The 72,089-nt window shown below is 43.3% G+C and overlaps 2 protein-coding genes and 1 pseudogene across 5 annotated transcripts; 2 read left to right on the top strand and 1 right to left on the bottom strand.

The window, feature by feature from the left end:
• Positions 1–942: 942 nt before the first annotated feature.
• On the top strand, positions 943–10,491 carry LOC111977796 (ATP-dependent RNA helicase DHX8). The gene is made up of 22 exons (XM_024007468.3): positions 943–1,122; positions 1,496–1,581; positions 2,998–3,070; positions 3,742–3,833; positions 3,957–4,060; positions 4,166–4,528; positions 4,661–4,805; positions 5,024–5,227; positions 5,323–5,410; positions 5,509–5,606; positions 5,720–5,867; positions 6,508–6,689; positions 6,805–6,999; positions 7,122–7,307; positions 7,401–7,611; positions 7,777–8,099; positions 8,252–8,407; positions 8,523–8,660; positions 8,765–8,893; positions 9,100–9,296; positions 9,403–9,582; positions 9,699–10,491. The coding sequence occupies exons 1-22, from the start codon at positions 972–974 to the stop codon at positions 9,916–9,918; spliced, it is 3,669 nt and encodes a 1,222-aa protein (XP_023863236.1). The 5' UTR covers positions 943–971; the 3' UTR covers positions 9,919–10,491.
• Positions 10,492–11,874: 1,383 nt separating this feature from the next.
• Positions 11,875–19,718, top strand: LOC111977592 (ATP-dependent RNA helicase DHX8-like; annotated as a pseudogene).
• A 3,540-nt stretch (positions 19,719–23,258) lies between these two features.
• On the bottom strand, positions 23,259–58,405 carry LOC111978447 (ETS translocation variant 4). Of its 4 annotated transcripts, none has more exons than XM_024008518.2 (13): positions 58,189–58,405; positions 57,497–57,604; positions 56,744–56,834; positions 56,352–56,399; positions 51,063–51,116; positions 31,957–32,077; positions 31,439–31,639; positions 30,928–31,313; positions 28,174–28,242; positions 26,879–26,926; positions 25,518–25,690; positions 23,928–24,029; positions 23,259–23,726 (listed from the first exon to the last, which is right to left on the bottom strand). In XM_024008518.2, the coding sequence occupies exons 2-13, from the start codon at positions 57,551–57,553 to the stop codon at positions 23,499–23,501; spliced, it is 1,578 nt and encodes a 525-aa protein (XP_023864286.1). In that variant the 5' UTR covers positions 57,554–57,604; positions 58,189–58,405; the 3' UTR covers positions 23,259–23,498. The 4 variants fall into 4 exon arrangements, with proteins under 4 accessions (XP_023864286.1, XP_023864287.1, XP_023864285.1 ...); XM_024008519.2 differs by lacking the exon at positions 58,189–58,405 and adding an exon at positions 57,127–57,257 and having other exon boundaries at positions 57,497–57,668; XM_024008517.2 differs by lacking the exon at positions 58,189–58,405 and having other exon boundaries at positions 57,497–57,668.
• Between the last annotated feature and the right edge of the window lie 13,684 nt (positions 58,406–72,089).

Raw genomic sequence — 72,089 nt, 5'->3', positions numbered from 1 at the left:
CAGAATCGGAAATGGTGTCATACTCCATCATCAAAAAAGTAATAGCGGCATGGCAGCAGCACCAGCTATCCACACTAAGACTTCTGGTTATCGGATTTTGCATTCAAAATAAAKGTCCACGGTAAATCGCTATGCATATGATACAATATCAATATTTTTTTGCAGCTTTGCACAGAGCATAATGTTAAAATTATGTTTTTAAAAAGTATAACTACATGGGGGGTGTAAACTAAAGAGAATTGTATTTTGGTTGTATTGCACAAACAACTTGCACTGTACAGGAAAAACAATATATTTTTTGTCCATAAAACCAGGGTCCAGTCTACTCACTAAAGTCCCTAGAATACAAGAGTTTGAACAAAGAGTTAGGTCATAGGAAGTGTTGCAGGACGTTTACTGTGCTCTAACAACTTACAGTGGAGTGCCTGGACAATATGGTACAATGCAAATCACTGTATATGCATTACACATGGGCATTACACATGGGCTGATAATAAAAAAACGATTATTTTTGCCTCAGTAAAACTATTGTAGGGAATACTCAGTAGGGTCAGTAGAATCCATATATGGTGTCATTTCATGGGGCACTGAATGGAGTGTTGCTGGCTTTTTACTCCACCAAATCATGGAATACATTTAGCCTAATAGAGCAAAAATTATTCTAGGTGGRTATGTAAAAGTATTGTAGGGAATACAATATATTATTATATTTCATGCACAGTTATTTGCATTGGAGGCATTTATTTGACCTTGGGACATGTTTTAAAACCCACATTTAAATAAAATYTCACTTAAATATGAGCAAATATGAATAATTGTTKATGTTCAGATAAMTATTTTTCATATACAAATACAGGTTATTGACACTGTTATACTATTAGGRGGGGACCTTTATTTGGCACATTTCCAAACTTCAGTGACCCGGAAGTACTTRTTTAGTGTTGCTGACGAGACACTTATCAAAAAAATGAATGCTGCTGTTTTCTTCTGAACACAAAACWGTCTCTTGGATAATGTCACACATCGGCGATAACGAGCTAGAACAACTGGAATACCTCTCGTTGGTATCCAAAGTGTGCACAGAACTCGACAACCATTTGGGGATAAGTGATAAAGATCTAGGTATGTAAAACTGAAAGTGAACTTTCAATATAATATTTGTTAGTTGGCAATACAATGGCTAACAGCTAGCGACGCGTTAGCTAGCAGCAACTCCAGATCATCTGTCCAGTCAGGTTGTTATCTGCCCGGGTAAACCAGCTAGTTAAACTAGCTAATGATTTCACCAGCGTAGCTAAGTTGGGTAACTAACTAGTAAACCGTGGAGTTGAGTTTAGTCAGCTAAGGTTACTAACAACGATGCGAACTTTCACGCTGCCCCTAGCTGACATGCTATAGTAGCCATRTTAGCGAGCAAATCAAAGCTACACTCGAAATGTTTAGGACAAGTTAACGTTACTTGGCTAATGTGGTTATTTTCTTTGCTGTTTTACAGCTGAGTTTGTCATCAGCCTTGCTGAAAAACAACCAACATTTGAWGGCTTCAAATCACTTCTGCTGAAAAATGGAGCAGAATTCACAGTAAGTACAGACTTCCTATCTACTGCGATACAACAGTACTGTCGCTATCTAGAGCAGGGGTCTCCAACCTTTTCTAGAATGAGAGGTACTCATTTTCTTCCCTCCAGCTTTCAAATCGACACATTCTTCTCTCCACTGGTCCTTAGTGCACTACTTTACCTTGTATACTATGTTTTCTGTCAATATACCTGACAAATTAATGGTTAATAAACAACTCTAAGGGGGCTCTATAAAATCTGTGATTTTTTATTTTTTTTTATCTCAAAAGTACAATTTGAGAATCAAGAATATTGAATGTTCTGAGTCCATGTCAATGCTTAAATAATGTTTTAGGTCTGATTTTTATMTGTAATTCCCCTTTAATTGAGCATCTGGCCCTTTAAATGTGCATCTAGCAAGTAAGGAATGTGCCATCTGTGCCGGTCTAGTGATGGTTCTGTAGAGCTGCTGCTCATTTCATGGCAAAGTTTGCAAATAACAAGAAATACATACAAACAATATGCTTACTCATGATATACTTCTGCCATACAAATTATATGCACTACCGTTCAAAAGTTTGGGGTCTCTTAGAAATGTCCTTGTTTTTGAAAGAAAAGCAAAAAAATGGTGTCCATTAAAATAATATCAAATTGATCAGAAATTCAGTGTAGACATTGTTAATGTTATAAATGACTATTGTAGCTGGAAACAGKTGATTTTTAATGGAATATCTACATAGGCGTACAGCGGCCCATTATCAGCAACCATCACTCCTGTGTTCCAATGGCACGTTGTTAGCTAGATATTCCATTAAAAATCAGCTGTTTCCAGCTACGATAGTCATTTACAACATTAACAATGTCTACACTGTCTTTCTGAACAATCTGATGTTATTTTAATGGACAGAAAATGTGCTTTTCTTTCAAAAACGAGGACATTTCTAAGTGACCCCAAACTTTTGAACGGTAGTATACATCTGCCAGGTAAGCCGACTTTGCAGTTAAGAGTTAATTGACAAGACTTTGGGGAAAGTATTTCTGTCAACCCACATCAACTGGCTACACACAGAGTGATAGACAAGCGCATGCACCACACAGACAGACAGGGGCAAAATTGCTGGATATTAATTGGTAGATATTGTGTTAGATTTGGCTTTTTAAGCCAGTAGTGGCTAACCAGGGTTGGGATAATGTCAATGTTGCGTTGATTAGGTAGTAGCTGGGAGCTTACGGTGTCTGATACTTGTGAGATTTGTTTATGACAGTTGTGCGGTGGAACAGGTGAAAATTGCTTCTACTTTCAGAATTGTTTGGCGAGCTACTCATAGTTGGGCTGTGAGCTACTGGTAGCTCGCGATCGAACTGTTGGAGACCCCTGATCTAGATGGCTGTTTATGGAACTGATATGTAGACGTAACATTTATTTTCCATCTTTCAGGATTCACTCGTCGGCAATTTGCTCAGACTTATTCAAACGATGCGGCCTCCACCAAAGGCATCTACAAGCAAAGGTATGTGAGCTGTATTCCGCCTGTATCCTCTGATGTGATGTGTGCTTTTCACTTAGCGCAAATTTTTGAAGGTATGGGCTATGTGCACTCGGTGTAKAAKACATTAAGAGCACCTTCCTAYTATTGAGTTACACCTCACCCTCAGAACAGCCTCAATTCGTCAYGGTGTGGAGTCTTCAAGGTGTCAAGCATTCCACAGGGATGCTGGCCCATGTTGACTCCAATGCTTCCCACAGTTGTCAAGTTGGCTGGATGAACTTTGGGTGATGGACCATTCTTAATACACACYGGAAACTGTTGTTCGTGAAAAACCCAGCAGTGTTGCAGTTGACACAAACCGGTACACCTCACACCTACTACCATACCCCGTTCAAATACACTTGAATATGTTGTCTTGCCCATTCACCCTCTGAACTGCACACATACACAATCCATGTCTCAATTGTCTCAAGGCTTAAAAATCCTTCTTTAACCTGTCTTCTCCCCTTCATCTACACTGATTGAAGTAGATTTAACAAGTGACATCAATAAGGGATCATTTCACCTGATCAGTCTGTCATGGAAAGGGCAGGTGTCCTTAATGTGTTGTACACTCAGTGCATGTGCTATTGTTACAATGTTGTGGACTCGATGATCTGCTGAGTTGCTGACCCTTTACTCTGTGATTTTAGCCTTTGAACCTGTGGTCAAGCAGAAGAATGACAAGGACAAACTGAAGGAATTGTTTCCTGCATTATGCAGGCCAGACGATCCTGCTCCCAAGGTACGTTTTGTTGTTGTTATAACCTAGTTAATTTGCAGGTGAAATGTATAGTATAGGCTATACTTTGTGGTTGACTTTGACCTGCTGACATTTGGCCTACCGTTTCGGACCCCCTCCCCCAAGGCCATATTGGATGAAGACGATGTGAAGATCGCCGACGCTGCCATGAAGGAGTTGGAGATGTTCATGCCCAGTGTGAGCAGATCAGACTCAAAGAGCAAGAGCAGGTAACGGGCTTTCACCAGTAAAATACTTATTSGTTTCAAGTGCAATGTTTTTCTCAGTTGTTACATGGGCTGTAGTTCTTATGTGACCTGTTTTGTATTTCTCAGGTCGGACAAAAAGAGGAGGCACAGCAGAAGTCGYAGCCGAGACCGGGACAGGAGGCGGCGTCACCGTTCTCGGTCCCGCTCACGCTCTAGATCTCGCTCTAGGGACCGCGACCGTCAGAGAGAGAGAGACCGRGAGAGGGACCGCGACCGTGGTAAGAAACGTGCGTCTCGCTGGAGTGAGCGCAGTCGTACCCCCAGCCCCCACAGAGACCGGGACAGGGACACAAAGGAAGGCTCTGACCGGTGGAAGGACAAACACGTGGATCGCCCTCCACCAGAGGAGCCTACTGTGGGGGACATCTTCAATGGCAAAATCACCAGCATCATGCAGTTTGGCTGCTTCGTGCAACTGGAGGGGCTGAGGTCAGTAAAAGAGTTGGGTTAATGCTATGTCGAAGGTCATTCGTTCAATAGTAATGAACCTAGTTTGTGTTTGAACTTGGTTTGCTTTTGAGTGGCCAGTGTTGAAAGACTTTTATTTGTTTCGCATTGTAGGAAACGCTGGGAGGGCTTGGTCCACATCTCCGAGCTGCGCAGAGAGGGACGCGTTGCCAATGTGGCTGATGTGGTCCAGAAAGGTCAAAGGGTCAAGATCAAGGTGCTGTCCTTCACTGGCTCCAAGACCAGTCTCAGTATGAAGGTGAGGCGGGAATGAAGTCAAGGCCTACGGTCCTTTCGGTGTGTTTTACTATATGGAGCCACTGTGATTGAATTGGGAGCGATGTGGTTTCATCTCATCTCTCAACAAGCTCTGCTAATCATGTCGGCCAAAAAAAAAAAGGCATTTGAAACTTTTGGAAAGGACTATGAAAGACCTTTCTGAATTATTGAAACACTTGTTCCCTTCTTGGTTTCCAGGATGTAGACCAGGAAACAGGGGAGGACCTGAACCCCAACCGGAGGAGGAACCAGGGCCCTGATGGTGAGGAGGAGAAAATCATGAGGAACCCCGACCGCCCAACCAACCTCAACTTGGGCCACGCCCCTGAGTTGGAGGACGACACACTGGAGCGCAAGAGGCTGACCAAGATATCTGACCCCGAGAAGTGGGAGATCAAACAGGTATGTGTACACGRGTAGCTTATCAAGACATCGTGGCTGTTGTTTTAATGTCATTTTGATCTAATCGTGCTCTTATTTTAATGATCTGCCCTCAGATGATTGCTGCTAATGTTCTTTCTAAAGAGGAGTTCCCTGACTTTGATGAGGAGACCGGTATCCTCCCCAAAGTAGATGACGAAGAAGGTAAAACATGTCTTTTGTTATTGTGCATAGAAAACCGGTGTCGGCTGAGATTCACATCAGTGCGTTGGGTTGTGATTAGCTRCGTGTCTTTCTTTCAGATGAGGACCTGGAGATTGAGCTGGTGGAGGAGGAGCCTCCGTTCCTGAGAGGACACACTAAACAGAGTATGGACATGAGCCCTGTCAAGATTGTCAAGGTATGTTCCCGTGTGGCCTTGACCATCCTACTTTCAAGGCAATTTTGTTTGACTGTTTTCATCCTTTTTTAGTAGTGTGAACCAATGCAGCCCTCTCTGTTTCCCTCTGTCAGAATCCAGATGGCTCGCTGTCCCAGGCAGCCATGATGCAGAGTGCTTTGGCTAAGGAGAGGAGGGAAGTGAAGCAGTGTCAGCGAGAGGCCGAGATGGACTCCATCCCCATGGGCCTGAACAAACACTGGGTAGACCCCCTGCCTGACGGTAAGTCAGTGTGGATGCATACAGTAATCCAAAACCCAGTCCGGTCTGAGCCACCACTGCCTACGTCAGGCTTCCTCCAGTGTAGCAGCAGTAGCCCCCAGGGTTAGCAGGGCTGGAGATGGTTATCTGCTTTCCTTTAGCATCCTAACAGGCCGGATAGAGTGGCCTGCTGTAGTGTGCTGTGTCCTACATGACCCAGGGTGGTACCTGCCAGGGCCCTAGACTGGTCATCTGAAGGGATGGATGTTAAAGTGAATGTCCAGTGAATTACTTACAATATGAGTGAAATAGTTTTCCTTCCCAGTTTTTATAAAGCAGCTTTTCTGTGTTGGAATTCTGTGGGTATATACCGGTCATTAGAAATATTCAATCGAGTAGACCGCTGATTGGCTAGCTCATCCTCCTCTAGACCACTGATTGGCCAGCTCATCCTCCTAAGGAGTATGACATACTCTAAGGAAATGGCAAGCAATTTTGAAACGGTCTGTTTGAGGTGGGATTTTTGTGTAGGAGGAGTTAACAACATTTATACGGGTATGAGTTAACAGAAGATTAACTTTTAAAAGTACAATTTTCACTGGACAGGTACTTTAAATATCATGCCAGTTCATCTCTATTAAACACACAACCTCTTACACAGTTGATGGGAGACAGATTGCAGCCAACATGAGAGGCATCGGCATGATGCCAACTGACATCCCGGAGTGGAAGAAACATGCCTTTGGGGGCAACAAGGCCTCTTATGGCAAAAAGACAGCGATGTCCATCCTGGAGCAGAGAGAGAGCCTGCCCATCTACAAGCTGAAAGAACAGCTCATACAGGTTTGTGCAACAGTTAGCATCTGTTACCTTGCTAGTTATTTTTACGTCAACATCAACCGTTTTTAATKATTTCCTGCCATCTGATTATGCTCACAGCTGTACTCCACTATTACAGGCTGTCCACGATAACCAGATCCTGATTGTTATTGGAGAGACTGGCTCTGGGAAAACCACCCAGATCACCCAGTACCTGGCCGAGGCAGGCTACACCACTCGGGGGAAGATCGGCTGCACTCAGCCCCGTCGTGTGGCAGCCATGTCCGTGGCCAAGAGAGTCTCTGAAGAGTACGGTTGCTGTCTGGGCCAGGAGGTGAGTGATCGCTCCACACTGCATATATCTTAACACACGTGACCATGAGGCGATGTCTTAACACATCTGATCGCAGAACAATGCTGATTTTAGTGATTTCTGTCTTCGTTCATCCGCTCCAGGTTGGATACACCATTCGTTTTGAGGACTGCACCAGCCCTGAGACGGTGATTAAGTACATGACAGACGGTATGTTGCTGAGAGAGTGTCTGATAGATCCGGACCTTGGCCAGTACGCCATCATCATGTTGGATGAGGCCCATGAGAGGACCATCCATACCGACGTACTCTTCGGTCTGCTCAAGAAGGTATACCAGGGCCTTGTTTCGCCTTGACTTGAGGCTCTAACATCTCTATAATGTCAAGGAGACACAAACCCTCTTCTCCTCTCCCTCTTTCAGACGGTGCAGAAACGCACGGACATGAAACTCATTGTGACTTCGGCCACACTTGATGCCGTCAAGTTCTCMCAGTACTTCTACGAAGCGCCCATCTTCACCATCCCAGGGCGTACCTACCCAGTGGAGGTGCTCTACACCAAAGAACCCGAGACAGACTACCTGGATGCCAGTCTCATCACCGTCATGCAGATCCACCTGACTGAGCCTCCAGGTACAGTTTTAACAACGTTTTTATATCCAGTCTATAGTCAAACTGTAATACAAAGTCGTTGACCTAAATGAAAATCCATTGCTCTAAATTGTCAGGTTGAGATTCAACCTTGACTGTCAACAGATATCAACCTTCTCTTTGTCCTATCCCGCTCCTTCTTTGCAGGTGACGTCCTGGTGTTTCTGACGGGCCAGGAGGAGATCGACACCGCTTGTGAGATCTTGTATGAACGGATGAAGTCACTGGGACCTGAAGTGCCTGAACTCATCATCCTACCGGTCTACTCCGCCCTGCCCAGCGAGATGCAGACCCGTATCTTTGACCCTGCTCCCCCCGGCAGCAGAAAGGTCGTCATTGCCACTAACATTGCTGAGACGTCTCTGACCATCGACGGTATCTACTATGTGGTGGACCCAGGCTTTGTGAAGCAAAAGGTGTACAACTCCAAGACTGGTATTGACCAYCTGGTGGTGACCCCCATCTCACAGGTAGGCTGGTTAATCACTCAATTCATATTCTAAATGTTTCCCACATTGTAACCCCTCGGCCTGTCTAAATTCCTTTGCGTACCTTGCAATTAGGATTTAGTATACTAAGGGCTTCAATGTAACCTCTCTGTTCAATGTATCTTCTCTGTTAGGCCCAAGCCAAGCAGCGGGCTGGAAGAGCTGGAAGAACTGGTCCAGGGAAGACCTACAGGCTGTACACAGAGAGAGCCTACAGAGACGAGATGCTCACCACCAACGTGCCTGAGATCCAGAGAACTAACTTGGCCAGCACTGTGCTGTCTCTCAAGGTATGCACACAGTAACAAAAGTGGCAATCTTCACTGTGATATATATATACTTGTCTGCGCAGACCTACTCATCCGGTGTCACCCTCTCACCTCCCTCTCTCCTTACTTCCTTCAGGCTATGGGCATCAATGACCTGCTGTCGTTTGACTTCATGGACGCGCCACCCATGGAGACGCTGATCACGGCCATGGAGCAGCTCTACACTCTGGGGTCTCTGGACGATGAAGGGTTGCTCACTCGCCTTGGACGCAGGGTAAGATGGGAGTTTAGAGCAAAAAAAAGGAGACGATTGTTAAGAAACGTGAAAGTGAGGAATCATGACCAACTAATGAATCCTTTTCCATCTCTCTCTGTCAGATGGCCGAGTTCCCTCTGGAGCCCATGCTGTGTAAGATGCTGATCATGTCCGTCCACCTGGGCTGCAGTGAGGAGATGCTCACCATCGTCTCCATGCTGTCTGTGCAGAACGTCTTCTACAGGCCCAAGGTACAGCAAATCACGGGACTCATAAACACTGAAATAGGGTTCTATCACTCCTCTGGGAATCTTGATTCGATGTTGTTTTCTTTGCAGCACAGGTTACTGTTGTGTTGAGGTTTACCATTATGGGTGGAGAACTCACTGAGGCAGTTGTACGGTGTGTTGTTGTTTACCATTTGGTGACTAACAGTCCTTTTTATTCTGTGTCTCAGGACAAGCAGGCCCTGGCTGACCAGAAGAAGGCCAAGTTCCACCAGGCCGAAGGAGACCACCTTACCCTGCTGGCTGTGTATAACTCCTGGAAGAACAACAAGTTCTCCAACCCTTGGTGCTATGAGAACTTCATCCAGGCCCGCTCCTTGCGCAGAGCCCAGGACATCCGCAAACAGATGTTGGGCATCATGGACAGGTAGGACCCACTATCCATTCGACAATGGAGTTAATTGTACATCTGACAAAGACACCTCACATGACATCTCTCACACAAATCCAAACACTTTTTGACCTGTTTTCAGACATAAACTGGACGTGGTGACTTGTGGAAAGGCCACAGTGCGTGTYCAGAAGGCCATCTGCAGTGGTTTCTTCCGGAACGCAGCCAAAAAAGATCCTCAGGAAGGCTACCGTACCCTCATTGACCAGCAGGTGGTGTACATCCACCCCTCCAGTGCCCTGTTCAACCGCCAGCCTGAGTGGTGAGTCAACACTCTTTTCTGATAACCATGAGGACTAAAGGATTAGTCACTAGTTTTACATTGAATGTCAACTGTRACTGAGACATCTTGGACATCCTTATCCTCTTGCCCCATAGGGTGGTGTACCACGAGCTGGTGCTGACCACGAAAGAGTACATGAGGGAAGTGACCACCATTGACCCACGCTGGCTGGTAGAGTTCTCGCCGGCCTTCTTCAAAGTGTCCGACCCCACACGCCTCAGCAAACAGAAGAAGCAGCAGCGCCTCGAGCCCCTCTATAACCGCTACGAGGAGCCCAACGCATGGAGAATCTCCCGCGCCTTCCGTCGGCGCTAGAAGGTCTATCCTGTATCTCCACACAAAGGAAGAGATGCACACAGTCCCGTATCAGTTGGTAGAGAAATACCGTGGAGAGACATTGTGCCTGTGCCAACAGGCCTCGCTAACTCTTACTTATTGGTCAAGCTGGGGCATTGTCTACTTGTTTTAGACATGTGTAAATTATGTGTTTTATGTCTGCTCAGCTGATTTTATTCAATCACTATCATTTTGATCTGAGGTATTGGTAGGCCTAATTCTCTCTCTTGATCTGTATAGAAGACGACTAGCAAAGTGAGACGGTTAAGGGGCCAGGTCATTGCTTTCCCTGTCCTTACAGGCTTATTTGGGTAATATGAATCAATGTCTCATCCCCTGAGGAGAATCAATCTTCTCTCTGAGCATCAAGGACAACGAAACCGTTTTATTTGTTCGTTTTACTTGAATGTCACATCTGCCCTGTGGTGAAAACTTCCGAAAATGACAAATTGAATAGGAAGGGGACTGGGTAGTAATTTGAAAAGTGGGTGAATGTCTTTGTCTCAGAGCACTGTTCTCCTAAAACAGAATTTATATTTTATAGTAGGCTATCTTTTTATAAAACAAAGTGAAATGGATGGAACTATGTACTCAGGCATTGTCTTAGCTTTGAGTGATTGTTTCACTGTGCTAATGTACMCCTTACACTTTCTGCCCTCATTAAATATTGTATTGCTCTCTGTATTGTCAATGTTTCATTTAGAAAATGTAATTGGCAGCCACACTGGTGTAGGTTAAAATGGTCATATTGACAATGATTTTAGCCCCACCTGGTGACACAATTTAAGTATTACACACACAGAACCCAGAAGTGTGATCTAAGTTCATTATGTAATGTGCTTGTTGTCAATGGGCGCGTTTCTCTGCCCAGGTGTTGCTGACACATGCCCGATCTTAGAACGCATGGATAGGTATTTTACATATCAGCTAACCACATGTTTTACAGCAATCTGGTGCCTGCCGGCATAGTCGATGTGGCACTTCATTAGTTGATGCATGCAAAATCAGAGAAGGGGAACGTGACCAAAAACTGCATTTTTTCTGTAAACAAAACAAATGCTGTTGAGCAGTGGTGTCAAACTCATTCCATTGAGAGCCTAGTCTAGGACAGCGAGCCTAGACAGCCATGATGCAGAGTGCTTAGGCTAAGGAGAACCACGCTCATCAAATGGCTGAGATGGATGCATTCCTGTTGACCTCGAAAAGCAAGGGCCTGGACCACACACAAACATTGCATTAGAGATGTAGACATACAGTATGCTTTCCCACCATGTGATTTATGTCTGGGCTTCTACCTCATGCGTCTTTTCTGCACTTTAAAAGGTAACTACCACGTAGTAAAACAAAGTCAAGTCTGATGGTTTCCACTAGTTACCACAGCCACAAKGTTTTCTTACTTTTTCTTAATTTAAGGTTAGGTTAATACARAAGGTTAGCAGTGTGGTTAAGGTTAGAGTTAGGATTAAAAACACACTTTAAACCTAACCTTATTTTTTAAGGTTAGGTTTAGGCATAAGGTTAGCAGTGTGGTTAAGGTTAGAGTTAGGTGTAAAATCAAATTTTATGAAGCTCAATTGTAGAAATAYGCAGGGTTTATGACTTTGTGGCTGTGGTAACTAGTGACGACCCAGTCTGAGGCACGACCGACTACGTCAGGCTTCCTCCAGTGTAGCAGCAGTAGCCCTCAGGGTTAGCAGGGCTGGAGATGGTTATCTGCTTTCCTTTAGCATCCTAACAGGCCGGATAGAGTGGCCTGCTYTAGTGTGCTGTATACTATATGGCCCAGGGTGGTAGGAGAGGTTGTGTGGGTGGAAGGTTCCTGCKAGGGCCCTAGACCAGTCATCTGAAGGGGTGGAGGTTAAATATCATGCCAGTTCATCTCAATTAAACACACTTCCCTCTTACACAGTTGATGGAAGGCAGATTGCAGCCAACATGAGAGGCATTGGCATGATGCCAGATGGCTTCCCGGAGTGGAAGAAACATGCCTTTGGCGGCAACCAGGCCTCTTATGGCAAGAAGACAGAGCTTACCATCCTGGAGCAGAGAGAGAGAGAGCCTGCCCATCTACAAGCTAAAGGAGAAGCTCACACAAGTCAACAATAGTCATTGCCCTATAGAGAGAAATAAAGTTGTTTGTCAGACATTGCTTTATTTGTAAGGTTACCTGACTTCAATATTACTTCAARGGTTTAAATGATACATGGTATCCAGCTTTGGTCACCTTCTTTTTCATTATGACAGGCTGTCCACGTTATACAGATCCTGATTGTGGTTGGAAAGAGTGGCTCTGGGAAAACCACCCAGATCACCCAGTACCTGGCTGAGAGAGGCTACACCACTCGGGGAAGATCGGCTGCACTCAGCCCCGTTGTATGGCAGCCATGTCTGTGGCCAAGAGAGTCTCTGAAGAGTATGTTGCTGCCTGGGCCAGGTTGAGTGAGCAGTTTTACCTTGTATACCTTTTGGATTTGCTTTTAGTCCGTGACTTTGTTTATGAGGGTGACTTCTCACCTCTCCAATTATTTTCCACACCAGGTGGACTACACCATCTGTTCTGCACCAGCCCTGAGACGGTGATCAAGTAAGTACATGACACATGGTATGCTGCCGAGGGAATGTCCAATAGACCCAGACATGTGTCAGTACACCCTCATCATGCTTGACGAGGCCCACGAGAGGACTCCATACTGACGTGCTCTTTGATCTACTCAAGAAGGTACACAGGGTCTTGTTCATAATKGCAAAACAGTCTGAATATTTCCTTGACTCCTTCCATTTTGAGAATAGTATAATGAGTGGTGTGTTAATTCCTTTAAATTCTCTGTCAAGAAACACCCAGACATGATGCTGATTGTGTCCTCGTCAACACTAGATGCTGTCAAGTTAAAAAATATAAAAARATWTTTTTTWAATTCTATYCYTTGTTGGGAAGGGCCCATAAGTAAGCATTTCACTGTTAGTCTACACCTGTTGCTTCTGAAGCATGTGACAAATAACTTGTGATTTGACTTGAGTTTTCCCAGTACTACTTTGAGGCGCCCATCTTCACCATCCCAGGACGCACTTTCCTAGTGGAGGTGCTCTACTGCAAAGAACCCGAGACAGACTACCTGGATGCCAGTCTCATCACCGTCATGCAGATCCTCATGAGTGAGCCCTCAGGTACAGTTAAAAATGGTTACAGTACATACATCCACAATGTCTACACTTCAGCACCTGCGATAAGATGCAAATCCTCGATTGACATCTAAAGCTTAGGATTTGGCCATCAGTGACTCTTTGTCCTCTCTCGCTCCTTCTTTGCAGGTGATGTCCCGTTGTTTCTGGCGGGTCAGGAGGAGATTGACACAGCCTGTATGAARYGARGAAGTCACTGGGACCTGAAGTGCCTGAAATCATTATCCTACTGGTCTACTCCGCCCTGCCCAGCGAGATGCAGACCCATTTGACCCTGCTCCCCCCTGCAGCAGAAAGGTACCCTAACACAAACCAGAACGGTCCCAAAAACACACACACACTCTTCTGCTGCCACACATGCTCGATATCGGAGGTAGGCCTAAGCCTAATAATTTTGTGTTATTTGATTATGCAGGTAATAATTGCCACCAACATTGCTGAGACGTCTCTGACCATTGATGAGATTTACTATGTGGTGMACCCAGGCTTTGTGAAGAAGAATGTCTACAATTCCAAGACTGGCATCGACCAACTAGTGGTGACCCCCATATCCCAGTTAAGCTGAATAGATATATGCAGATATCCTTATCATGCATGGAGAAGGAACACTGAATGTTTTTTTTAATGATGGATAATACTTTGTGTTGTCCAAAGCATTAAACTGAAATCCAATCAAAATGAATCGCTATCTTTATCTTTCTCAGGCCCAAGCTAAGCAGCAGTCTGGTAGAGCGGGAAGAACTAACGCTACCGTCTGTTTACAGAGAGAACATACAGAGATGAGGTGCTCACCAGCAATGTGCCTGAGATCCAGATAACTAACCTGTCCAGCACCATGCTGTCTCTCAAGGTACATAACACATGCAGACACTAATTGGCATGTCCTAACACATACAGACACGAACTGGCATGTCCTAACACATACAGACACTAACTGGCATGTCCTAACACATACAGACACTAACTGGCATGTCCTAACACATACAGACACTAAAGTTACTGATTATAGGCTCATATTAGCACTGCAAAACCCCAGAGTACCCTGCGTTAGTACAGGTTTATTTGCTCAGACCTGTTCTTCCAATGCCATCCACTCACTTCCCTCTCTCCTTACTTCCTTAAGGCCACGGGCATCAATGACCTGCTATCGTTTGACTTCATTTGACTTCCTCCTGTGGATACAACTATTACAGTACATGCAGATATCCTTATAATGCATGGAGAAGGAACACTGACATTTTTGATCAGAGATGCTCTACATTTTAGGGGCTCCGGAGTAATGGTGCCGGAGAGGATGGCTGCTGTTTTATTGGCTCTTATCCAACCATGCTATTTTTTTTGTATTTTTTTTGGCATTGGTTGTAACTTATTTTGTACATAATGTTGCTGCTTCCGCCTCTTATGACCGAAAAGAGCTTCTGGACATCAGAACAGCGATGACTCACATTGAATTGGACGAAGAATTTTTCTTTAATGAGTCGGACGAGAAGGATTTACTCCAGACACCTGAACAGGCCCTCATCCCCGTCATTCGCAGGAGAAAGAGACTGAGATTTCGCGGAAGGAGGATCAGGTGACGAGTGGCTAATCTGCCTTTGCCACCCGTATTATTAGAAAACGTACAATCACTGGAAAATAAATGGGACGATTTAAAAGCACGTATATCTTACAAACGGGACATAAAAAATGTAACATCTTATGTTTGGCCGAGTCGTGGCTGAACAACTACATGAACAACATACAGCTGGCGGGTTGTACACTCTATCGGCAGCATAGAACAGCAGCCTCTGGTAAGACCAGGGGTGGCGGTCTGTGTATATTTGTAAACAACAGCTGGTCCACAATATCTAAGGAAGTCTCAAGGTTTTTCCCGCTTGAGGCAGAGTATCTCATGATAAGCTGTGGACCACACGTCTACCAATAGCGTTTTCATCTGTATTTTTCATGGCTGTCTACATACCACCACAGACCGATGCTGGCACTAAGACCACACTCAATGAGCTGTAAACCGCCATAAGCAAACAGGAAAACGCTCATCCAGAGGCGGCACTCCTAGTGGCCGTGGACTTTATTGCAGGGAAACTTAAATCCGTTATACAACATTTCTATCAGCATGTTAAATGTGCAACCAGAGGGGAAAAACTCTAGACCACCTTTACTCCACACATAGAGACACGTACAAAGCTCTCCCTCGCCCTCCATTTGGCAAATCTGACCATAACTCTATCCTCCTGATTCCTGCTTACAAGCAAAAATTAAATCAGGAAGCATCAGTGACTCAGTCAATAAAAAAGTGGTTAGATGAAGCAGATGCTAAACTACAGGACTCAGCTGTTCCGGACGACTGTGTGATCACGCTCTCCACAGCCGATGTGATCAAGACCTTTAAACAGGTCAACATTCACAAGACTGCAGTGCCAGATGGATTACCAGGACGTGCACCCCATTCTCATCTAAGGGGCTGTAGTGGAGCAGGTTGAGAGCTTCAAATCCTTGGTGTCCACATCACCAACAAACTAACATGGTCCAAGCACACCAGACAGTCGTGAAGAGGGCACGACAAAACCTATTCCACTCAGGAGACTGAAAAGATTTGGCATGCGTCCTCAGATCCTCAAAAGGTTCTACAGCTGCACCATCGAGAGCATCTTGACGGGTTGCATCACTGCCTGCTATTGCAACTGTTCAGCCTCCGACCGCAAGGACCTACAGAGGGTAGTATGTACGGCCCAGTACATCACCGGGGCCAAGCTTCCTGCCATCCAGGACCTCTATACCAGGAGGTGTCAGAGGAAGGCCCTGAAAATTGTCAAGGACTCCAGCCACCCTAGTCATAGACTGTTCTCTCTGCTACCGCACGGCAAGTGGTACCGGAGCGCCAAGTCTAGGTCCAAGAGGCTTCTAAATAGCTTCTACCCCAAAGCCATAAGACTCCTGAACATCTAATCAAATGACTACACAGACTGCCCCCCTACGCTGCTTCTACTCTCTGTTATTATCTATGCATAGTCACTCTAATAAATCTACCRACATGTACATATTACCTCAATTACCTCGATTAACCGGTGCCCCCGCACATTGACTCTGTACCGGTACCCTCTGTATATAGCCTCGCTARTGTTATCTTACTGCTGCGRMGTAATTATTTCTTACTTTAATTTCTTACTTTTATTAGGTYTTTTCTTAAAACTGCATTGTTGGTTAAGGCCGTGTAAGTAAGCATTTCACTGTAAGGTCTACACCTGTTGAATWCAGCGCGTGTGACAAATACAATTTCATTTGATTGACAAAGGTTTACTCGCTCACCTTGGACGCTGGATAAAATGGAGCATGGAACAACAAGCTAACTTAAAATTGGTCAGTTTATGGTCAGTGACTAGTCTGAGTTAAAATTGCCTTGACCCCAACCATAATATTATAGTAATGAATGTGATTAAATGTTATACACTCTTCCCCACTCCTCTCCCTCTGTCTGCCTCTTTGTTTGTGTCAGAGGGCCGAATTCCCTCTGGAGCCCATGCTGTGTAAGAAGCCGATCATATCCGTCCATCTGGGCTGCAGTAAGGAGATGCTCACCGTTGTGTCCATGCTGCCTGTGCAGAACGCTCTTCTCCAGGCCCAAGAAACCTCAMATCATAGGTCCATAAATACTGTGTAACCATGGCTATTATTAATGTCCTCCAGGCCAGTGAGTGGTGTTAAGTAAAAATCACAGAAAAAAACATGCACGGTTAAAATAAATAAACTTCTGTAGCTTTACAATTTTGAAAGCTATTCAAATTAAAATACATTTATCTGTMGTGTCTGCTAATACTGTTTTGTCATAAAACATTGGCGTCAAGATCATGTTCAATGTTGTTAGCTTTCGAGTTAGCTAGCTATCAAAATTACCTGAATGTCAGCCKCACATTCTGCTAGTTTTGGCTGATAATAAATGTACTGATACATTACTTAAATTGCCTGATGTCTCTCGAATTGGTTTCAAATGTGCACATCTCAACTTTGTTATACAGCACACATATTAGCTAATATCTACAGATGTTAGGGAGCTAGCTAGCAGAAGACAAGCTAGCATCAAAGGAAAATGTAACTCACTGCAGTTGGACAAAACTGTTCTTTCTTGTCTCGTTGGCTAACAAAATATAATATTACTACTTGTAGACGTACAGTTGAAGTCAAAAGTTTAKATACACCTTAGCCAAATATATTTAACTCCGTTTTTCACAATTACTGACATTRAATCCTAGTAAAAATTCCCTGTCTTAGGTCAGTTAGGATCACCACTTTATTTTAAGAATGTGAAATGTCAGAATAATAGTAGAGAGYATGATTTATTTCAGCTTTTATTTCTTTCATCACATTTACATACACTCAATTAGTATTTGGTAGCATTGCCTTTAAATTGTTTAACTTGGGTCAAACATTTCGGGTAGCCTTCCACAAGCTTCCCACAATAAATTGGGAGAATTTTGGCCCATTCCTCCTGACAGAGCTGGTGTAACTGAGTCAGGTTTGTAGGCCTCCTTGCTCGCACACAATTTTTCAGTTCTGCCCACACATTTTCTATAGGATTGAGGTCAGGGCTTTGTGATGGCCACTACAATACCTTGACTTTGTTGTKCTTAAGCCATTTTGCCACAACTTTGGAAGTATGCTTGGGGTCATTGTCCATTTGGAAGACCCATTTGCGACCAAGCTTTAACTTCTTGACTGATGTCTTGAGATGTTGCTTCAATATATCCACATAATTTTCCTGCCTCATGATGCCATCTATTTTGTGAATTGCACCAGTCCCTCCTGCAGTAAAGCACCCCCACAACATGATGCTGCCTCCCCCGTGCCTCACGGTTGGGATGGTGTTCCTTGGCTTGCAAGCCTCCCCCTTTTTCCTCCAAAACATAACGATGGTAATTATGGCCAAACAGTTCTATTTTTGTTTCATCAGACCAGAGGACATTTCTCCAAAAAGTACGATCTTTGTCCCCATGCGCAGTTGCAATCTGTAGTCTGGCTTTTTTATGGCGGTTTTGGAGCAGTGTCTTCTTTCTTGCTGAGTGGCCTTTCAGGTTATGTCGATATAGGACTCGTTTTACTGTGGATATAGATACTTTTGTACCTGTTTCCTCCAGCATCTACACAAGGTCCTTTGCTGTTGTTCTGGGATTGATTTGCAATTTTCGCACCTAAGTATGTTCATCTCTAGGAGACAGACCGRGTCTCCGTCCTGAGTGGTATGARGGCTGCGTGGTCCCATGGTGTTTATACTTGCATACTATTGTTTGTACAGATGAACGTGGTACKTTCAGGCAATTTTTTTGTTGTTGAGGTCTTGGCTGATTTCMTTTGATTTTCCCATGATGTCAAGCAAAGAGGCACTGAGTTTGAAGGMAGGCCTTGAAATACATCCACAGGTACACCTCCAGTTGACTCAAATGATGTCAATTAGCCCATCAGAAGCTTCTAAAGCCATGACATCATTTTCTGGAATAAACAATTGTTGGAATAATAATGGGCTTTTATAGTAGATGTCCTAACCGACTTGCCAAAACTATAGTTTGTTAACAAGAAACTTGTGGAGTGGTTGAAAAACGAGTTTTAATGACTCCAACATAAGTGTATGTAAACTTCCGACTTCAACTGTAGGTAGTAGGTTAACCAGCTTACTAAAATTCGAATTGTTTTCTCTTTTGAAATGAGCGGTCCAGTGTACAACTTTGCTCGCAAGTGCTCGAGTCGTTGTGCACATGTACCCTTTGTAGGATTGGGGTACCCTTGCGGAGGGCGGGTTATTATGGGTTTACAACCAGAATCAACTGCTATCGTAGCTATCACATTTGTTGATGGTGGTGAATTATGGTTGACTGACTTCCCTAACTTGTCATATATTGGTGGAAACCTCAGGCCATAATGAGACAGTTGTAGCCTAATGTGATTGGTGTTGATCAGTTGATGGCCAGTCATCGCTTTTGTAATTTTATTCTGTGCCGCCCCAGGACAAGCAGGCCCTGGCTGACCAGAAGAAGGCCAAGTTCCACCAAGCCGAGGGAGCCCACCTTACCCTGTTGAATGTCTATAACTCCTGGATGGAAGAACAAGTTCACCAACCCTTGGTGCTTCGAGAACTTTATCCAGGCTCGCTCCTTGCGRAGTGCCCTGCATTTATGCAAACAGTTTATGCTAACAGATGCTGGGCATCATGGACAGGTAGGACATTCATCATAAGAATTTCTAATTCATTCTATATCCGGTAACGTTCTCAACTGGTATTATTACTTGTGCATGGTATTAATCCTGTGACTCAAAGACACAATCTCTGGGGCCTAAATTTAACTTAATCTACTTCCCATTTATGGATATCATAGAAAATCTGTATGCCTACTTGTATCAATATTTTGAACATAGGGTGAATTATTGGAGTGTTACTTTGACCTGTGCCACGTGGAAAGGCCACAGTGRGCATACAAAAGGTAATCTGCAGTGGTTTCTTCCGGAATGCAGCTAAAAAGGATCCCTAGGAAGGCTACTGTACCCTCATTGACCAGCAGGTGGTGTAAATCCAACTCTCCAGTTCTCTGTTCAACATCCAGCCTGAGTTATGAGTCTATAACCATTGGGGCTCTAAGCATAGTCACGAGCCACTTTCATCTATTTTTATTGGGGCTAGTGTTGCCTCTATGTAATAGAATCCTTGTATATACCATACATGTCTTGAAAGGCACCACTGTTCCGTGTTGGCCACCCATTTTTGGAAGTAAAGAGTGTAAGTGRATAGACTGTGCTACTTTTTAATATATATAATCAGGGAACAGAGCTCCAGAAAGATTAAAAACATACTCTTCTATACCCTAATTTCCCCCACTCCTTTCATCCCTTTATCGCGGTCTAAGGCACTGCATCTCAGTGCAAGAGGTGTCACTACAGTCCCTGGTTCGATTCCAAGCTGTATCACATCCGGCCGTGATTGGGAGTCCCATAGGGCGGCGCACAATTGGCCAAGCTTTGTCCGGTTTTGGCCGGGATAGGCCGTCATTGTAAATAAGAATTTGTTCTTTTAACTGACTTGCCTAGTTAAATAAAGGTTAAATATCGACAGGTTGGTGTATGAGTTGCTGCTGACAATGAATGAGTACATGCATCAAACAGTTGAAGCAGCAGTGCCTCGAGCCCCTCTATAACCGCTACGAAGAGCCCAACGTATAGAAAATCTTCCGCACCTTCAGCAGGAAATAGATCCCTTTACCCTTACACACAGGCTCACACCACAGCAAGAGAGAGAGAGGGAGACAGTCATTGATTGGTTGATACATACCAGGCCATTGTTCTTCTCTGTGTTCCTTGAGTCATTTGGTTTCATGGTTCAATGTCAGCTAACTTACTCCCCTCAGACAGAAATCAAAAGTTAGTTTTACTTAATTAAGATGCTCAATGTATAAATCACCTTAAAACCGAACATCAGGGATTCCCTTAAATAAATAACTATTAAGTGGATAGGAAGGGAAGGGCAGTAATCTGATCAGCCAGTGGAAGTCTGTCTGTTTTTGAGGACACAATGCTCAGAGTTCGATTAGTCTAGTGATTTCATGTAAATCGTTTATATCAAGGGAAATGGATGGGACTTTGATTGTAGGTCAGCAATTGCCAGATCTGTCGTTTCATTAAGACGACGGAAATGTAATCAGACTGAAATTATGAGTGAATCCTTTACTGTAATCGCCAGTGAAATGCCATTTTTTTCTCAATGACCATAAACCTCATAAAATATTGGATGGTCTCATGACTGTTGTTTTTTTCTTGTTGCTGTTATGTTATAATTAAACTGTCATGATCCGCCAATGATATAAATGGAAAGTATAGAACAGACCAGTTACAGAATTGGCTCTTGCAGAACTACCATCAAAAGTTTGCAGGTAGCCTAGTGATTAAGAGCGTTGGGCCAGTAACCGAAAGGTCGCTGGTTTGAGTCCCCGAGCCAACTAGGTGAAAAATCTTTCGATGTGCCCTTGAGCAAGGCACTTYASCCTAATTTCTCCTCCATATTTATTCATCTGGCAAATAGACACGCCCCTTTTTAAACAATTCAGAGTCAAAGATGGATCTAACCCTTGGTTTTCTTCTGAGCTATCTGAGCTCATTCTGATGAAAAATCAGGACTGGGCCAAAGCAAGGAAAACTGACTCTGTAGTGGACTGGCAATCTTTCAATTGAAAAACAGATGTACTATCTCGATTAAGGAAGCTACTTTTTAAGCTCTATCTCTGACTGTGCTGGTGAGTCAATCGACTGCTCTTCCCTCTGCCAGCCTTCAGCTGACTCGACGGTTTACCCGTCAACGTCTAGTGAATCTTTGTTTTCATTTCAACAATTTACTGTCTGTGATGTGCTAGATGCCTTGCTTAGGATTAATGTGAAAAAATCCACTGAGGCTGATATGCTTGATCCATATTTGCTGCAGCTCTCTGCCCCCCGAATTGCTGAATCATGAATCAATATTTTTTTACCTGACTATTATATCTGGTTCAATCCTCAAGGTTTGGAAGGCGTCCATGTACTCCGCCCCCCAAAAAAATAATGATTGCCCTATTTCTAAACTTTCTTGACTAGCTAAAATATTAAAATCCTTGATTAATTCTCATCTAAGATCTTTCTTATCTTTGAAATGTATTCTAAATGTACATCAGTTAGACCAGGTCATAGCACTATCTCTGCTGCATCTCTAGTTATAAATGATGTGGTTAACTGTATGGATAAAAGGCAACATTGCGCTGCCCTCTTCATTGACCTGTCAAAGGCCTTCGATACTATTGATCACTCACTGCTAATTCAGAGGCTTTCCTCAATTGGCCTAGACCAGGCTGCATGTAACTGGTTTAACAATTACTTGACAGATAGAACTCAATGTGTATCTACTGATGGTGTTAAATCAGGTTTCCTGGATATTGCGAATGGTGTCACGCAGGGGTCGATTCTGGGTCCTGTGCTTTTTATTGTTTACTTGTCTGTAAAAAAAATTATAACGTGCACTTGTTTGCCGATGATACTGTTGTGTGTGCTGTTGCCCTCACAGTTGACAAGGCTCTATCTGAACTACAGTCTTCCTTCATTGTAWTACAGAAAAACTTTGACCTGAAATTCGTGTTGAATGTAGATAAAACTAAGTATATGTTGTTCTCRAGAGTGCATAAAAATAACTCTGATTTACTTTGAATGCTTTCCATATTGATTGTGTCCCTGCTTACAAATCTCTGGGCATCTGGATAGATGAAAAATGTTGACGAGTGAAGAAGCTGAGAATAAAAATGGGCTTTTATAGAAATAGGTCCTGCCTCTTGCTAAATAGTAGAAAGCGGATTATTCAGTCGACAGTCCTAGACTATGGCAACATCCTCTATTATGAACGCAGCTGCCTTTTCATTAAAGTCGTTTTGTACTCATGCAGTTTAGTACTCATTACTGCATTCTCTACCAGAAAGTTGGTTGGCCCTCTTTGATGTCACGTAGGTTGATACGTTGCTATGTTTTCATTTATAAAGCCCTTTTACAAAAGAGTCCCACTGTACCTAACATCGTTACMAAACTTTAGACACTAGTCTCAGGGCTGGTTAACTCTTGAAATTCCTGTGGTCTCTACTGAGTTAGGTAAATCAGCTTTTAGTTTTCATGTACCTTATTTGTGGAACAATCTTCAACATATTTTTTATGTGATGTTTTGATAAAATAAAGGCGAAATAAAAAAGTCACTCTGGATAAGAGCGTCTTCTAAATGACTTAAATATACAATTTACATTTCAACTGATTCTTTTAATTTATGAATMTTCAGGTGTCCCATTGCAGCTGGAGCGTGCTGTGTGTGCATATATTAGAAGAGGAACAGTCTGACCTTTTGAGAACCTTTGTAGTAATCCTGTTTCCTAGTTGACATAAGGTGTGACCACTGATAACGTCAGAAAAGGAAATGGCAGGTAGGAAATGCATGTGCTCTTTTGTCACCGACTTTGACTTCAGTTTGGTTAACTGATTTTGATGTCCATGATTTAGAAATGACTCCATACCTTGAGATAACACCCATTCTCCCTCTGTGTAGCCATTCCCAATCTGCCACAATGTTATCAGAGGAGTAAAACAACATCTTGGCACAGAGCAGTAGTAATAATGTGTCTTTATTAAGCAATCTCTTTAACCACAGTCATGTGTATGGATTGAATAGGCCTCAGAAGTGAGAGGAATGCAGCTCTTAAAAACTCAAAAATCCCTAATGAGATTAATTTAAACAAAAACAAAAAAACACCATAGCCTTATATACAAGTGAATGGGGTGGGCATGTGCAATAGGTGGGTATTATGGGATATTACAGAGAGAATTTGGAGGATGGGGTCGTAGCATTAGTACATGTAGCCTTTGGAGTAGGGCTGGGCGCCCATGTTTGGTGGGGCTTGCTCTTGGGGGTAGGATGCCCTCTCGTCCATGTGGGACAGGGGCACGGTGTCCTCCTCGTTGACGTAGCGCTCAAACTCGGCCTTCAGGCCGGGCCGATGACTGTCGGGGAAGGCCAGGGAGATGAGGGCCTCGGGCTCGCACACAAACTTGTAAACATAGCGCTCCCCTGCCACCTGCAAACACAGAGGAAAGGGAATTCTCTGTTAGACATGTTCATTCGTTGGTGTTGTTATACTAATGCAAGTACGGAACAAATAACCCATTTCATATAAAAACATTGCTTCCAAATTGAATTGAAGAGCCAACAAACTGATAGGCAGTCTCTCCACTCTCAGAGACATATCGGAACTGCTGAGTCAAGCCTTAGTTTGTACCTTCTGCATAATTCCCTTCTCGTAGTAATATCGCAGAGAGCGACTGAGCTTGTCGTAGTTCATGGCTGGACGGTTCTTCTGCATGCCCCACAGCCTGGCCACCTGAGAGGAGAGAGGGAACGAGAGAGGAGGGAGGGATAAGAGAAAGCGAGGGGAGGGAGGGAACATAGGGAGAAGAGAGAGAGGGGGTTTTGCATCTGGGTCTGTTCAGCTCCAATGGATAGACCCTCTGATCTTTACAGGTGAATGAACACACATTAAAGGAGACAACGTTTTGAGCATCTGTCAAAGGACACTCCTATTATACTTTATTATATAGATTGAGTTTAGATGGAGTAAGGACTTTCACTCAGGAACCAATATGAATGAATTCCAAATAATTTGCACTAGAAGGAACAACACAATTTTTCTTGCTTCAGCCTGCAATGTTTTACTGCCACCACTAGGGGGTCCTCAGTGACCAGTTGAAATGCTTTTCCTCTCCGAGCTAACTGACTCATCATGTCAAAAGCAGGGCGAGTCCCCACATGTGGATTCACTTCCTTTTTATGTAACCCATCACCACTTGAATGCAAACAGAGTCCCACAATGTACGCAGTGAAATAAGAGTCTGGTGCCTGGTTCTCATTGAGGCGGCGGCGTGAAATTTGTCTCAACCTTCCGTTGAGCGGCCTGTTAATTCCAATACCTATGAAAAGTCTCACATCTCCAAGCCAGTGTGAAGTGAAACCGCTGTGTATGAGCTTTGTGTTGTTGACAAACATTCTGGTCACTAGGAAGAGTTCAGTGTAGAAGAGGCATATTAGACTCCTGACTCAGAGGGTTTAAGGGAATGCTAGTGTCCCAGAGCAGACTCCTCTCTTTGTTCCTGAGTGCACACTCAACCTTAATTGCTCTTGTAAAAACCTTGCAGTATTAATTATTTACGTACAGCTACCAGATAATGGAAGTGTCATTGTATCAGAATGTCTTATAAATAAACGTCTTAGAAGTGTATTCAAACAGGTAAATGAATTTCTAAGTCAACAGCCCTCAACTTCAAAAGCGCCTCTCATACATTTCATTGACTTATGGGTAATGTGATGTAAGGAGTGAATATTAGGTGATGAAACTCTTCCTCCATTTTGTGTGTGTATCTACTGTTACGATTGGTAAATAATGCATGGAGGCTAATGGGCGCCTGGCAGTTTAGATCAGTGCATGGCCCAAGAGGGATTGTATAGAAGTAGGGAGGGGGAGGGAGGAACAATCTCAAACATTGAAACGTTATTCTCGACAACACACGATCAGCATTAAAGACCTCTTACGTCTGACTGACCCCGCAGCATATAGCAAGCGAATTTAAGCTACTTCTAATGTTTCTAAACAACGGTCAAAGATCCCAAATGGACTTAACAGAAACGTAACAGAAATGCTGTAGATTTAGCTAGTCTAGACCCTGGTTGTGTTAGGGTTAAGGTTGGGCCTTACCCCCTCTGGCTTGATGAGTTTGAACTCTACTTCTTGCTTTTTTCAACATAGAGCAAAGATCCCAAATGGACTTATAATATGACGTAACTGTAGATCTAGTTACTGTAGGTTGGGCCTTACCTCCTCAGGTTCGATGAGTTTGAACTCCATGCCGCGGCCGGTCCAGGCGATGAAGTGTGCGTTGCCAGGGTCGTCCAGCAGGGCCACCAGGAACTGCCAGAGCTGCAGGGATCCCCGGCGCTGGTAGGGGGCCCCCTCACGGAACACGCTACCACCCTCCTGCTTCACCTCACCTGGAGAGGAACAGGGATGCTGGAGGTTGGACTAGGCTGGAGGCTCAGACTGTTTGAGGAAGTATGCAGCTACCATTGACTAGGGGTGGTACAAATACTGTATAATCGTGTAACAGACAATTATAACTGCCGTAACAAAACAAAAACAATTCTGGGAATTAGTGCGGTTGAGTCTGTTTCTGTGGTAACATGGATTTCTTACAACGTGTTGAAACTTTGTTGCTCCTTGCTGAAACAAGCAAGGTGTTGTAGCAAACAAGTCTTTGGTTGCCTAGGCAACGCCCCCCTCCCTGCAGCTGCAGCCCATGTAGTCAGGAGTGGAGGAGAAAATGTGCTTCTTAATAATAAATAAATGAATCTATTAGAATTAGTTATTTATTTTGCTATTCAAACGATTATAACAGTGGTCATTTGACTGACCATTAACCGGCAACCAAAGTTCCATGACCATCACAGCCCTACCATTGACATAGGACAGCTAATGACAGGTATGGCAATGTGGTCAAAGCTTGCTTAACATTACTAATAGGATAAGGATAAGACTGTAATTTTGTTTGAGTCCAATCAATAGCTGTCTTGACAGGCTTAAGATACTGTAGTAACTGCAACATTGTGAGTGACAGTTGATTGGTTAATTATCATGAGAAGCAGGGAATGGTGCCAATATACAGTTCTATGAGTGTGGGAACATGGGGACTGTCACTGTAAGTAGCTGTCACTCTAACCCGGTGTGTTTCGCCAGTTCAACCTGTGCAGGAGCCCTCAGGCTCTCCCCTCACATCAGTCACCCCAGCGCACCATGGGAAACTGACTATCACCTTGCTCCCCATGACACAGGAGCCCGGTCCCTACCTCAAGCACGGGAAACAAAACCCACTAACTCAGCTCCAACCAGGAGCCTGTTACGCAAAAAAAATAACTCTAAAGCTTATTGTTCAGCTATACTTTATCTGATACTATTGGCAYTGATGTAGTGCTGATACCGATACACGTACTGGGGAAGATTAATGTGAGCGATAGGTATTCGATCCCAAACGGAGAGCCACGTGGTGTGATTGAGTGGATTCTATGTCTCTCCTATGGAGAACTGACAGTGGACACCCCCAGTGCCATCATTAATAACCATTATCTGATCTCAGTGACACCTATTGGAGTGGATTGGAGTGTGCAAGGAGTTGTAAGACTCACCTTCTAATTTCTCAGGAACGACACGGGAGTCGTTTTCAAAGAGATAGCCTGTAAGAAAAGACAGYGGTTGTTATTAGTGTTTAAAGTGGTCTTGTGTTGCTATAGCTTGTTCACCATGCCATATCTCGGATCACATTTTCACAAAATGAATGACTATATTGGGTTCATGTATCTCTTACACTTCAACAAGAATGTGTAGAGCACTTAGTGAGAAGGGGAGGATTCCTCACACTAAATATCTCTAAAGGACTCCATCTTCCCTCTTACTTTTGTTTTAATAATACTTTTGATTTTAAGTGTCTAATACTCTTGTGATTCTTAAAGGGGRACCTCAACACTGGTTTGGTAAAAGGCTGAGGGATGGGTCTGGAGATATTTAACCACTCTCAAACGCATAGACAGAGCTATGGATACAAGGACTGACCATCCATGATATCAACATTATAGTTTTGTTTTGAGACTGTACAGTGTTTGTTTACATGTAAAACAAATGTATATCTTGGGTTCTGATGGGGTACYACAGTTAAACTAAGCTCATGAGTAGGCCGTCATTGTAGGCCGTCATTGTAAATAAGAATRTGTTCTTAACTGAAGGTTAAATAAAGGTTAAATACATTTTTTTTTTAAAGGAGGCATCTTTAAGTTATATTCTTCAAGAATCAATGGGTATATATCACTCATTTAAAAGGCTAAAATGGATGAAGCAACTGCAGAAMGCCTGTTTAATAATACAATCTGTTTTGTGATTGGCTGTTCAAGAGCAATTCCTGAATMCTCACTTATTTAGGAAATGATGCTGGACAAGAACTAGAATGACCCAAAATGGTGTGACAAACAAAGGGAGTGAAGAGGAGGATTGTTTTTCTTTTCTCAAGGAAAAATACTCTGGCTTGTTCGTGGAGTAATATTTATRCAGGGATTCTTGGGGCATGGGAGAAGGCCAGAGCCTATGCCAATGGAAATATAGACACACCGCCYGTRAGCCAATGGAAATACGGACACTCTGGGCTGGTTAGCCAATGACCGCAAAGCTACAGCCAGTAGCCAGGCCTCATTTAAATTAAGAATAGGAGAGGGAGATTCAGTACATGTAGTATCCCCCATCCTATCTTCAGTGCCATGAACCATTGGCACAGACTTTTGGTAATAAGGCATGCATGTAAAAAACAACAACATGATCATGCAGTCATAATGCATTATAACACTTGTCATAGATGTCTATGTAGTATCTACGACGGGCTTATACATGCATATAACAGGTGATAAGGAATTTCACCAGACATGTTTTTGCTTACCTTCATTGTTGTGCTGGGGGTTGGGGTACCCCTCGTTGTGGTGGTACATGGAAGGACATCGAGGCACATCTATAGGACAGAAACACAAGCAMACACCTATTGGTCAATGCAGTGTATCAGAACAATCAGTAAAATAGTTTTCAGTGTACAGATGGATTTCCTTCCTCAGTCTATATATACTAGGCCAATATCCATGGGGAGAAAGAGTATTAATGTGCATATTTTGTTTTAATCGCAAGGACAAAACCTTAATTTGTCTTCATATCACTTGTCTCCGACAGTATTTTTAGGCCATGAGTTAGCTCCTAGGGAGGAGCAGCAGTATAGTTTAGTGTATTGGTAGAGAATGTGAGTCTGCATTGTCAGCACTCTGTCCATCCACCTGTACACACCTCTACCTGACTCAACCATCCCACACTGCAAATGGATGGGCTCTTCATACTTCTATCGATCCCGAATCAAATTCCGAATCAAATGTCCATTTCCTGAAGCTTTATTAATTGAAAACCTCAGATGTTTCTGCCTGTTGCTAATGGCTGCGCTCGGGTTGGTGACAAACTGCAAACTGCTGTTATCGCCTATACAGTGTACAGTATGTGTGCCTGTGTGAGTGAGTGCATGAATGGCAAGAGGAAGCCAGAGTGGGTGAAAGGTGCAGCAGCTCTAGTCTCCTGCCTCTTCTGCCTCTCAGTGGTGTGGTTAGCCTGGTGACTCACTCCTGGAGAGTGCAGTTGCAGTGCTGTGGCTGTGATAGGATGTCACTGGGGTATATCAGACCCTCCATTRCGGGCCAGCACTCTATCACACTGTAAATAATATCACTGCCAGCCAGGGAAGACTGCCACTGGGGAGTGATGGGAAGATTTGGGACGAGAGRACCAGGGTCAAATTGTGTGCTGGCTGGTGTCGCCAGCTTTCGTAGCCATTTTGTGTCTTTCACACAACACAATGGCACACATTAGTTTACTAGATGGACATTTGAATATGAAAAAGACAAATTTATTCACAAGCCTGAAACACATAACTGCCTATGTGCTAGTGGCGCGCTTATCTATAATTTTGGTCACATTTCAGCAGTGGTGTAAAGTACTTCAGTAAAATACTTTAAAGTACTAAAGTCGTTTTTTTGGGTATCTGTACTTTACTTTACTATTTATATTTTTGCCAACTTTTACTTTTACTTCTCTACAATCCTAAAGAAAATAATGTACTTTTTACTCCATACATTTTTCCTGACACCCAAAWGTACTCGTTACATTTTGACAGGAAAATGGTCCAATTCACGCACTTATGAYGAAAACATCCCTGGTCATGACTACTGTCTATGATCRGGCAGACTCACTAAACKCAAATGCTTTGCTTGTAAATMATGTCTGAGTGTTGGAGTGTGCCCCTGGATATCTGTAAATGAACAATAATTTTTTTTAATTGTGTCACCTTGTTTGCTTAATATAAGGAATTTTTAAATATTCATACTTTTGATACTTAAGTATATATATTTTTTTGCAATTCCATTTACTTTTGATACTTAAGTATATTTAAAACCAAATACTTTTAGACTTTTACTCAAGTCGTATTTTACTGGATGACTTTCACTTTTACTAGAGTCATTTTCTAATAAGGTATCTTTACTTTTACTCAAGTATGACAATGAGGTCCTTGTGATAGCATTTCGGAGCAGGAAAAACAGCTGCCAGCTTTTATCTGCGGCACACGTCTCAGGCTGTCCCACCAGCCTCTTCAACTCCTCCTATCACTTTCAAAATATATAAATACAGCCGGTATGATGCATTTTGCATTTCTGTATTTTGAAAGTTATATATCTTGAAAACTTSATTGCTGATATACATAACATTTTTGACTATATCAACAATGGACTAATAAAACAAATACCAAAAGATAGTTTTCCTTTAAAGGGAACAGCCAGGGCTTTGGGGCTGTGCTGCTGCACTGTGGAGGTATGGTTGCCAAGGCCCCTGGCTACCCCACCCTCTCCTCCCCCCTCCTCTCTCCCTCCACAGTGAGTGTTCGGGTTACTGCAGCCACGCTCATTTTTCCATTATGAGTTCATCTGCCTGCAGAAAAAGGAGCCGCTGTTGCAACCCGACACCCCAGAGTGCTCCACTGGGGACTCTAGTCTTTCCAGTGCCCTCCATTTTCTCAATGAAATTCCTCTGCCTCCCTTTCAGTGAGACAAGTGTGGAGAGACGGAGCGGGGAGGAGTGTAGAGGAGGAAAGAAACTGCATTACAGTCAAGAGTCAATACCTTTTTTTGCAAAGTGCCAGGGAGTTGAAAGGAGGAGTTTGGAGGTAGGGAGGGGGTAGGGCAAGGTCTGTAGCAGACATAGAAGTGTCTGCGTTTGGACATTTTGTTCTAATGTTATCCATACACACCCGGATGACGCAAAGCAACTTTTTTTTCAAAGGAACTTTTTGTAGGACAGAGAGCAAAAGCCATAAAGCAATATGTGTAAGTAATTGTATACATCCTACGTCCTACAGAAGGTGAATATGCCTACATGAGCGATATGGGATTAGTTAGAGTATGTTTTGCAGTATTCTGTGGGTCAGTGTGTTAGGATTTGTTAGGGAGGAAAGACGCTCTGTGACCTCCGTGAGAGATTAGRTTCCCTCCTAAAACCATGAGTCATTCAGTATAGATTCTTTATATTAAACGGGGGTTGCCATTCAAAACAGACTCATATTGTATCTCTGTCATTCTTCCCTTGGACCCTCAGTGTTTTAATCACTCACCAGGCTCATAGGTGTAGTCGGTTGGCTCCTGCTTTACCATCATGTGGGCAGGAGGGAACCTGTGCGGATGGTGGTGAGAGTGTGGGTGGTGTTGTTGGTGTTGGTGAGGTGGGTGAGGCCCGTGCCCTGATCCATGCCCGGGTCCTGCCATGTGGGTGGCCCTCTCGTAAAGAGGGTCCAGGTACTCTTGCTTGAAGCTCTGCTGCAGGTAGGGTAGACAGGGGTCTGAGTGCTGCCGATGATAGCCACCACCTCCACCTGGTCCTCCACCTCCTCCTCCCCCACCACCGCCTCCGGCTGGGGCAGGGTGCATGCGCTGGAAGGCCTGCCCTTGAGGGGGGAACCCCTGGGGGCACATGTCTGCTGAGGGGGCCTGATACCTGGAACTAACAGAAGGGAAAAGAGAGGTTATGAAAACTATCAGTGCCGACAGAATATTATTATGTCACCAACCAAAGGCGTATTGTTTTGTGGCACAATTAAGTATTTTGTACAGTCCAGGGGTTAATACCTGGGGTTCATGGGGTAGTTGTTGTGGTTGGGCAGTGGCTGAGAGGCGGCAGGGGAGTTCATGTTGTAGGCCGTGTTGTCAGGCCGTCCACCAGCGCCCCCGGCAGGCTTGGGGGAGTAATGATGCTGCATGGGAGACATGGGCGTCCCTTGGGGGCAGGAGCTCTTATTGGGTCCTGCAGCCCTCTTCGGCTCGTAGGCACTGGAAAACACACACAAGCATGGTTTATGAATCGCTATTTGGTTCATGAGTATTACCAAGGCATCAGTAGTAGGCCCTAACATTAGTAAAACAGGTCAGTAAGCCAAAGTGGGCTTATGGGGGATGGGTGTTTTGTAGTGACTCACYTTGTGTTCAGTAGCTTGTCTGGTCACTCTCTTTGATGCACTGCCTTGTGTATGAGAATTGACTGGAATTGGTTGACTCGTGACCTGCTATGGATCCTCTGACTCCGTAAGATGAGAATGTTTGTATACGGGCCATAATAAGCTGAGTACTGTACTTGTTGACATGTGTACCTGGCATAAAGGCACTGCTCTCCATTGGGGATCTGCTTGTGGCTACAGGATTGGCTGGGGTCGGACCAAGGGCTCGGTGGTTCCTTCTTGATGGTGACTGGCGGGCTGTGGAATGCCACTGCTGTAGAAGAACAGAGACAGAAGAGCAGGTTGGCAAACATGGAAAGTTTWTTTTACCCTCTATGATGTCATCAAGTTCAAAGGCAAAGCAAACACTTTCGTCCGCACAGGAATCCCTAACATGTGCCAGACCGCTTCAGTGACAGTCAGTTGAAAACAAGACAGACACATATAAACATACATGTGCATACACACATTCCTGCAGTTCATTTGGAAGCCATTGGTGTCCTCGCCAACTTTTTCTCCTCTCTTCCAGACACAACACAAGCCATAACTTCCTATGCACCCAACACAAAGTATACCCAAACCTAAACAACGGCACCGGCCAAGAAACTGTCTTTCAATGAACAAAAGGCTAGGCAGATCGCTCAAAAGTGACTTCGAAATTGGACGTCTATCCATGTCTTGATGTCGTCGGGAAATGCCTTCAAAACAGGCCACTAGGGGCAACAGTGAATACTATTACCATCAAGTAGGCTTGGATTTTGCTAGGGCATTGTGGACAGGGGTGGTGGATCAGAAGGTTGCGTGTTCAATCCCAGTGGTGGACACTCATTTATMTATATATWWTTTTTTTTACCSRATCCCAAACCTTTACCTTAACCATGAGTGCCTACATTTTATGTGACTCTGGAACAGAAGGTTGAGTGATGAATCCCTGTCGAACCCTTAACCTTCTAAATTCAACGTTTGGCGCAACTGAACTATACTGAGCAGGAGGAGCAACCCAGGGTGTCAAAAACACTTWGAATTTTGACATTTGGAGCAACTTTGAAATTTGACGTTTTYGAAAAACATGGATAAACGTCTAGTTCTGCAGTGAGATTGTGAGAGCTTGTTGCAAATGCAATGCAACACTTTGGTCAGTATGATGTTTGAGTGAAACATAATACGTTCTTCATTTCCTTGGCAAACAATGTTATATCATTTTGGGTATTTCAGTTAATAACTTTATTTTCCAAAAGGAGACGGCCAGAGAAACATTTTACGTTTGACCTCACAAGGTCATGTTACTTGTTAAGAACAATGTTCTGATGATTATTCCCTATTGGAATTTGTCCTCCAGGTACCCTCTCTAAGGCCAGAGGTCACCATAAAGCAGGTCTTAGTAAGTGATATTTAGCCCTTGAGCCATAAAATCGGCCATGGGTGTCCTTACGCAATGAAGATGTTTCAGATGTTTCAACCCCTAGGTCTRAGCCTTAATTTACTGTTTTGGCCCAGGGCAGCGAAGGATGAGACAATGAACAGATAAAGGTCTGGCCTCCCCGGAGGACGAGAGATTTTCTGCGAACCTCTTAGAGGAACGTGCCTGTCTTCCCATATGTATACGTCTGTCTATTTCTGTCTATTAAACCTTTAAATGTAGAAGTTGTTCGTCTTGTATTTTGCTTCTCGCATTTCTCCACACCTTGACTGGTTTTCAATTCCTAACATTTCCTGTCTTGGTTTCGTTCTTCATCTGCATGAACATTCTGAGTATGTTTACTAGATCTTCCACACAGCCTATATTCTTCTCCCATTTTCAATCCAAACTCTACAGAAGACATCTACTTTCAATCAAGCTCTTCCCTTGGTGGGGACCTTTGCCTTGAAGGCCACACAAACCACCCAAAGTGGAGCTTCAAACTGCTGAGGCTGTGTTTATTGTGCGAGGGGAGGTTCTCACTGACTGACTGTACAGCACAGGATGTTTTTCTGGGCCTGAGAGGGTAAACAGCAGCAGCTGTGCACTTTCAGCTGGGGACGACTGTGTGTGTGTGTGCGTGTGCGTGTGCGTGTATGTGTATGTCTGTGTGTGTGTGTGAGCGTGTGTGTGTGAGCGTGTGTGTGTGTCTGCAGTGGGTGTGGAGCTGACGGAACAGGCCACACTGAAACCCAAGACCAGGTAATTGCATACTGTCTGTATCCCATTCACAAAAAGGGAGGAGAGAAAATGCAGCGACTTACTGTAAATGGCTGAGAAAGGAACGTCTACAGCTAGTCAAACAGAGCAACAAAGAAAAAAAGAAGGCTCGAGAGGAATGGGGGGGAGTAAAAACGACAGACAATCAGTGGGAAATAAAGACAGAATGAAAGAGACTGAGAAAGAGAGAGAGAGAAAGTGACAGACAGACAGACAGACATACGCAGACAGGCAGACCGACAGCTTGTGGAACGTTTGAAAATGGGGGAAAACCCCTTTTGTTTCAGTCTCTTCTTTCCCATGACACACCCGGGCAGGTGAGGAAGTGTTGGCTTTAGAGTGCGATCAAAAAGGATTAGAAAAGTATTTACCCAGATTTCCCACACAGACACAATAGGATTACAGCCCCCCAAATCCCTCTTCCTTTCTCATCATTCCCAGGGTGGCACATGACCGAATTTGTTTCCAATATGGCTATGAGAGTGTGGAATGTGTTTGTCTCACACAGTGACCCTCTCACTACACACAGTCCATGGTGTGTAGAGTGTACACAAGTCACAATGCAGCCTAAGTGGAGCAGATAATACGTTTGGCAGACATACAGCCTTTTGCCGTGGCCCTGCTTTTGTTTAATTTCGAACACTGCGTTCTGCTCTGTGAACGGCATCGAGTCAAGAGCATTGGCCGCTGTTTGAGAATGAAGCACAGCACTGTTCAACAGTAAGTGGGTGGAGATTCGTGTGTCAGGATCTACAATATGAATTACTCTTGTATATGAGCGTAGGACGGCTGTGAGTGTGTATGATTGGTGCTGTTGTCTGGCATGCTTCCCCAATTAGGGGTTGGCGGACTTCCCTGTTAACGAAGCCCTAGTGAATCAACTGATTTCTCAAGATCAAAGGAGGTTGTGACACATTGGATATCCCTTGATCCTAATAGAAATGTCCCAACATTTTGAGCATCTGACTTGTTTCAGTTGTATTTGATCAGAGTAAACTATGAAATCAGAAAACTTCTAATCAAATGGTTACCCAGACTATTTGCATTGCACCCCCCCCCTCCCCTCTTTTACACCGCTGCTACTCTCTGTTGTTATCATCTATGCATAGTCACTGTAATAACTCTACCTACATGTACATACTACCTCAACTAACCGGTGCCCCCGCACATTGACTCTGTACCGGTACCCACCTGTATATAGTTTCGCTATTGTTATTTTACTGCTGCTCTTTAATTACTTGTTACTTTTAATTCTTATTCTCATCCATATTTTTTTAGGGGCTTGTAAGTAAGKGTTTCACTGTAAGGTTTACACCTGTTYTATTCGGTGCATGTGACTAATACAATTTGATTTGAATTATGATTTATTTCAACCGGAAAAGGGATTCTTAAAATGTACAATTTAAAAAGGATTWAAAAAATAATGGCTTCACAAATCCTTGAAAAAAGTGACATTATCAAGGTAAATCCAAGTTCAAAATGACAGAAAATTAGACTCCGAAGTTTATAAAGTAGTGGCAGTCACATAAACAGAGTTTGGAGAGCATGGCTCTTCACTATTAGTTTTATTTAGGGGACATTTGACCCCAGCTCACTTGGTTCTGGTTTCCCTCTCTACATCTTTGTTAGTAGTTACACTTTTCTCCACCAAGATCCTCATATTTCAAGGAGTTTTTTTCTAATATGGGGAGGGGGTGTTGTGAACTTAAACATAATGTATAATGGTAGAGAGAAGTGTTTAGATATTTTTGGACAGAGAGAGAGAGAGAGACTCTTTGTATTTGGAATGGGTGTTGGGGATTGGAAATGTGAACACATCCTAACCTTGTGTAAAATTATGATCTCTACAAAATAGGGGTTGTTAATTTTAGAGACGTTTATGGCTGAAATGCTTTTCTTATTCCCCCCACAAAATMGACGGATACAGGGCATGTGGAAAGTCTTCTTCTTGTTATGAAAGTTGAATGTTTTCATCTTGTGTTTGCTCCTCTTCCTGATTCGTTTTTTTWWTTTATTTTWTTTATCTTGCTTTCCCTGGTGTCTTGCCAGTCACTCCCTTTCTGATCACAGGATGATCCAGGTTATGGATGGGGTTGGAGGGAGGAGCAGGGGGACTTTATATATGTAAATTGTGAATCTTTGGGGGAGGATGTAGGGTGAAAGGTGATGGTCTTGGTTGAGTGCTTTAGGAAGTGGAGGGATCATCATGGAGGGACGCTATTCAGTCAAAACCCACCACAAACAAATCTCAGGACCTGAGACCCCCACAACACCCTCCCCACCCCTATCCTCGTCCACACAAAGTGTCCTCGGCTGGATTAAGGTACTAGTGGGAACTCCTGAGGACTGAGGATCACCAGAAGCTTGTCTGAAATGGGACATTCTTCTGCAGCTTAAGTGCTAAAGAAATATCTCATGCTACTTTGTGTAACGCAAAGAGGAATTGAGGATTCAGAGTGTTGTGACGTCAAGAGACAAAGTTAAAAACATGAAGCGTCAAGGAAGACTACAAAATAAAGCTGCGAGCAGCAATAAACGGTGTTCAGGATGACAGAAAGAATACAAGATCATTTGGATAGCAAAGCAAGTACTCTGTCATGTAGGAACAATCTTCCTTTATGTGAAATCATGAGTCTAAATACAACGTCTGGAGTGAATCTGACGTTCATAAGGAGAAAATTATTGTGAGCATTAGCGTTACATGTGCAAAGAATGAGTTGTCAACAGTTTGACTTTTTACATTTTTTATATCAACACCAAATTCAGTGCAGTTCATTTTAGGGATGTCTATGATATCAATGACAAGTTTCACGTTGATAGGCCACTGTGGAGTGGAGTTAGAGTGGTTTAAATTGACACATAAAATCTGATTTTTGATTTGTTAATAACGCAGCCATCTTTTGACCAATCCCTTGTACTATGGGCCTACATTCCAAATGTGAATCTTTTAGTCAATGTGAAGAAGATTTCTTAGGATTATTTTAAGCGTAATCGTTACAAAAACCAAAAAGTGAATTGTTAATACTGCCCTACCAAGCAAAAAGGCAGTAACTGCTCATTTGTGCTACATTAAATACATGCTTAATCATGTAGACAAGTATCCTGCCTCTATTGTATTGTGTTTTGGAGAAAATGGAGGTCATGTTAGAAGTTACTGTGAAACCAAGGTAAATAAAAGCCATTTTTCTCAGTTCCACGCTATGAGCAGGTACTGCCTTTTTGCTTGGTCGGGCAGAATAGTTTACTTATTTTTTAAGATATCAATGCCAAACTTAACATGGTTCATCATGGTAATGTCTTCGATGACGCTAAAAAGTGTCAAGTTGACAGGCCTTTGTGAAGTGGATTTACAAAGGATTTAAATGGACACTTCAAATCTGATTTCCCGATTGAGCAATAACTCAGACATCTCTTAACCAATCCCTTATCTTCTCTGAAACTAAGTTAAGAAATTGAGGTTTTKAAAAATTTCCAAGATGGAGCAAAATCGATCCAGCTTTGCTGTGAACCCCTAAATAGGGTATGTACCTCTTCTTACTATCCTCTTGTGATCTTAGGTTTGTACAGGATTCCAGTTATAGTTTGGTAGCMAATGGCAATGATCAAACAAGTAGAAGAAAGGGTTGAATGCCAGGTAGGAAACCCCCTCTGTAATCTCCTCAGTTTATTTTATACAGAGCGTTTCCTTCCATTAAAGGTTCTTCTCTAGAGTAATCAAACCTGAACTCAGCGAGAGAGGATCTGGAGAGCTTTACATTAGGGTGTTTATCTCCGGGATGGGAAGTCAGTCTCTGGAAGTCTGCAGGACGTGACAGCTTCTTATTTTTACCCTTATTTTAACAGGTAAGTTGACTGAGAACACATTCTCATTTATAGCAACAACCTGGAGAATAGTTACAGGGGAGAGGAGGGGGATGAGTGAGCCAATTGGAAGCTGGGGGTGATGGAATGAGGGCCAGATTGAGAATTTAGCCAGGACAATGGGGTTAACAGCCCTACTCTTAGGATAAGTGCCATTAGCAACCACAGAGAGTTAGGACACCCCGTTTAACATCCTATCCGAAAGATGGCACCTTGGTATATATATACTGTATTTTTGTGTCTGCTACTGGCCCTCCAACACCACTTCTAGCAGCATCTGGTCTCCCATCCAGGGACCAACCCTGCTTAGCTTCAGAGGCAAGCCAGCAGTGGGATAAGCTTCTGTACCCACCAGCCAGTCAAGGAGCTTCCCAGTGACTTATCATTCTGGTTAACTGTATCTCAGTTGCAATGTCAAATAGGGTGAATAGTATTACAAGGATGTTTTATTGTCATGTACACCAGATAGGTGCAGTGAAACGTGTGGTTTTATAGGGRCAGCCATAGTAGTACAGGACCAGTGGAGCAAATGAGGGTTAAATGCCTTYCTCAAAGCACATCAACAGATTATTCACCTTGTCAGCTCAGGTATTTGAACCAGCAACCTTTCAGTTCCTGGCTCCAGCGCTCTAACCACTAGGCTATCTGCCATAGGCAAACCATGAGAACGAAAGGAGATGTATTGAAGGGAACATCCACTGTAGCTATAGTCCATTTCAAATATGGGCAACTGTCACATGATTGTTCCTTGAATGTTAGATGATATACAGTTTCCTGTATTAGTACACGAGTTATATAAACTACATATGTACTGTACACCCTGGAACAGCTTTAGTAGAGCCCATGGAGGGTTTCTTGGGAGTCAGAGAGAGCGAGAGATGGTTCCTCACTGGCAAAATGATCCCAACAATGACAGACAGTTCAATAAAAACAACAGGGATGCCCAATTATGTGCCTCTAAAGATTTCAAAGGAACGTATTGATTTCTGGGACATGCCAAATGGCAATCCTRTCTCTGTCTCTGTGGCCTGGCTCAACTGTAGAAAGTAGGGTACATGAGGGATAAACAATCGTTTTTTTTTTATATGTTATGATAGTGGAGATCAAATACAGTATATTAACACATGCCGCTTCATCTACACAGCACTGTGCCACCTTTTCTGTTGTGGTGATTCATAGCTCTTATTTTCAACTGGGCTTGTTGCCACTGCTGTAACTTTCAACCCTATCAAGTAGAGAAGAAAGGCCTTCAATTTCACTTACTGTAAACATTTAGGTGATATTGAAACGCTGAAATGTTCATTCCAAGTATGTTGGCCCACACATTGAAAGTTCTGCATGTAAAAGTGTGGTCAGTGGAAAATCCGGTGGGATGGTGAGTCACCGACGGCGATTCAATCTGTTCCACCTCATTGAGACTGGAAAGACAATCCAGCAGCAATTCCACTGTCGAACTGAAACATGTGCAGAACATGTGTGCTTCTCAGGTCAATGCACAATCAGAAAGAGCAGAGAGAGAGAGAGCGAGGGGCGAACTGACAACTGGAGATCTCTAAAAGCCAACGCTGGGCCCCAGAGTGGTCTCAATGTCTATTACAAACATCATCGCTTGGTCCATTTAACCATTAGTGTACCTATCTGATTTACCGGTCACCCTTTCTGATCGGCTAATGCCTTTGCGACTTGGCTTCTTTGAATATTTAAAGCATTGTTGTCAGATACCTGCCAAACAAGCCTGACAAGATTGATAGAGAGCACTGTAGTATCAACAGAAAGTGGTTGGACGGTAAAGCGACATAGCACAACGGATCAACTATGTGATGCTTTAAGATAAACAGAAGTGTTTCATGCATTATTATTATTAGGTGTAGCTTGATGTTGTCTTGGAAACAAGGATGTGGCGGACACAGAGAATGGAGTGTGACCGGAGAACGGAGTGTCACACGTTGCTGTCATCCAAGTTTCACTTCTCACTTCTCGAACATTTGATGTCAGGTCGACTTTTTTGGACTGTAAGGAATTCCCTTTTCATTTTCCTATCATGTGTGTGCTCTATGCGGTAAATGACTTCACAATTTGACAGTGAAGATGGAGATGTTGCTGTAAATAAAAAAGTGTGTGGGTGTGTGAACATCACGTGACTGTGTTATGGCCATCCCATTGGACAAGACAAGGAGGAGTGGACACAGGACTTAGCGAAGGCAGCACTTAGCACTAACACAGGCATGTCACGTGTTATGGATTATGGGAATAGTATATTACATTTAAGTAATTTAGCAGACGCTCTTATCCAGAGCGACTTACAAATTATTCTTGACTAATGTGTTATAGCATGGTGAATAACAGCATCAAAGTGCACGTAGCAGCACTATAATCAAAGTTGAATCAAAGTTGGCCATAGCCTTTGTACTGACAAAAAAAACATGACTTGTATGTATATATATATATATATTTTTTTATTAATCACACTTTATCTATTGTCCATTTCATRCCCAGTGCATTGCGGTGATATTTTTTAAGTGGCCTGTGACCGTCTATAAATCTTTCTTCCCCATTGCCGTTTAGTAGGCACAATACAATACATCCCCATCCCAGGACACGGGCAGCGAGTGGGTCGTTCCATCGCAGAAAGCCGGGGGTGTAAGTAATGTGGCAAAATATTGACCCTTCACTCTCGATCCCTCAGCCCCAATATAGCTGTCCCCTCTTAATGTTTAATGTGTCAATCAAACCCCCCCCCCCCCCCCCGCTGTTACTGAAATGATATAAAGAGCTCCCACTGACCCGGCTAATATCCATCAAGTGGAGAAGTGAGAGAGGGAGGGGAGGAGATATAGGGGCGGACCAGGCTTATCTTGACTGAAGGAGATAGATAACACATGCTGCACTAAGTTCCCATCAAGCCCAGTAGAAAGCCTGGTCAAACTCCTCCCTGTAAATATCAGAGCACATGCCACATCCACAGATCCTCTCACTCTATCATTCCCTTCAATCTCTCTATTTCTTCCTCTCTCTCTGTTTAGCGATTGGGATCTCAACATGATGCCCCGAGGCACAGGCAAGCATGCTGCGTGACCCCCCCTCCCACTTTCCTGATTTATCTACACTTTATCTTTATCTATCTATCTATCCCTCCCCATCCCTCGCTAGGATCAATACAGCCCTACAAGGCTCACTCCACACACGGCCTGTCCTGTGTCAGCAAGTCACTATGGCAATYGCAAGACCTCAGCCTCAACCATCAATGATCCCCTCTTAAAGTTACATGTGGCGGTTGGAAAACTGAGCAAACCACCGCCATGTTTAGTAAGACACACCGGAGCAAAACGTTTTCTCCCTACTGAACAGGACCCAGCTATGTCACGGAGACAGAATCTAGGGATATCCCTCGCTGTCCGTCTTGGGCAAAACAATAGCGTCACCAAGGGTAATTAACTCCGACGCTATTTAGTGATGGCATGCTTGGTTTGTTGATGTGATCTCCTGGTTTCTCGTGCTCCTGTGTATTATTGCTAAACGTGGAACCCGGTCTGTTATTTTTAGGCCTGCCTGCATCTGTTGCCCTTGGTTTTCCCCTGCTCTCGTCTTAGAAAGAGAAAAGGTTCCAGCTGTGGAGAACGTTAAAGACCAGCCGTTCCTCAAATCCCCCTTTCCTCTCCCTGAACATGCAAATGCACTTCTCCTSTGACATACTACGCACAACATTTAGAAAAGTATTATAGTATTATAACATTGGGTGCCTTATAAGAGGGAAAACAACCGTTTACTTTTGGAAAATAAATCGAACTCCTTTGTCATGAATGTATAACTGAAAGATAACATTAGCAGAAACCAAATGGTGAGACAGAAGGCATTTGACGTGTTCACCTTCTCTTTTTGTGGTGGTAGTAGAATAACAGCCGTCCAATTCATGAATGGAGATTCCCTCCCTTTAACCCAATGTGCTGCCTCAGCCAGTCTCTCACAACCAGCCCATTCATAAAACTGTGGTGCTGAAGTGTGTGTGTGTGTGTGTGTGTTTTGTGTGCGCATGTGCATAGTGTGTGGCTGTAGGTGGCCAGGATGCACGTGTTTCTGGAGAGAAATGACCCATTCAGTCGTGTATTCACATGTACGCACAAACTCGCGCACACACACACATTGAAGAAGAATCGTCCTCCCTGGGGGCGAACGGTACCCCTGCATATCTGTCAGTCACCTGGATGTTTCATTAGACTTGTTGCATAGCAGCTGTATTTTGGAAAGTCGAGAACACTGGCCTGCATATTTATTTTTGTTCAACTGGAGAGAGAGCAAAGAGAGGTAGGAGCTCGCCAATTCATGGTCCCTCTGCTCCAAATGGGGACTGATTGGGCCAGCTCTGAGCGAACCAGTGAGCAGGGGAACACAACAACACAAACAAGAGGGAAGGTCATAAATTCATGACGAGGCAGAACGCTTCCTACCGAAGAGACGAACTGCCGTGAGCATTTGCACTCAACTGCACTCTCTCTCTCTCTCTCTCTRTTTGTCTCTCGTTCTCTCTCTCRGTCTCCCATTTTCTCTCTAAAGGACTGGAACCGCATCTACAGCCACAACTTCCTATATAATTACTACAAGGTCCAAAACTAAACAATCGGCCCACACAGCTCTGAAATAGTTGGATTAGCTCACATCTTGGAACGCTCAACGTAGAGAAAGCAAAATGGTAGAAGGGTGAAAAGGAGAGAGAGGGGTGTCCAGAGTTATAATTCAGCTTAGTTTGTACAGAGACAGGAAGAGGGAGGGGTCAGATAATTCACTCAAAGAGAGGGGGGTCACAAAACGGGGTAACAGTACTGTAGCACTTTTTTATGAATGAGGACTAAGGGAGAGGGGGAGACGCTTCCGCTTACTTGCAGGAGAAAATATATGAATGGGACACATCTCTTGGGCTGCTCTCCGTCTAACAGAACATAAAGAACTACTTTCCACACGATTTTTATTTCAGTAACAACACATTTATCAATGGCATATTTGGTCTCAGACAATTCTAAAAATATTAAAAGGTGAAACTAAGGGGTCCCCCAGGGGTGGCGCAGTGGTCTAAGGCACTACATCGCCCAGAGACTCTGGGTTCGAGCCCAGGCTCTYTCGCAGCCGGCCGCGACCGGGAGGCCCATGGGGCGACGCACAATTGGCCTAGCGTTGTTTGGGMMTTTTTTTCTGMTTTTTTTCTCACCTTTATTTAACCAGGTAGGCAAATTGAGAACACGGTCTCATTTACAATTGCGACCTGGCCAAGATAAAGCAAAGCAGTTCGACACATACAACAACACATGGTTACACATGGAGTAAAACAAACATACAGTCAATAATACAGTGAAAAATAAGTCTATATACAATGTGAGCAAGTGAGGTGAGATAAGGGAGGTGAAGGCAAACAAAATATATATATAAATAAATAAAAATATAAAAAAAGGCCATGGTGGCGAAGCTAAATGACAAATACAGAAGTAAAAAAAAACACTGGAATGGTTGGTTTGCAGTGGAAGAAAGTGCAAAGTAGAGATAGAAATAATGGGGTGCAAAGGAGCAAAATAAATAAATGAATACAGTAGTAGAGTAGTTGTTTGGGCTAAATTATAGATGGGCTATGTACAGGTGCAGTAATCTATGAGCTGCTCTGACAGCTGGTGCTTAAAGCTAGTGAGGGAGATAAGTGTTTCCAGTTCAGAGATTTTTGTAGTTCGTCCAGTCATTGGCAGCAGAGAACTGGAAGGAGAGGCGGCCAAGGAAGAATTGGTTTGGGGGTGACCAGAGAGATATACCTGAATGGAGCGCGTGCTACAGGTAGGTGCTGCTATGGTGACCAGGAGCTGAGATAAGGGGGACTACCTAGCAGGGTCTTGTAGTAGACCTGGAGCCAGTGGGTTTGGACGAGTATGAAGCGAGGGCCAGCCAACGAGAGTGTACAGGTCGCAGTGGTGGGTAGTGTATGGGGCTTTGGTGACAAAACGGATGGCACTGTGATAGACTGCATCCAATTTATTGAGTAGGGTTTTGGAGGCTATTTGTAAATGACATCACCGAAGTCGAGGATTGGTAGGATGGTCAGTTTTACAAGGGTATGTTTGGCAGCATGAGTGAAGGATGCTTTGTTGGGAATAGGAAGCAATTCTAGATTTAACTTTGGATTGGAGATGTTTGATGTGAGTCTGGAAGGAGAGTTTACAGTCTAACCAGACACCTAGGTATTTGTAGTATGTCCACATATTCTAAGTCAGAGCCGTCCAGAGTAGTGATGTTGGACAGGGCGGGCGTGCAGGCAGCGATCGGTTGAAGAGCATGCATTTAGTTTTACTTGTATTTAGAGCAATTGGAGGCCACGGAAGAGAGATTGTATGGCATTGAAGCTCGCCTGGAGGGTTGTTTTAAAAACTCCAGAGCGAATTTGTAAGTCGCTCTGGATAGAGAGTTCGTCGCTAAATGACTTAAATGTAAATGTAAAATAGGGTGCAGGATTTTCACTTAGGGAAAATAGCGTGCGCAATTTCAACTTCGTGCTACTCATCCCCAGAATATAAGATATGCATATTATAGTAGATTTGGATAGAAAACACTCTGAAGTTCTAAAACTGTTTGAATCATATCTGTAAGTATAACAGAACTTATATAGCAGTCAAAACCTGAGGACTAACTTTTTTTTTTTAAGTTCCTGTATGTTCAATGGTTTGTTATGGGCAAACCAGAATTCGAATCACTATCACGTAGTTCCTACTGCTTCCACTGGATGTCGCCATTGTATGGAAAAAGGTTAAGGTTTTTCCTTAGTTACAGAGAAAGATATTGACCCGGAAGTGGAGTGACGTCGTGTGTTTATGTTTGAGAGTTGAGCAAGACTTGAAAAGTACCGTGAGTTTGTTGATATCCTGTATTGAAAACAGATTGACCAGTCTTCAATTTGATCGATTATTAACGTTACAAATAACTTAAGTTGTATTACAAAATACTTTGAAATGTTTTGGCAAAGTTTAGAGGTAATTTTTTAGATATTTGTCGTGATTTTGCGCAAATTGAACGCTGTTTTTCCTGCTACAACGGCGCCAAATAAATGGACAATTTGGATATATATGGACGGAATTAATCGAACTAAAGGACCATTTGTGATGTTTATGGGACATATTGGAGTGCCAACAAAAGAATCTCGTCAAAGGTAATGCATGTTTTATATTTTATTTCTGCGTTTTGAGTAGCGCGCATGGTTGAAATAGTCAAAACGAGAGTGTGCCATTGCACTATCATTCAGATAATAGCATCTTATGCTTTCGCCGAAAAGCCTTTTTGAAATCTGACATGTTGGCTGGATTCACAACGATGTAGCTTTAATTTGGTATCTTATATGTGTAATTTAATAAAGTTTGATTTTATAGAGTTTTTTTTAAATCTGGCGCTCTACATTTTAACAGGCTGTTGGGACGCAAGCGTCCGCGATCCAGAGAGGTTTTAACACAATGTCAAAAGAAGGGCCAGAAGTATACGATAGTGTCGTCTGCGTAGAGGTGGATCAGAGAATCACAGCAGCAAGAGCGACATCATTGATGTATACAGAGAAGAGAGTCGGTCCAAGAATTGAACCCTGTGGCACCCCATAGAGACTGCCAGAGGCCCGGACAACAGACCCTCCGATTTGACACACTGAACTCGATCAGAGAAGTAGTTGGTGAACCAGGCGAGGCAATCATTAGAAACCAAGGCTGTCGAGTCTGCCGATGAGGATGTGGTGATTGACAGAGTCAAAGCCTTGGCAGGTCAATGAATACGGCTGCACAGTTGTTTCCTATCGATGGCGGTTAAGATATCGTTTATGACCTTGCGCTGGCTGAGGTGCACCCATGACCAGCTCTGAAACCAGATTGCATAGCGGAGAAGGTATGGTGGATTCGAAATGGTCGGTAATCTGTTTGTTGACTTGGCTTTCGAAGAACTTAGAAAGGCAGGTAGGATAGATATAAGTCTGTAGCTGTTTGGGTCAAGAGTGTCCCCCCTTTGAAGAGGGGATAACGCGAGCTGCTTTCCAATCTTTGGGATACTCAGACGACACGAAAGAGAGGTTGAAAGGCTAGATAAAGGGGTGCAACAATTCAGCAGATAGTTTTAGAAGAAAGGGTCCAGATATCTAGCCCGGCTGATTTGCAAGGGTCCGAATTTGCATCTCTTTCAGAACATCAGCTGACTGTATTTGGGAGAAAGAGAAAGGGAGGCTTGGGCGAGTGAGCAGAGGGAGGCAGTGCTGTTGACCGGGTAGGGTAGCCAGGTGGAAAGCATGGCCAGCCGGAGAAAATGCTTATTGAAATTCTCAATTAAGTGGATATGTCGTGGTGACAGTGTTTCCTATCTTCAGTGCAGTTGGAAGCTGGGAGGAGGTGTTCTTATTCTCCATGGACTTTACAGTGTCCAGAACTTTTTTGAATTTGTGTTGCAGGAAGCAAATTTCTGCTTGAAAAAGCTAGCCTGGCTTTTCTAACTGCCTGTGTATATTGGTTTCTAGCTTCCCGAAAAGTTGCATATCACGGGGCTGTTCGATGCTAATGCAGAACGCCATAGGATGTTTCTGTTGGTTAAGGCAGTCAGGTCAGGAGAGAACCAAGGCTATATCTGTTCCTGGTTCTAAATTTCTTGAATGGGCACGCTTATCAAGATGGTGAGGAAGGCATTTAAAAAAATACCAGGCATCCTCTACTGACGGATGAGATCAATATCCTTCCAGGATACCTCGGCCAGGTCGATTAGAAAGGCCTGCTCGTGAAGTGTTTCAGGGAGCGTTTGACAGTGATGAGTGGAGGTCGTTTGACCGCTGACCCATCGGATGCAGGCAATGAGGCAGTGATCGCTGAGACTTGGTTGAAAACAGCAGAGGTGTATTTGGAGGGCAAGTTGGTTAGGATGATATCTATGAGTACCCTTTTTACGGAATTGGGGTGTACCTGGTAGGTTCATGATAATGTTGTGAGATTGGGGCATCAAGTTTAGATTGTAGGATGGCTGGGGTGTTTAGCATGTTCCAATTTAGGTCGCCTAGCAGCACGAGCTCTGAGATAGATGGGGGCAATCAGTTTCATATGGTGTCCAGAGCACAGCTGGGGCAGAGGGTGGTCTATAGCAGCGGCAACGGTGAGAGACTGTTTTTGAGAGGTGAATTTTTAAAGTAGAAGTTCAAATTGTTTGGGACAGACCTGGATAGTAAAACAGAACTTGCCACAATCTTTGCAGTAGATTGCAACACCGCCCCTTTGGCCGTTCTATCTTGTCTGAAAATCTTGTAGTTAGGGATGAAAATGTCAAATTTGGTGTTTCCTAAGCCAGGATTCAGACACGGCTAAAACATCCGGGTTGCAGAGTGTGCTAAAGCAGTGAACAAAACAAACTTAGGAGGAGGCTTCTAATGTTAACATCATGAAACCAAGGCTATTACGGTTACAGAAGTCATCAAAAGAGAGCGCCTGGGGAATAGGAGTGGAGCTAGGTACTGCAGGGCTGGATTCACCTCTACATCACCAGAGGAACAGAGGAAGAGTAGGATAAGGGTACGGCTAAAAGCTATGAGAATTGGTCGTCTAGAACGTCTAGAACAGAGAGTAAAAGGAGTTTCTGGGGCGATAAAATGCTTCAAGAGAATAATGTACAGACAAGGTATGGTAGGATGTGAATACAGTGGAGGTAGCGCTAAGAACCTTGGCGTGATCCTGGACAACACCCTGTCGTTCTCAACCAACATCAAGGCGGTGACCGTTCCTGTAGGTTCATGCTCTACAACATCGCAGAGTACGACCCTGCCTCACACAGGAAGCGGCGCAGGTCCTAATCCAGGCACTTGTCATCTCCCGTCTGGATTACTGCAACTCGCTGTTGGCTGGGCTCCCTGCCTGTGCGATTAACCCCTACAACTCATCCAGAACGCCGCAGCCCGTCTGGTGTTCAACCTTCCCAATTCTCTCACGTCACCCCGCTCCTCCGCTCTCTCCACTGGCTTCCAGTTGAAGCTCGCATTCGCTACAAGACCATGGTGCTTGCCTACGGAGCTGTGAGGGAACGGCACCTCCGTACCTTCAGGCTCTGATCAGGCCCTACACCCAAACAAGGGCACTGCGTTCATCCACCTCTGGCCTGCTCGCCTCCCTACCTCTGAGGAAGTACAGCTCCCGCTCAGCCCAGTCAAAACTGTTCGCTGCTCTGGCACATGGTGGAACAAACTCCCCACGACGCCAGGTCAGCGGAATCAATCACACCTTCCGAGACACCTGAAACCCCACCTCTTTAAGGAATACTAGGATAGGATAAGTAATCCTTCTAACCCCCCCCTTAGAGTTAGATGCACTATTGTAAAGTGGTTGTTCCACTGGACATCATAGGTGAATGCACCCAACTTGTAAGTCCTCTTGGATAAGAGGTCTGCTAAATGACTATAAATGTAAACCTAGGTATTGAGTGATGATGAGAGAGATATTGTCTCGAGAACATCATTGAAACCAGGTGATGTCATCGCATATGTGGGTGGTGGAACTGAAAGGTTGGATATGTTAGGAGCAGGGCTAGAGGCTCTACAGTGAATAAAGCCAATAAACACTAACCAGAACAGCAATGGACAAGGCATATTTACATTAAGGAGAGGCATGCTTAATCGAGTGATCAATAAGGGTCCAGTGAGTAGAGGTTGGTTGGGGTCACGGCGATCCAGACAGCTGGCCGGGTAGATGGCTATCGGTAGCAAGATAGCATAGGATGGAGGTCTATTTTTAGACACCTCGTGCGTTCTCGTCGGTAGATTAGTGGGGTTCCATGTGGCTAGGACGGGGATCAATCCAATTGGCAAAATAGATATAGTGACCCAAGAAAAATTGTCCGATATACTTATTCAGATAGCAGCCGATAAGACAGCTAACGATTAGCGGGCCCCAGATGAGCGTTCAGGTAACGTCGCGACGGAGGTGCCAGTTGMATAACTCCCTCGGGCAGATAACGTCGGCAGTCAGTCGAGAAGGCCCGGTGGGGCTCCGCATCTGCAGCAAAAAAAACCCGGGTCCGGATAGGTGACTGTAGCCCAGGAATGGCTGATGGAACTCCTCAGCTGGCTAGCTCCGGAATAATTTAAGTTTGTTTGGGTTAGGGATATCCTTGAGGGTTTGGCCGGTAGGGATATCCTTGTCTCATCGCGGGCGGGGTGCAGTGCACGCTGACCAGGTCGCTAGGTTTACGGTGTTTCCTCCGACACATTGGTGCGGCTGGCTTCCGGGTTGGATGCGCGCTGTGTTAAGAAGCAGTGGGGCTTGGTTGGGTTGTGTTTCGGAGGACGCATGGCTCTCAACCTTCCTCTCTTCCYAGCCCGTACGGGAGTTGTAGCGATGAGACAAGACTTTTACATGAGTCATTTTCTATTAAGGTATCTTTATTTTTACTCAAGTATGACAACTGAGTACTTTTTCCACCACTGGTAAGGAGGTAAACGACGTGTTTACATAACCTTCCCTCAGTGGAACTCTGGAGACAGAGCATGCTTGTTAGCTYTTATTGAGAGAAAAGGGAAAGAGATTACATAGATTTACCAGATGTGCAGGTATTGCACAATCACTTCTTGTCCCCCCCCCCATCTCCTTAATCTAGCATTCCAGAGTGTCCCAAAGTCTGGCGCTCTGTTTTCCCTCATCCCTCTCTCTCTCTCGTTCTCTCTCTTTCCCTCTATCTCCCTCTGTTTTCCACACCCATACAGGTAACAACCTGACTCAGAAAACAACTATGTTTGATTTGCTGTGGCGCCTTTTCAATACGGCTTCAATTATTTTTTGGCATAAGGGATTAGGACTTTGTTTGCCGGCTTTACGCTCTGTACTCTGAGATTCCCTAACACCTGTCACCTGTTTAGAACTATATTACAAGGCTGAAGAYCGATGAGTTTGATAGAATAATGCAAAATCGGGTATGGGAATAGAGGCCTTCATCAAACCCGCTGGGGGCTTCAATAGACTCACTTCAAGTCGCAACCACAAACATGTAGAAGAATATCTTTATGTCTATGGCAGCCTGTCAACWTGGAGCTTCCCATCAAATCATGTTGAATAGAGAGTCTTCTGGTCATTGAGTGTGAACAGCAGGTGCTAGCAGGAGCGCTGTCTGTCAACCTGAGCCCGTCTCGGCTCAGACTACTGTGTATAAGTGAGCTGCCTGTCAAAGTGAAGCCCCACTGACCCTACGGAGCATACCAAGGTCTACCATGGGCAGCAGGTTGACCGCCGATTGGTTGTGCTGGCCCGGGGTTAAGTAGACATGACCCTTGCATGCTCTAGGGTTCATCGCCGCTTCCTCGTTACCATTGTTGTCCCACAGACAGGAACAATATGTTTCACTGGGCATGTGTTACTGGGACAGTTGTCACTGTGGATAAATGGCACAGTGTTTACCCACAATAGCGGTTGGGTTTTGAACGGGGCCAGGGGGAACTCAATTGCTAAGTTTAAAATACACACAATAAAACTTCAGATTTATTCTCATGTTTAAATTATATTCAAAACATGTTCAAGTTAAGACTTAACCCATCAAAATTGCTATGTTAAGTTTGCGTCAAATTTGCTGTTAAATATATTATTTTCCCATTCGTCATATTGTATGAACTCACCCATAAGTCTATGAATGAGTTTGAATGAAAAAGGCACAGAGGACGCTGTTTGCAAAGCGCACACTCCCCTACTCTGAATCACCATTGTTTAAAAACACAACAAAAAGGGAAACCCATTCAAATAGCAGCCGCGCAGTTGTGTAGTATAGGAATTTGCTTTCCCCTCTTACACCTCAGACATACACAAAAGGGAGTCTTTGTACCTGGACTCTGAATGATCTTTTACTGGTTTCCTGGGCTGATCCATTCAGRTTTTCAAAACCATGCAAATGGATAGAGGAGGACAATGGTAGCATCCACATTCACCCATGATGAGTAGGTCATGTATTAAGTTTGTGTCTCAGAAATGCTTTTTCCCAGGCAAAGATTAATGTGACTTCGACAAATACAGTAGCTCCACCCAAGCCTCGAGCAGTTTCACAACCCAATGCTGACCCCGTATCTGAGTTCTCTCTATCTCTCACACACACACYCACGCACGCACGCACACACACACTAAACAAACACACACACATACACGCAAACACACACACAAAACAAACACGCAAACACAGAATTCTTAGATTTTACACTAATGCAATCTTTACTTACAGTTTTCGGTGTGGAAATCAGGAACAAACTGCTCGTCACTGTCAGGCACTTGAGCTGAAATCAGAAAAGAAAGAGAAACCGTTAGCACCATGTCATGGTTTGAGCAGAATGCTATAAGCCTATCAATTAACCTACTGTAGCTAGCCTTGGTGGTCTGCAATTTACCTAGACAGTGAGCACTACGCTAGCCTGTCTGACTATTTACATTGACCCCCCCCCTGTTTTTACACTGCTGCTACTCACTGTTTATTATCTATGCATAGCCACTTTACCCCTACCTACATGTACAAATTACCTTGACTAACCTGTACCACCGCACATTGACTCGGTACCCCCTGTATATWGCCTCGTTATTGCTATTTTATTGTTACTTTTCATTCGATTTTTTACTTTAGTTTATTTAGTAAATATTTTCTTAACTCTATTTCTTGAACTGTATTGTTGGTTAAGGGCTGGTAAGTTAGCATTTCACGGTAAGGTCTACACCTGCGCATMTTCCTATTAACTGAGCCAGTCTTGGTGCTTCATGCTGTCCAGCAGCCTTGCCAGTGTGGAAGCTCGGCTCACCCTGTCCATGGGCCTTGGCGTTCATGCTACTGGGCCTCGCCAGACTCTCTCCTTGGCCATGAAACTTGACTCACTACCTGGATCCAGCCAAGCGACCTTCACCTCCACACTTTCCAGCGTGCCAGCATTTTGCCAACACCACATAGTCAAGGGGGGAATGAAGCTTAGCTCCTTGTTTCATGTGGCATTCAACGTCTTGACGGCACAAACACTGATTTATTAGTTAACCCTTTGAGCTGCAGCTCGGGAGGGTTTAACCTCAAGTCATTGCCTTGACCTCAGTCAAACATCGTAACTGTGATTATTGACTGTGTTTTATTCTGGACTAATCAAAATAGGTGGAAAAGGAAGATAGTTCACTCAGGCCATTTATCATTGGGAAAAATGGTAAGTTCCGATCTGCTTAAGCATGTGGCTCTCCCATAGACACCAGTGCGATAGAAGCTGGGTCTGGTCTACTTAGTTCATTAACTAATGTAACCAGACAAAATGAGGGAGTGGGGTTTKTCACTTCCTCTTCTGCCTCTGGACTGATCTCAACTAGGGTCAGGAGCTTTTCCTGACCACATGAGCTGACCAGCAACATCTCAGGGTCCCTTCTGAAAACTTCAGACTGGCTTGTGAAGCTGTCTTTCGGTATGATGGACGACGCTCTGACTTGAGGCCTAACGATGGCAGCACAGGGTGATTCATGACCTTAAGAGGTGCACTTATAGTGGAGACAGGGTTACTGTCACTCACGTAGGCTAGCTATCGAACCAGACTGGTGATAGATGGATAAATACAGAGGTGGAGCTGGCTTTCCTTCCTCCCCCCATGTCCAAACATGTATGTCCGAACCCCGGTCAAAGAACCACAAAGATATCTTCAGCCCTCATTGACCTGATTGTGATTGTGTCAGGAAGACGTCAGTAACATGTAAATTGTGTGCATTTTSTGTACTTGTTTGTGTGTGCTTTTCATCACAGAGCAAAGACAGACTAAACAGGATATTTTAAACAAGGAAGGAAATCAGACTTCTTCTTTCGGTCTTACACCCAGTTTGTGAAGCTGGAGGACGTTCTTGGACAATATAGATGCTCTGCGGCCAGTGAAGTGTTCTGGAATTCGTCACCTGCTTTGAGGTGCGTTCAAAGGTCAAGCTGGAGGTGTTAGGAGGACGAGGAACTGAGAGAGAAGTTGGGGGAGCTGAGAACAAGTTTAGGTTAGCACTATTTAGGGTTAGATCTTGGTCACAATGCCACTATCTAGTAAGAATGAGTGATGTTTTGTTGAATAATTCAATCACAAAAACAGCAGAAATTATCCAAATGAATCCAAAAAACTGGACATGGTGAAATAAATATGAATCCATTCATACAAGATCTTAACTTGGAGTGAGTTTAATTTCCAATCTTATAATTGATATTATATTGAAATGAACCGGATCCTACCATCTAGGCCATAACATTCTGAATTGTCTTTATGCAAACCCAGCCCATTGGGTACAGGTGCAACGGGGCTTGGTAGTATTGCACTATCCTGTTTGCCAAGATGTTCAGATCCAAATACATTTCCGATATCAATTGTCTTCCCAAGCACTGGACATTGCACCACACAAACAGGTTAGGAAAGCCAGATTAGTAGACTGCCAACACCCAAAAGGGTGAAAAGGTCAAATTTACCCAGTGAGCCATGCATGAGCACACTGGCATCTGATTCGCTACATGCGGCTGAATGACCTAACCCTAAACCTCGCCTGCAGCCAGGGCTAGAAACCCTTACAACTAGCATCAGTCCAATTTGAAAGGTTCCTGCTTTTTCCATTGCTTTGGTCTTGCACTTACGCAACGGTATACTTAGGAAAAYTTGATGGTTATCATTAAATATTGAGACAACAATCTGTCCATAATGGCCAGCGAAAARAAAATTCCACCACATAGGAAGCACATATCCACTCTCCACTCTGAAATTGTTTAACATAACCAGAATAAGGAACATGAGATTGTATAGTATTATAGGAAACCAAATCTGAAGTTTAATTTACAATGAACATTAAAAAGTCTCTCAAATTGAAACTATGGAGTAAGAAAAATTACTTCCACTTTTTTCCCCTCAAAAACAGAGCAAGTCCATAGAACCCACAAAGAGATAGTGAGTAAGTGCCAGCGTCTGTGACATCACCCAGCCAAGTAAAGACCCGAAACTATCCGAAAGGTCCCCTCTCAGTTCATCCACCAGCTACCAGACCATAAAACCTGGCTCGGAAACCAAAACGGAGTGAAAAGAGAAAATAAGAACTTCAAAATCCACTTTCACGTATTTCTTCCCCTCTTCCTGTGAGGAGGAAACCGGATGATGGCGTCTTGGAGCATGTTCAGATAAATTACATTGATTTCTTATATAATACTGTGCCTTGTTGCTATACGGTAATATTATTACCCCCTTTTAACTTTGCAGTCTTTTGCCCTAAGGAGAGGGATAAAGCTGTTTTATGAGAAAGAGCAGAGGCCAATATTTAGTCCAGCAGACCAAACAATAAATCATTTCCACTAGTTTCAACATGTCTAAAATGGAACACGTTGGATCGAGCTCAGAAAGGGAAGAGAAAAAACCCCATTAAGGATGTCGGAGCGTCAGTGTGACTGGCTCGCAGACAAGAGCACAACCCCTGTGCTTAGGCAGACAGAGGGAGAGTGTGTGTGTGTGTGTGAGCGTGAACGCGCGTGTGTATCCGATTTGCTTCCAGGAACACCTCGTCAAAAGTCTTTGAGATGCAAGTCAGCACAAGACAGAAAGMGTGTTTATATGAGCACAGATGCATGTTTCCTTTTTTTCTTCCAGACACCTTGAATTACTTTTTTTTTCTCAATGGGAGATCCTGAGAGGATCGCAGAACTCTCAGTCATAAACGTAAAGGAAAACGACAAGACGAGACCAGCTCCTGAACTCTCTCTCTCTCTCAACTTTCCTGTCTCCCCTCTCCCTTTCTCCCGCTCTCTCTAGCAGAAAACTCCCTCCTGCTACGCGGGTGAATCCCTTGTAACCACAATCAGTCACAATGACAGGCCTGTAATTCATGTAAAAGGAAAGAGGAGTTCTGCCAGAAGAGCTCAAAAACAATATATTATTTAGGGTTAAAAAACACATGATAGTTACACCACCAACCTCCACCCAGGCAGCTCGGCTTTTTAATTCTCTCTTTGGCCCAGTGACCCTCTTCTTCTAGCCAATCTCTTAATGCAGTACAACAGCACCCCATATCTACTGCTATGCATGTTACCTTTATGGCTGACTGAATTCAAATAAAATGTCCATCAAAGGGATCAGACTTCGGAGTGGTTCTCATTGTTGTCCCTTTTATTGGTGTTGGCTTTGTCTTTGTCTGTGGAGCGTGGTGGTGTGAACTTGTCAGTTTGACGCTGCATGAGAATAGGCACCTAGGCCAAGATACAGTGAGACAATTGTTTGCCGGGCTTCATAAACAGTAGTTTTTCTTAAGAGGGAGGCCCATTTGACCTTTTTCACACTACCGTGCCGACCCCGAACCATACTGTGTTGCCTCGGGTATTTTCTTTTTACGTTGACCTTTCCAGCACAGTTCCAGCGTATATTTGACCCAGGTCTGCTCTAAATCACAGGGTATCAATTTGGCTGGTTTAAGATGGCAAACATTTCGTAGTCGGCTGCATTTCTGGTTTAGAGATTGCTAACCCGTTACATATTGCCTTGCCACTTCTGGGCCCCAGATTGACCAAACATTACCAAACAAGCGTGAGTCATTCCTCGGGTTTTGTTGTCCCGTCTTAACATATAATTGCTTCTTCAGAGCGTACGTCACGTTGTACTTTTAAACTCCACACTGCTGACAATTGCTGCCTGGGTCCATTTCATCGCTATGTGCGTTAAGGGACAGGGGCTTAACATGCTGCTTGTTTGCATTGGCTGGGCGTATTGGCACGCGAGCATACTACATGCCAGCATGGCCAAAATAGGGCATGTTTACAGCTAATCATGTCCTGTCTATGTTCACAAAGGACATTTTTTTCTGTCACCAATGGCCATGTGTATTGCATCAGCATGTTTTAACTCCCCGAGGGTTRCTTCACTTCCTAAACGTCCTCGTTTTACTGTAAGAAACAAAGTCTTGGTACTTCACCCTGTGTACTGTGTGTCTAGCACACAATATTAGGCCTTTCCTGGTGTAGCCTGATGACTATTTGGTYCACATAACTTATATACCAATTCATTGCAATTATCATACTGTAGATTATTTCAGTCCCACTCTACATTAATACATCTGTAGAAATTGAATACATATACTTCTGGAGAAATGAGCTCTATCATGACCAAGAATTGTTTGAAGCCATTGCTGCTTAGTGGTGGTATGACAGATTTATAAGCATAGTTTAAGTATTTTATCCAAGTGTTCTCATCAACCAAGAAGTCATTAACTGAGKAATTGGGATCAAACCCACCCACTCACACACACAACTATATCAATAGACGTTGTTARGGACCATTTCCATGTTCATATCTGTCTGACCAAGGCTGGTCCTCCAGGGTATCAATACGACTAATGTTCAATAGATCAAATGCATATTTTAACATAGTATCTTGCATGTAGAAATATTGTTGACATTTCCCCGTTTATGTTGGTATTTTGCCATACCACTCATATGTTTTCATCATTGCCTATGCCACTGAAACATACACAATTAATACTTTAAAAAAACACATTACCTTCAGTGAGCCATGTCTCCTGAAGTTGGCTTAAATCCTGAAAGAGGTCTAAACACACACACACACACACACACACACACAGCACACACCACAGCACACACACCACACACACACACACACACACACACACACACACACACACACACACACACACACACACACACACACACACACACAACACATGAATACAACAGAACAACAAGGTCAAAGATCATTAGGCACATGTCATGTCAGCTAGTTCAGGTTTAGACAAGTTAAGACATATTTATCAATCCATAAATAGAAGTGATACATCTGCTTGCCGGATTGGTAGGCAAAGCATTGACGAGGTAAACGTGTCATGCAAAGGGACTTTAGGCCATTACGAGCTTCCTTCAGAGTTCTAACTTTACCTTCAGATTCCTGAGGGGGTAATTCCGTGTCCATGTATTTCCTTTTCGCTGCCATCAACAGTCTATTTAGGGGTCCATTTCCTTGTGACTTCTGCAAAGCATCAGAAATATTACAGAACTGGAAAATACAATCAAACATGTAGTACACCCTTTGATGTCACAGGCTACATAGAACATGCCCACTGTCACTAATTGGTTTAGTTAATTCGTCAATATGGCTATAAATACTAAAATAAGTACGTATTACATTATAATTTGGATATTACAAGGCTATTATTTTTCTTATTATCAGTAGCCTAATTATTATKATTATTATCATTATAGTTGTAACTTTCTGTGTTTTTATTTTTTTCTTATAATTTCAGACAAAAAAAATTATATACCACAACAGAAAAACAATGCTGGTTGTCTCTGTGAATTGCAATAGTGATGCAACTCAAACGCGCTTTATCGTTCCATTTGCCCTCTCAAATTGTTAGCCCATTTTCGGTGTTACACTGTCAACATCTCCTGTCTAGAGACAAGAAATATGTTAATAAACAGTGTAAAATAAAAGCTGTCATTTATATTATTTAGTTCAAAAAATCGTGCAGACCTTTTGATAGTTTAGAACCGAACTGAAAATAGTTTTCATCGCGCACATAGTTGCTTCAAATAAATCGCATGCAACGGGCGATCGAAAGAGAAAGCCCGGTAACCAAGTCCTAAAAATGAGTACAGCATAATAAAATACATGACTTTATACATACGTACATTTGCTAAAGTGTAAGGCACTTGCTGGTCCAAATATCCATCCATTTTATAATCCATCCGTTAACCGTTTGTGATCATTTAGGCTGAGTTGAATGTGATCCACGCAGCCTGCAGGGAGAGAGGGACAAGGGGGAGCGATAGTTGTGAATGGAGCTGGGAGAAAGCTGCATACCTAATGAGCTCCATTCACAAAAAAATGCAGAGAGGGGAAGCTATGGCGAGCGATTACCCAGCGGGCTGGTGCCATTTACCGCTAGCTAGACTGTAGTCTGTGGTTCGGGATAGACAGTCATCAGATACCGCACAAAATTAACTCAATAAACAAGCCTATGCAATGTGCCATTTGCTCTTCTATAGTTATAATATGTTATTTGAAATGTGGCTCATATAGGTTTTTGTCGGCTAAATAGAATAATCATGTAGAATTTGCAGTTGTAAAATCGTCAGGCAAACCAATAAATTGTGATGTTATAGGACATGCACGTATAAAACTACAATAGACAAATTGTATAGGCTTTTCTTACTAAAAAGTATAGTCCTTTCTTACTAAAAAGTATAGGCCTATACTTTCTATTTAGGCTACATCAATGCCCAGAGAGAAAATGGAACCGTGGATAATGTGAAAAGAAACAGATGTCGCGTCTCAACTGTATGGGCTACAGAGGGCAACTAAATAACTGTTTTAACCTCACCTTGCTTATAATAGTCAACAATAAGAAAATGAAAAGCTTAATGCGTGTGTTATAAGCATGGGACAGAAATGCCCCAAAAAACAATGTTGTCAATTCTTTTCCAGACTTGAGTGTTGATTTGGACTACGTAGACTTGCTTTTCTTGCTCTCTGTCGCTCGCTTGGTCAAATGACTTGGTGATTCGTGGATTTCCTCTTTCAAGGGCTCGAATTTCTTCCTTTGTCTTAATGAATGACCTGACTTATGAATGAAATCTAGGCTCTCTCTTTGAACCAATCCGCTATGAGACTGTCTGGGTCCCTAGCAACCATGGGCGGAGTTAGAAAAGCAGTAGCCAATCAGAGTTTGGGACTCAAAGAGTCTTTACACTAGGTTTTCCAGTTGTTTTTCATTCACAAAGCCAGAGAGGGGGAAAGTTAGAAAAAAAACGTCCATTCATAAAAACCTGCCCTCGCTTGAATGTCCCAACTTGTTTCTCCCTACCTGCCCAGACTCTGTCAAATAAGTTAGTTTGTTTACCTTCTTACACTTCTTCTCCTCACTTATAATGACTACATAACATGTTTTATGTCATGTACAACTAGCAATTACTTTGTTCACTGACGGAGTCAGAGGTTGGCTATTTGAAACACCTTCTGAATATAAATTACATGAAATGTCACAGGTAGCTTTTAAACCAAACAAACTGAGGGAAAAGGTTACTATCTCGTTATTATGTTTTATGACGATAAACCAATTACATCCTATTCTGTGCCATTCTATCACATGCACTCTAAAATGAAAAAACTGGGTTGAAAAGCAAGCTTTCTGTGGTTTCAAGTGGTTGTTTCTTTCTGAAACTAATGGAGATGTTTCATTTTACTCAAAGTACACATACTTCATTTCCAAAAGATACACTAATAGCCATGTACTGTATGTTTGCCTGAGTCTAATAGCTGGCTCAGCAGGTTTAAGAATAMTCTACACAGAGCTAAAATAGATGCTATAAAGCTTTCTGTAGGAGGTACTAGATGGAACCTGGTAGATAAGAGTGCTTTTTGATAAAAGGGGGCTTTGTTTGCAGGGTAAAATATGACTGTTTTTCTGCCCGTACTTCAATAGTGCTTGTTGTGAACAGAGACGGGGAAGCAGAAGTGGGGAAGACAGAGAGAGAGATGGGGGGAGGAGGGGTCTCCTCCCTGTTTGAAGGAGGTGGGGATGGTCTAGTGTGGAAGGCTCGTCCCCAACACCGCTGTCCACTTCCCTCTCTCCCTCTCGTCTTCTTTCTGGAGGTCTATCAGCCCTTCCTCTCCTCCCTCCTCCTCCCTCTGTCCTGATAAGTSTGACGGTGACTGATAAACCCCTGAAGCTTCCTGAAGACCCACGGACATCACAGTACTGGAAAAGTATGAATACCTTTCTGCTGTTTTTAATACAAAATAGCTCACAACCCCACCAGTATTGTTGAAAATGCTCAATAGGGCAATGATGATGTCCTGAAGTAGTGTGCTTGTAAAACGTTTATTTTTATTGCCCTTTATTCGCCTTTATTTAGGTTTGTTTTTACCAATCTTTATTAATTCAAGCAGTTCCTGGCCATGTATTTTTATTGTGTCTATGAGACAGCTTGCCCTGGGTCGCATCAGTGGCTCCATGGTGGGGCAGGTTGCCCCTACCCCCACTGGGAATCTAATGAGTTCCCATACCAGAGACGAGCCATGTGGGCTACTCAAGAGATCTCTGACAATATCGTACCCCTCACCCCATATATCCGCTTTTCCTTGATCATATGTCAAGGAGTAATTTATGTTATTGTGTAATAATAAACATAATATCTACACATGTTACATTCATAATTCCTTAGAGTTGACGCTAAGCATTTACGATTTAAATTAAGATTATTATTAACCATTTATTTGTACTATCCTTCATTCTTCAATCTCCATTCTCCCCCAAAATAGTGACGAATTTAATAACGCTACATTTAGAATGGTTAATCTAAAACATAATGCACATGAGGATGCCCATTCATTGAGATGACCTGTGCACAACATCCATGGTTCCATGGCCATTAAAACAAACAGGACATATTCTCTCAGGCAGTGGGCAGAGGCCAGACAAGACAGGCAGCCCTGGTTGTTTGCAGTGGGGACAGGCTTTCGATGAAGAGCAGCTTGCTCTCACGTGCCATATCAACTGGAAGATGATTCCCAGTCCAAACAGTGGCCGTGTGAAAAGAGGTGCAGCCTGGCCTGGGTGAGTGTGTGTGTGAGGAAGGAAGTGTGTGTGTGAAGTGTGTGTGTGCTACTAAAAATACGGGTTACTTATTTGGCTTTTGACTTATCGCACATCCTTTTCTGCCAGGCTGCCAAATTTGGATCCAGGCTGCCCTCCCCAAACATTATGTTCTGACTGCCTGAGACCAGGGCGCCTATTCRGAGTCCAGGAAAGGACTCCAGGACTTCCTCTATCCTCCTGGACAGCAAACAATGCACACCTGAAAATAACTCAAGAAAAAGCTGAGCCAATTCTGTTAATTAAGGCCAAGAGGTCAGAACATTTCATACACATCAGGGTTCTGAACCCACATCCTTCAGAGTTGTGCTTTTTCTCAGACAGGTCTGTAGAGTCACTGCCTGCCGCTGTCTGTTCAATAAAACTGTCTTCATCAGACAGGCACTTGTCCTGTTTTGAATACACCTGAGTAATAAACAGATTTTCCCCAAATCCAGAAGGGAGTGAGAGTTACTTGCAGTAAACTTTCTCTAATATGAACAGTTTTAAGTCATGAGTTGGCGCAGTGGCTGATTAACGTCCCCTGGCTCGGTCTTGGTGCATGGGGTCGTCGCTGGCTGCTGGCTTAGACCGCGACACATAAAGTGATTTCCCTCCGCCACCCCTGTGGAATGCCTAGCACTGCAGTTCACACAGACCCCAAGACAGGCTCAYCTCAGCCTGCCTCCCCCACAAAAACAGATTATCTTTAACTGCTGTGTGACTCTGTGTGTGCGTGCGCGCGCGTGCTTTGTACCCTCCGGTGGCCTATTATTCATTGCCCCAGGACATAGCGCCGTTGCTGGGATGCCTCCTTGTGTATAGGCACAGCCAGGAAATGTCATCGTTGGCATCTGAGGGAGGACTAGTGCGCCAACCCAAGTGTGCTCTCAGCACCTGCAGCCTCAGTCCCCTGCCACAGACACTGGCTCGCTTGTTTGTCAACCCCACCATCCATGCCCCACCAAAGTCAGCCTGTCTAGCCTCCACTGCCTTATGAAAGATCAATCGGGTGAACAACAATAGTCTCTTCGTTTATGGGGGTGTTTTTCTGATGCCGCCTGAAAGTCTGCATGCAGCTGCACTGGCCTGCTGACACTCCAAACAAGACACAAAGCAAACCCCCCTTTATATACAGTTTTAGACCGGCCCGCTCCGGTTTTCTCCTCAACACAAGATTCTTCATCAGGAGCCCATAGAGAAGAGCTGGGACTGGGAGAAGTTATTTTGTTCTAGCGTGGGATGGCTCTGATGAAGAGACATAGAGGAGCCTTGTTGCTGTCTCTGTCACTGTGTAAACACTCTATTGTCACTCGACTCGCCCACATTTTCATTTATATCCCATTTTCCACTTCATTTCCATGCTACTTTTGGGACAAAACAAAATCCCATGTACTTCTACTATGGTAATCCATCTGTATCATCTAGGCGCATGGGGYAAAGCCAATGGTTTGGCTTTGGGGCCTGCGCTGTGCCTCATCATCACTGTTTCAGTCTAATCAAAATGCTATATGGACAGAAGGACTATTCAGTAGTGTGGATATTTTGGGGTGACCAAATATATATATATCTTTGTCTTGTTGGGGGGGTGGGCTACATGCACAATACATAAATGTATATAATTTAATAGTTAGCTCGCATCCACCCATGGAGCTGCTACTCAAAAAGAAGAATACATAATCATGTTTTAAAAAGGAACACAACTACAAAGCATTGATCACCATGATCATGACACAGAGCCAAAAAGTAACAATACATTTAGAAAAAAGAAAAAAAAGAAAAGAGAATTGAGGCTCCACCCACAACCTCCCACCTCATTTCCCCAACCCCACCCATCCAACGTCTTCCTCCAACCACAATCTCCCAACCCTACAGATCCTGGTTCAACCCCGGGCTGTATCACAACCGGCCGTGATCGGGAGTCCCATTGGGTGGCGCACAATTGGTCCTGCGTRGTRCGGGTTAGGGGAGGGTTTTGCTGGGGTAGGCCATTATTGTAAAATAAGAATTTGTTCTTAATTAACTTGCCTAGTTAAATAAAGGTTAAATAAAATAAATAAATAAAAKCCCATTTCCCTAACCCCACCCATCCAACGTCTTCCTCCAACCACAACCTTCCACCCCACTTCCCCAACCCCACCCAMCCGACGACTTCCTCCCACCCCCCCACCCGGAAACCATGTTTTCCATCCCTTCCCACGCCCCTAGCAACTAGKGTTGCTTGTTAGTCCCCCCCTCCCACAACCACRGCTTCCCCATGGACCTGAACAKAGAAAGACAGGAATAATATGAAAAAAGGTACATATATCTTTTTTTTTGTATGTGTTGGGCTTCATAGATTATTCTTTACACAGTCATATATATATATATATATATATATATATATATATATATATATATGTCCAGGCCTCAATTGTTCCTTGACTAGCACCATTCATTCTCGCCGTCAATCGTTTTAACGTTACAACTTCTAATTGCAACTGTATCCACTGGTGAATTAGGAGAGAGTGAGGTGATTGCCATCTAAGAGCCACCAACTGTTTTTGCAGCAGTACTGCTGGCAGGCAGCAATCTACTCTGATTGATTGAGAGATTCAAAGAGCTATCATAGTTAATTAACATAATAGATGCAAAGCACAGAATATTTACATTCATGCACTTGGAAATTAATTTGATATATGTTGTCCCAGAAGCATTTAACAGCACGGCACTCCCACATCACATGAAGGAATGTGCCTACCTGATTTAGGGGACACAGTAAACAGTTGAGAGTTGGGACCAATTTCATCGTAAAACGTTTCCTTGGTGCTCAATACAGTCTCGGAACAAACTTAAAATTTATAAATTGATGGTTCGAATGATGGGATGCCAAGGTGATATTTTTCCATATTCTGTTAATGTGGAATGTTTATCATGAATTTGAAAGCAAAGAAATGAAGGAATGTTCCCTATCTGATTTGGGTGACACAGTGAACAGTTGGGAATTGGGGTCAAATTCATCGTAAAAACATTTACTTGGTGTTAAATACAGTCTGTGAACAAACTTAAAATATATAATTTGATGGTTTGGATTACAGGAGGCCAAGGTCATTTTTTCCATATTCTGTTATTGTAGAATGTGTATCATACATTTTAAAMCAAAGAAATTAGTAAGGTACAGTAAATCCCTGCTGGACTCTTTCTACTTTCATCGCTACTCAGACAGTCATCAAAGCTCTACGCTATTGCATGCTGGGAAGAGAAGAGACTTCTCACTAATTCAATGTCTCAGAGTTAACCAGTCATCTCACCCACCCTCGCCTCTTCTCTCTTCCTAAATCACATTTTTGAGGTTTCATGGCTTCGCAACACTCCGTTGCTCTGATTTCACAAGGGAGCKTCGCTAATTCAGTCAAAATCCTTGTTGTAATTCATTTGGCTCGTTATAAACAATGCCCCGAGACCCCTCAAAACGACTCAGGCCTGTGTTGGGATTCCAAACAACTGTCCGGTAGTGTTTAGTTTTGGTTCATCCGGTTTAGGCCGACCTCATAACACAAGGTCACTCAGCTTGACCGAAAATGTAATGTACGACAGAGCAGTCTCATAAAGTTGATWAAACTGGATTGTCAAGAAATAGTTCTGGCTTGGACTATTGCAGCTGGTAGTTTTTAGTTTCTTCATACTGTATATTTTACTGTAGTTCATGTTGTCTATATTCTCTATGTTTATGCAACTTGATATCCCATGTTTGTTAGATAGCCACTCTTAGGAAAACAGAGGTATGGACTCAAGCAAAGCAGCTATGCTCAATCTAACATCCTGTATGCATMCGTATGACGTCAGTATGTACAGAGCCTTCAGAAAGAACTCTTAGAACACTTATTCCACATTTTGTTGTGTTACAGCCTGAATTCAACATTTATTAAATACATTTTACTCACCAATCTACACACAATACCACACATTGAAAACATGCTTTTTGAAATTTTTGCTAATTTATTAGAAAGGAAATACATATATCTAATTTACATAAGTATTCACACCCCTGAGTCAATACTTTGTAGAAGTACCTTTGGCAGTMATTACAGCTTTGAGTCCTCTTGGGTATGTCTGTATCAGCTTTGCACATCTGGATTTGGGGATTTTCTCCCATTCTTCCTTGCAGATTTTCTCAAGCTCTATTAAGTTAAATGGGGAGCAGTGTTGAGCAGCAATCTTCAAGTCTTTCCACATATTTTCAATGGGATTGAAGTCTGGGCTTTGGCTGAGCCAATCAAGGACTTTCACATTCTTGTTCTGAAGCCATTCCAGTGTTGCTTTGGCTGTACGCTTGTGTTCATCGTCTTGTTAGAATGTGAATCTTCACCCCAGTCTAAGGCTGTTTGCACTTTGAAGCAGGTTCTCGTCAAGGATTTGCCTGCATTTGGCTTGATTCATTGTTGCCTCTAGCCTTACCAGTCTCCCAGTCCCTGCCGCTGAAAAGCATCCCCATAGCATGATGCTGCCACCACCATGCTTGTGCCTGGTTTTCTCAAGACACCTTGCATTCAGGCCAAAGTGATACATTTTTGTCTCATCAGAACACATACTTTTTTGCCTTACGCTCAGTCTTCCACGTGCCTTTTTGCTAACTCCAAGGGTGCTGTTATGTGCCTTTTTCTCAGGAGTGGCTTCCGTCTGGCCACTCTCGCAAAAAGCCCAGATTGGTGAAGTACTGTAGAGACTGTTGTCCTTCTGGCAGGTTCTCTCATCTCAGCCAATGAACTCTGTAGTTCTGTCAGAGTGGTCATTGGGTTCTTGGTCATAAGGGCACAAGGCGAGACCCAGATGCAGACACGGGAGGCAGATGGCTTGAGTCTTGATATTTATTAAATAATCCAAAAGGGGTAGGCAAGAGAATGGTCGTGGACAGGCAAAAGGTCAAAACCAGTTCAGAGTCCAGGAGGTACAGAGTGGCAGGCAGGCTCGAGGTCAGGGCAGGCAGAATGGTCAGGCAGGCTGGTACAGAGTCCAGAAAACAGGCAAGGGTCAAAAACCGGGAGGACTAGCAAAAGAGAATAGAAGCAGGAGTACGGGAAACCCACTGGTTGACTTGAAAAGCATACAAGACGAACTGGCACAGAGAGACAGGAAACACAGGGATATATACACCAGGGATAATAAGCAACACCTGGAGGGGATTGAGACAATCAAAAGACAGGTGAAACAGATCAGGGTGTGACACAAGGAGAATCAAAGAAAATTGGATGCACCTGWGCTCAATGTGGAGTGTCATKGCYAAGGGACGTGAATACTTAGATATTTCTGTATTTCATTTTTCAATAAATTTGCTAAAAAATCMAAACAGATTCAGGGAATGATACCTTTTTATATTCAGGAGCKTCTGAGTGGAATAGTCTGCCTCGGTCTGTTAAAACTATTCCCACTTGGTGTAGCTTTAAAAGGAAGGTGAAATCCTGGTTTATGGATAGTGTGTGCCTCTGTGAGAATTCCCTCCTAGCCCATTGATGACCAAATAGCGTTCCTTTATGTATAGTATGTATACGTTTTTGGGGTATTTATGACAAAATAACCAAATTGACCTGCCATTTTAGCTTCTGTTTTTTTATCCTTCCGCATACACTACATCASCATAAGTATGTGAGCACCCCTTCAAATGAGTGGATTCAGCTATTTCAGCCACACCCGTTGCTGACAGGTGTATAAAATCGAGCACACAGCCTTGCAATCTCCATAGACAAACATTGGCAGTAGAATGACCTTACTGAAGATCTCAGTGACTTTCAACGTGGCACTGTCATAGGATGCCACCTTCCAAAAAGTCAGTTCGTCAAATTTCTGCCCTGCTAGAGCTGCCCCGTCATCTGTAAGTGCTGTTATTGTGAGGTGGAAACGCTCAGGAGCAACAATGGCTCAGCCCCGAAGTGGTAGGCCACACAAGCTCACAGAAGGGAAACGCCCGAGTGCTGAAGTACGTAGCGAGTAAAAATCGTCTGTCAACACTCACTATCGAGTTCCAAACTGCCTCTGGAAGCAATATCAGCACAAGAACTGTTTGTCGGAAGCTTCATGAAATGGGTTTCCATGGCCGAGCAGCTGAACACAAGCCTAAGATCACAATGCCAAGCGTCGGCTGGACTCTGGAGCAGTGGYAATGGCGTTCTCTGGAGTGCTGTATCACGGTTCACCATTTGGCAGTCCGACGGATGAATCTGGGTTTGGCGGATGCCAGGAGAACGCTACCTGCCCCAATATATAGTGCTAACTGTAAAGTTTGGTGGAGGACGAATAATGGTCTGGGGCTAGGCCCCTTAGATCCAGTGAAGGCAAATCTTAACGCTAAAGCATACAATGACATTTTAGAAAATTCTGTGCTTCCAGCTCTGTGGCAACAGTTTGGGGAAGGCCCATTCCTGTTTCAGCATGACAATGCCCCCGTGCACAAAGCGAGGTCCATACAGAAATGGTRTGTCAAGATTGGTGTGGAAGAACTTGACTGGCCTTTACCTCAACCCCATCGAACACRTTTGGYATGACTTGGAACGCCAGGCCTAATCTCTCAGCTTCTATCTCAAGGCCATCAGACTGTTAAATAGTCYTCACTAGCACAGAGAGGCTGCAGCCTACATACACATACTTGAAATCATTGGTCACTTTAAGAAATGGAACATTAGTCACTTTTAATAATGTCACTTTAATAATGTTTACATATCTTGCATTACTCATCTCATATGTATATACTCTATTCTATACTATCAACTGTATCTTAGTCTATGCCGCTCTGACATTGCTCATCCATAAATMTATATATTCTTAATTCCATTCCTTTACTTAGATTTGTGTATATTAGGTATCTGTTGTGGAATTGTTAGATATTACTTGTTAGATATTGCCGCACTGTCGGGAACCAGAAGCACAACCATTTCGCTACACCCACAATAACATCTGCTAAACACGTGTATGTGACCAATAAAATTTGATTTGATATCAGTGCCCGACCTCACTAATGCTCTTGTGGGTGAATGGAAGCAAGTCCCCACAGCAATGTTCCAACATCTAGTGGAAGCCTTCCTTGAAGAGTGGAGGCTGTTATAGCAGCAAAGGGGGGACCAACTCCATACTAATTTTTATGGTTTTAGAATGAGATGTTCGATGAGCAGGTGTCCGCATACTTTTGGTCATGTAGTGGATATCAAACTTGCAAAGGGCTATCATGAAAGAGGACCACAATGGAAATAATTCGTAGACTTTTTTTGTTTACCCTCTARGATTCTTAATCAAGTGCATCATTTTGTACGTGTACTTGATTCATTTGTATGTGTGACATTTCATGTGGCATGAAATCAAATAAATATGGCGATACAGTATGTGAACATATCAAAGTTAAACACACCTTCCTATCAGTTAAATGCTCTTATGAATCTTATGACCACACGATCAACCTCCACAACATTATTATATTCTGTATTTTTTGGCTTTCGGGCCCCCGGAGGTCAGGTTTCCCAGATAGCACATGAACACATCATTTTCTATTTTTTTGAATGACAGGTTTTTAGCTTTAAAACTGCAACATTTTCTCACAGCCTCATGGCAAACCGTGTAGAATAGTAGGAAATTATCTCAGGGATTCTAAAAAAGTCGGGACAATCCTTACCCGGTTTATTTTTATAGTTGGAAAAAAAGGATTATGATGCATTATTTGACTTTAAAATGTACATTTAGTAGAATTTTATAGGGGAAAATATTTGTTTTGGGAATTTTCTAAATACAGTATATTCAAGATTTTTCATTTCCACATTGTCTCTATACCTTGAAATGCCCTTGCCRGGAGCAAAGGATCACAATTTCAAACTCTCCCAAAAATGTAGTTTCTTGCAATAGCCCTCTGTGTAACGRTCATCGTCGGTGGAAGGAAGAGTGGACCAAAGCGCAGCGTGGAAAGTGTTCATGATATTTATTACAAGAAACACTCAAACAAAAATAACAAATCCAAAAACAAACGCGAACAGTTCCYTCAAGCACAGACACTAAACAGAAAATAACACCCCACAAAACCCAAARGGAAAATCACAGCTTATATATGATCCCCAATCAGAGACAACGATAGACAGCTGCCTCTGATTGGGAACCACACTKGGCAAAACAACAAAGAAATAGAAAACATAGATTTTCCCACCCGAGTCACACCCTGACCCAACCAAACATAGASAATATAAAGGATCTCTAAGGTCAGGGCGTGACACTCTGTGACTTTAAATAATAGATCTCTCAAAACTTTGATTCCTAATAGATGTGTACAGAGATTTGGTCAACTCCTTCAGATTTGTCTAAAATCCTAAGTTAATCAGGAATGAGCAGGGTCAGCTATACCATAAGGACCGCTTATTCATATCCTCATAACATGTAGTGCAACAAGACCACTCATGGTTCTCCACTTTTGATAGACTTAAACACACAATATTGAAATCACCATGGTCACAACCACATTAAAATAGAATATGAATTTTGGTTCACATATGTTACGTTTCATTAGGTCTTAAAGTCAGAAAGCAACTGAGAAAAAACGAAATTGCTACTGTGAATACCACTTGAATGAAGAAGATAAATWAAATTTGAAACTCTGTAAAACACAAACTCCATCAGATTTGTGTCTAATGTCAACTCRGTCAGAGTACTGAAAGATCTGATAGAATGGTTATGTTTTTATTGGGGATTTTCAAATTAGTAATTTTCCATATTAAACAAATATTTGTATTGAACTTACATTTTTAGAGGCAAAAATATGTCTATTTTGAGTATCTATTGTCAACTTTGATGGCTAACTCCTTTAAGATACATTTTTGCAACATATGCTTAAACAATTGAAGCATTTSCTGTGCTAAGGGATAATGTTTGCTTTATAAATGTTGTTTTGTGTTTGAAATCTGGAAAGCATGCCAAAATGCTAAAGAAAWTTGTCCTGGAGCATTTAATAGTGCTATCAAAGAAAACAAAAAMAAGTTTGGGGATTTGTATTAGATATTTGATTAATCTCATTTTAGAATTAAACAATCAAGGCCTTATACACTTGTAGGACAATAATTGTAAAAATGAAATGCCTTTTACGGTGTCTGACGGAGTTCACATGAATCCAGTTGCATTTTCTGAAACAAATAAAGTACATATGGAGGTTGTTACTTTATATMGTGTGATAGCTGATWCTTTGGTCTATCTTGGTCAGACCTTGTAAAACTGAGCTACGCCACTGTACAGACACTGAAGACAGAGGTGGCCTTTTGCACCTGTAAGTGTACCAGGCTTATAGGTCACACGTGGAGAATGCCTGGCACTCCACCTCTCTCTTTGAAGAAAGATGGATGGGGCACTGGCACTAGAGCCATTCAGTGCCATCTGGACATTGGCGAGGCCTGGTATGTGAAGGACCTCCCGTTGGGATGAACTGGGTATGTGGGTCTGGCAGGTCAGTGGCAGTGTGGACAGGCGTTTACTGCCATTAGACATAGGAGATATAGGAGAAGTGCCCAGGGGACAGGAGTGGAAATGCCAGTGGGTTAATTTGAGGACTCTAACTAATGAATTATTAAGAGTGAGAGTGGTGGCCTCTCACTGGTATTCCAGTATTAACATAGCTGTAGCTGTAGCCAAGATTTGAACAGGAAATATATTTGAACAGGAAATATATTTGAARAGGTTCGGTTTSAATAAAGTAGTTGTTCAAGTGTTTAGTGGTCTACAGTGCCTTGKAAAAGTATTCATCCCCCTTGGCGTTTTTACTATTTTGTTGCATTACAACCTGTAATTTAAATGGATTTCTATTTGGATTTCATATACTMGACATACACAAACTAGTCCAAATTGGTGAAGTGAAATGAAAAAAATAACTTGTGTCAAWAAATAAAAAATGGAAAAGTTGTGCGTGCAAATATATTATAATCCKCCTTTGCTARGAAGGCCCTAAATAAGATCTGGTGCAACCAATTACCTTCAGAAGTCACACAATTAGTTAAATAAAGTCCACCTGTGTGCAATCTAAGTGTCACATGATCTGTCACATGATCTCAGCATATATACACCTGTTCTGAAAGGCCGCAGAGTCTGCAACACCACTAAGCAAGGCACCACCAAGCAAGCGGCACCATGAAGACCAAGGAGCTCTCCAAACAGGTCAGGGACAACGTTGTGGAGAAGTACAGATTAGGGTTGGGTTATAAAAAAATATCAGAAACTTTGAAAATCCCACGGAGAACCATTAAATCCATTATTAAAAAATGAAAGAACATGGCACCACAATAAACCTGCCAAGAGAGGGCCGTCCACCAAAACCCACGGACCAAGCAAGGAGGGCATTATTCAGAGGAGCAACAAAGAGACCAAAGATAACCGTGAAGGAGCTGCAAAGCCCCACAGCGGAGATTGGAGTATCTGTCCATAGGACCACTTTAAGCCGTACACTCCGCAGACCTGTGCTTTACGGAAGAGTGGCCAGAAAAAAAGCCATTGCTTTTTAAGGTTAAAGAAAAAAATAAACAAACACGTTTGATGTTTGCCAAAAGGCATGTGGGAGACTCCCCAAACATATGGAAGAAGGTACTCTGATCAGATGAGACTAAAATTGAGCTTTCTGGCCATCAAGGAAGACTCTATGTCTGGCGCAAACCCAACACCTCTCATCACCCCGAGAACACCACCCCCACAGTGAAGCATGGGGGTGGCAGCATCATGCTGTGGGGATGTTTTTCATCGGCAGGGATACTGACTCTCTGACGGTCATTAAAGATCCCATGGCACTTATCGTAAGAGTAGGGATGTTAACCCCGGTGTCCTGGCTAAATTCCCAATCTGGCCCTCAAACCATCACGGTCACCTAATAATCTCCAGTTTACAATTGGCTCATTAACTCTCATAAACCTGTCTCTTATACACATCTAGATGTGTATAAGAGACAGGCATTTGGGAGACTCCCAAACATATGGAAGAAGGTACTCTGGTCAGATGAGACTAAAATTGAGCTTTTTGGCCATCAAGGAAAACACTATGTCTGGCGCAAACACGTCATCATCCTGAGAACACCATCCCCACAGTGAAGCATGGTGGTGGCAGCATCATGCTGTGGGGATGTTTTTCATCGGCAGGGACTGGGAAACTGGTCAGAATTGAACGAATGATGGATGGCACTAAATACAGGGAAATTCTTGAGGGAAACCTGTTTCAGTCTTCCAGAGATTTGAAACTGGCATGGAGGTTCACCTTCCAGCAGGACAATGACTCTAAACATACTGCTAAAGCAACACTTGAGTGGTTTAAGGGGAAACATTTTAATTGTCTTGGAATAGCCTAGTCAAAGCCCAAACCTTAATCCAATTGAGAATTATGTGGTATGACTTAATGATTGTTGTACACAGCAGATCCCATCCAACTTAAAGGAGTTGGAGCTGTTTTGCCTTGAAGAATGGGCAAAAATCCCAGTGGCTAGATGTGCCAAGCTTATAGAGACATACCCCAAGAGACTTGCAGCTGTAATTGCTACAAAAAGGTGGCTCGACAAAGTATTGATTTTGGGGAGGTGAATATTTATGCATGCTCAAGTTTTCATTTTTTTGGTCTTATTTATTGTTTGTTTCACAAAAAAAAAAAWYTTGTATCTTCAAAGTGGTAGGCATGTTGTG

The sequence above is a fragment of the Salvelinus sp. IW2-2015 genome, linkage group LG18, assembly GCF_002910315.2.
Source record: "Salvelinus sp. IW2-2015 linkage group LG18, ASM291031v2, whole genome shotgun sequence".
NCBI classification, from domain to species: domain Eukaryota; kingdom Metazoa; phylum Chordata; class Actinopteri; order Salmoniformes; family Salmonidae; genus Salvelinus; species Salvelinus sp. IW2-2015.
This window is presented reverse-complemented; position numbering and strand designations above follow the sequence as displayed.

Excerpts from the sequence above, each read along its gene's own strand:
- LOC111978447 (XM_024008518.2), bottom strand. The coding sequence starts at position 57,553 with ATGGATTATAAAATGGATGGATATTTGGACCAGCAAGTGCCTTACACT. Across the intron at positions 56,835-57,496 it reads TGCCTTACACTTTAGCAAAT|AAGTCACAAGGAAATGGACC; the intron begins GTACGTATGTAT and ends GATGCTTTGCAG. Across the intron at positions 31,640-31,956 it reads GAGCAGTGCCTTTATGCCAG|TGCCTACGAGCCGAAGAGGG; the intron begins GTACACATGTCA and ends TGTGTTTTCCAG.